Source organism: Malania oleifera, chromosome 10 (assembly GCF_029873635.1).
Source record: "Malania oleifera isolate guangnan ecotype guangnan chromosome 10, ASM2987363v1, whole genome shotgun sequence".
Taxonomy (NCBI): domain Eukaryota; kingdom Viridiplantae; phylum Streptophyta; class Magnoliopsida; order Santalales; family Ximeniaceae; genus Malania; species Malania oleifera.
Window position 1 is genome coordinate 22343116 of NC_080426.1, and position 60948 is coordinate 22404063.

The following is a 60948-nucleotide window of genomic DNA, read 5'->3' on the forward strand; positions in this document are numbered from 1 at the left end:
AATCCTTACCTCAATTTTTGGGAAAACCCAAAAATCTTTGAAACTACTATCTGATCCGTTAAAATTGTAGAGTTTCCTATCCTAATCCATGCAATACCCTCCGTTTTCGGAAACGGACGATGAACGGCGAAGAATCTTAGAGAGAGAGAGAGAGAGAGAGATTCGCAGTTTAGAGAGAGAGAGAGAGGGAGAGCTTTTGGGAGCAACCTTATCCCTTAAGCAACCAAAATGGATATTTATAGAACCTTTGACCAAGTCCAACTTGTCGACGAGGTGGCGTCTTCGTTGACTAGTCCGCCACACAGCTCGTCGACTAAGTCATCCCTTCATCGTCGAGCCCAAGTTCCGGATATTTCTCCGACCCGCTCGGTATTTGCTTGTCGACAAGGCTCTAAATTTCGTCGACGAACCCAAGATTTGGGTCTCTACAAATGCTTACACTATTAGTGATGATTATTAAATTCGTCACTAAAAATCAGTTTTTTTGTAGTGTAATTTTTTTTTTATTTCCAAAATGGTATATGAAAGCAAATACACCAAACACTTAACAACATAAACCCAAGCTCATTGAGTCTTTTTAAGTCTAATCCACATCACAGTAAGGTTTATAGATTTTATGTCAATTGATCTTGAAGTGTTTTATGCTTGAGTTATTGCTATTCCACACAAAGGCTTTGAACTCTCTCTTCTTTTGGTTAATGATGAGGATGAGAGAGAGTGAAAATAAAATAAAATATTTTTTTAATTTTTAAAAGTTATTTTAAAAATGCCATCTTGTTTTTAGGTTTTCTAACATTTTTATTTAAAAAAAAAGGTTAGAAACAACTTTTATTTTTTGTTTCAGCTTTCTCATACAAATGTTAAAAAAAAAATTGAAGAATAAAAAAGTATTTATGCAATTCTCTGAAAAAAAAAAATGAAGATTTTTTTCTTGTGACTAAACGACACGCAAGCAATGGCCACCAGCACCCACAACCCTCTCCTTGTATTGCTGAGACATGCGCCTAAGACCTTAATGGGATGGTACTAACTTATATACAATGAAAACACCAATATCTTTTTTTCATTTAGCGAAATAAAATAATTATACATGTAAATATAGAAAAAAAAAAAAAAAAAAAGAGGATTGCTTGAGAAAAATGTAGCTACAAAACCATAATAGAATTCTAATTAACATTATTTCTAAAAATTAAAATAAGAAAACAATAAAAAATAATTATTCACCAAAAGACATTGCAAAGTTTAATCTATTAGGTTTGACATATATCGACATCATGATGCTAATGCCAAAAAATGTCCCATCTTATGATTGAGCACAAGCTTATCAAATGGTCAATAGAAAAAATAATTGCACAAAATTATAGACCCAAGTGTAATTTTCAATAGTACAGGGGTCGTACGAATGATATCAACATTTGCATGAATGATCTGTGACAAAAATAGATAAGTTAAATGCAAGAATCGTGGACCACCCAACATCTCAACAAGTTAAATATTATAACACATTCCAACAAATTAAATATTATACATTTGGGAAATTGATAGTCTTTGATTTCAGCACTTAAATTTTTTTACAATATTATCTTTAGAAGATATATTCTTTTTTCCTTTTTATATTTAATAATTATTTTATATTACATGATTTGTTTGTGCATGAGGCATGACTTTAAATTACGTCTAATCATATGCAAGTATATGTATATACGTACCTCTAATATCATGTACATATGTGTATGTGTAAATATGAGTACCTACACATCTTTATAAGACACTTACTACATATTTGGTGCGAACGAATGAAATACGATTGAAGATAATCGGGGTGTAAGTGAGTCAAGTTTATTCGCAAGTTATTTGGAGTTAATTCATCCTACACATCGACTTGCCTCAATTTTATTCAAGTTCGAGTCAAGTTCAAGCTACTTGAGTATTTCAACAAGTCGAGTTTTACCTCAGTAATAGTACTCGAGTTGAATTTTAAGTATAATCGAACTTTCAAGTTTTATTATTTCTATATTGTATATATCATACAATATACATTTTATAAAATTTCTATAATTATATATTTATATATTATTTAATATTAATTTGTAATTGAGTCAAGTTCGAGTTTCATGAACTTATAACCGAATCGAGTTCAATTTTAATAATTATGAAATCAATCGAATTTGAGTTGAATTTCGAGCTTAACATTTTTAAATCGAATCAAGTTTGAGAATTTTATTATGTCTACTAGAATAGAATATATCCCTAAAAAGTAATGGAGTTACATTTATCACTTAATTGGATTATACTTCCATTCAATTTTTCATTCAATTCCTTTCCTAACTCATTACATTATGAAAAAAACCAAATGTGTTGTTAGTAACTGTATGATGCAGTTTAAATCGAATTTTAATGGCAAGAGAACTTAGTTTCGACTTAGGTCTAAACTTCTTAAGCAATCTCAGAAGTGTACAAGCTTCAAAAGGAATATAAGTCCAAACTTAAAGCAACTAACTCGGGTTTTAACATATAAAATGTAGATCTACAAACACAGAATTTTAAATTTTTATAAAATATTTTTAAAATGTAACTCCAAGCAAAGTGTATTTTAATTTGGTTCAATGTCATATAATCTTAACACAATAAAAATTTAATAATCTCTAATTTTGAAATCCTTTATAGGTCATATGATAGAGTCCACTTTACTTTCTATGTTATTAGTAAAGCTCCCATGCAACTCCTTGAACCGCTAATGTACGATGACTTTTAAACATTATCTTGTGGTCCGCTAGATTAAAAAAATAAAAAAAAGTGGTGGTAACGGCACAACCCCCAAAGTAAAAATTATAAAAAATTATTATTATTTTTTTAAAGAGGGAAAAGGTGGCAAGAAGGGGCAAATGGGATAAGTTTTTGAAAATTTAAACCAAAAGATTAAAAAAAAAAACATACAAAATTAAACCCAAAAAAGAAAAAACAATTGAACATTTAAAAAAGTAAATTACTATAATAGCACCAAAATTATGACCCATAATTTACATTCCTCTCTAAACTATTGAATAAATTTCACATAATGATAAAATTTAAGGATTAATCTGAAATATGATAAACAATTGGATAAAAAATACTCAGCTTCCTTAGGGTTTAACAAAAAGAGAGAGAACTTCCCTCAAGTTCAAAAAATAACACAAATCTCACTTGAGATTTGAAAAATATCACATATATTCCTTGAAGTTTGTCTAAAAGACACAGACCTTCGCTCCAAAAACTTTTCTTTTTAAAAAGTTCAATGGGAGGTTTGTGTTTTTTTCACAAACCTTAGAGAGGTCATTAAGATTTTTAAAACCTCAAGAAATTCTCTTGAAAGTTTTAAAACCTGAAAAGAGGTCATTATTTTTTTATCAAACCTTATGAGAGGTTAGTATCTTTACCCTAAATAATTTGGAGTGTTCGTGCATAGTTTAGAGTTTCATTCAAATTTTATGATTAAGGCATAGTTAAGATGGAATTAAAACAATTTGAAATTAAAAAAAAAAAAAACTAAATTTATAAACAAGCATAAAAAAAGGAGTCATAGTTTGAAAACTCTTATCTTCCTTGGTTGGAAAAATCAAATTTCAAGACCTAAATTTGAATTTCTATAAATTTGGACGAAATACAGTATAAAATTATATTAAGTTTCATCCAAATTAGTAGAAATTCAAATTAAAGATTTGCAATTTATATGGAAGAAAAAAAAGAAAAAATTAAAAGGTGCATATGGTTGGGGGTTCGATGCATCCACTTCCTGTATACAAACAATAACTTATGACACCAACATACTTTTTTTTTTTTTTTTTAAATTATCGTGAGAACTCCAGCCATCGACGAGCAACTCTTCAGACCCCCCGATGCAGTACCAAACTCACGGATCAGCGGCCTTCCCCCCGGTTCACCGACCAGGTTAATCGGATGCGGTTACGGGTTCAAATTAGTCGGTTGGACATTCGAGCTATCCGCTCCTCGAGACACAACCAACGATATCCATCGTGTCAAGGCACGCTTTCATTCCTCTAGAAGTATCTACCGGGGCTCGAACCCTCAATTCTTCATCTTACTTGCCAGCTAATATCCACCGCGCTCATGCCCTGGGATATGATACCAACATACTTTTTTATTTTATTTTATTACGCACCGGGTATCCACGCGTCCGTTTTATGGTTCACGTGACTAATTCTGCGCTCCTTGAAGTTGACCCCACAACTTCAAAAGGAGGATAAATTTAGGAGTCCAAGGGCGGATATGAGCTCAAGAGGGTTTGAACACTTGATCTCGTGAGAGGCACTCCCACAACCCGTACTACCACCTGAACCATACCCTGGGGGTTCATGATACCAGCATACTTGTTGGGTGGGGAGGGGGTTTTATTTTCCCATCTTCTTCCAAAAGCACATGAATTTTTTTTCCACCTGAAAGGGTTAAAATTAATTCAGCTATGTTACTACATATTACTTTAAAAATAGAAATGCAATAGTAATATCATAGGCTAAAGAGTTTATGTGACAAAAATAAAGAATAAAAATCAATATTAATTTTGCTTCTGCAAAGAATATTATCTTCGTTCGACATTTTGATATGTTACAAATCCAGAGGCATTATAGTTTTGAAATATATTGTAATGATGACATTTTTACGTGACGCAAAAATTTTAATATATCATTAAATTATGTGAATACATAAAATTATTTGTATAAATTAAATTATTATGTACATAATATTTCATATTCATATAAAAATAAATAAATATATTACATTATTATATTAAATTTCATTTAAATTCAAATAAATTAAAAAAATTAGCCCATAAAATTAGCTAACACAATACATTTACAACTCATTAAATTGGCTAACAAAATACATATTTATAATTAATTAAATTCCTAAAATTTGAATAATTTTTAGTTAATAACTGTTTATTTAATAAGATTTTTAATATTGAAACTGTCAACTAATTATGTCATATTACATATTTAATTAAATTCTTAAACTTCATATAAGTTTAAATTAATAATTATCTTGTCCTAAATAATATTTGAAAATATAGATTTTGAATTAATTTAAATGTGTGTAAAATTTTAAAATAAATATATTTTATTTAAATCTATATAAAAATTCATAATGTTATTAGCAAATATGCGAAAATTGTCAGCAAGTGCGAGAAGGATTGTGCTCACCGGAATCACACTTTTTAGTCCCGGAAAATAAATCTATCAGCCATCTCCATTAACGGCTTCAAGCAATCCGGCGAGAATTTCCGAGCGAAGAAGAACGAATAACTCGAATTCGACTGTCTCAGTTTGTACACAAGCTCCGGCGACACCTCCGCCGGCTTGTACGTATGCGGGTGCCCGCCCGCACTACCGGTCCAGTTCACCCGGGTCAGGGTATAGTGACTGCACCCACTCGGATCCCGCATTGACAAAAGTGTCGGGAAGTAGTGCTCTTCCGGATAGCACGAATCGGTGTTCAAGCACGGCAGTCTGAATTTCCTCCATAGCTTCCGATCTTTGATCACCAACAACGCGTGCTTCTGGGTCAGAATGAAGAACTGAGATCCGACCCGGAATTGCTCGAACTGTACCTCCGGGAGCATCACGTATTTGCCTCTGGCGATGTACCGATCCCACAATGTCGACTCGTTTGCGAGAATTTCGATGAAGCTACGGTAATAAAATCGGAGCGAAGGCGACTCTGTTCTCGCCGGCGAAGACGGGGATTTGAAGAGAGAGTTGTACACGAAATCGAAGGAATGCAGGGGAATGCAATGCTGAGACAAAAGGGCGAAGAAGTGATTCGAATGATCATCGAGAATGGCGGTGGCGAGGAGCCTCCGTGCGGCGGAGATGAGCGTGGGGGACGCGCGCTCGGTCCTTCTCGCTGTAATGAATCGGCCGTCGAAGACGCCACCGGGACGGGTCAGTTTGGAGGAGGGATCGGCGTGGACGTAGATGTTGAATCGGCGGCGGTTACCGTGGAAGAATCGCTCCCACAAAGGGGCGAATGTGAGATCGGAGTTGGTGAGGAAGAGGAACGCGATTTTGGGTTGGGGATTTGCGGTGGCCAATCGGGAAACGGCTTTGGGGGCGCGGAGGGAGGCGACGGTGGCGCGGCTGAAGAGGGCGAGGTCGTCGAGCTCGTCGGAGGGGAAGATTTGAAGATGTTTGGGAGGGAGGAACCTGGGGCCGACCAGGAAGAGGAGAGGGAGCGAGAGGACGAGGGCGAAGGCTGGGACGATTGGTGATGAGAACATAGCGGTTGCGAAAAAAAACCGTAAAGATTGGATAACTCTGTCGAGAATTTATAGCGTCGGGTGGAGAGAAAATGAGAGAAAATTCGAGAAAATAAGAGTGGCGGGATTCATATATATATATATGATCAAAATTTGAAGAGAGGGAGAAGCTTCGTCGATGTCACCTTTAGCTTTTGCTAAATGAGAGAATAAGTGAGGAAGAAGAAAAGGTTGTGGCAGGCTTTTGTAATGTGTCCTTTGTACCAACTGGAGAGAGAAACTTGAGGGAAAATGAAAGAATATCTTAAGCTACTTTTAATTTTAATTTTTACAAAAAAAACATTCATTATGTGTGTGTTTCACCATTATTTATATTTTAGTTTTTAAAAAAATTATGAAAATTAACAAAGAAATGAGGAGTATAAGAATATTTTTAAATAGTTTAATTTTTTTAATTGCTTAAAATCCCATCACTACAAAATTTAATCAAATTAAAATTTCCTTCAAATCTCAAGAGTAATTATAGAGATAAATTTGATAATTAGCGGTAATTATAAGAATAAATTTAATATTTTTTGAAAATATTAAATTGACACCAAAGAAACCCTTTTATAGTATAATTACAAAAAAATAGTAAAAAATTAACTAACTTTATATTTTTATATCATTTTTATAAAATAAATGAACAATAATAAAAATTTTGACACTATTTATTCTTCAAAAAATATTTTTTCATTTTAAATTCCTTAAATAATTTTAAAAATATTACTATATTTTTCTATTATTTTAAATTTTATATAAATAAGTTGGAAAATAATTTTTTTATTAATTACGAATGGCTGGGGCTATTTGGGTGTGGTCTGTGGGATAATAGGTGACAGTTGAATGAAGTAGAATTGGAAATAAAATATATATTAGGGTGTTTAATAATAATTTTATTTTGTCAATTAATGTGTCATTAGTGTGTTTACTCCGTGAAAAATGTGTGTTTATTTCCTTTTAATTGATAGCAAATGAATCTCAAATTCACTAAATGCAATATATATATATATAAAGTTGGAACACCTTAGGCCTTGTTTTAAAATATATTTTAGGGTATTTAATAATGGTTTTATTTGTGAATCAACATATGTGTGTGTGTGTTTATTGTCCATTGTATATATTTCGTTTTAATTGATAGCAAGATGAATCTTAGATTCACTAAATGCAAAATATGACATCCTGGAATACCTTAGACCTTGTTTGTTGATAGAAAAAAATATATATATTTAAATTTTTTTAAAATAATTATACAAATGCATCTTACCTTTTAATTTTAAAAATTTATATGGAAAAATTAGAAATATGTTGTAAATGAAATAAATAGAGAAATATTGAAAAGATTAAAGTAAAAAAATTTAGAGTTATAGAAATTTAACCATCTAGTTATTTAGGAATTAGATGTTGTTAATTATCTTTATATCAATTTTTGTTGTAAAACATGTCCTTATATAGACCAAAATTATCTTGGCATCCCAGAAGTCAATTTCATAATAAACCATTATATGAGCATACCAAAAGTTATAACTTATTTTCAAGATAGTCATCCACATATATAATTTACACGTTTTACAACACTTCCCCTTTGATGACTATACACTATGAATATACATCGTTAAAACCTTTGCTAAGGCAAATCTTGTAGGACAAAACCTTAATGAAGGAAAAATAGTACAGTTGTAACGCCCAAACCCATCAAGTGGACTCGGGGGTGTGATGAGACCATTCACATGCCTATGATACCATTCATGCAGCGAAAATAATTAAACATTTTCTAATAAAATACTGGAGTTCTATTCTATACAACCCAAAAAGTATATTCATTCACTTTATATTACATAACCAGGTATTTAAACATAACTTCTAAATATTTTATATCTTACAACTACTCACAATATCAAAAACTAAACCACACCCTGGAGCTTGCTAAGTTCAATCACCTGAAGGACCTAAAAAGTTAATAATTTACTAGGGTGAGACACTTCTCAGTAAGGATGAAATAAATTATAATAGTGTGCGGCAAATGAGTTATAGTGTATAAAAACTATAGTTGTTTAATAACCAAGATTAACTGAAATGATACACACACATGGTTCGTAATCACACATACGCAACCAATATTTATAGTGAAAGTTCCCGATAATTGGGGAGTTTACATGGCCATACATGTAATGCCCATTTGCTTTGATATCGTTTGTAATCGTATCCTTTAATTTGGGTGTGACTACAACTGATACTGATCAGGGCACTCGCCTTACTCGGTAAGCCCTTGGACGGAGAATTTTATTTTGCCATAAATATTTAAACATTTAAGTTCACATACCAGTATTCACACACATTCACATCAATCATCCCACAAAGTTTGCAAACATATACATCACAGTTCATCCACACGTATACTTCACACGTCAAATTTTAATCATACCACAGAGATCCACGTATGTAAGAACCCAACCCAAGGTATGTAGATTAAATAAATGAAAATGGGTAAAAAGGTAAATTTTGCAGGCTTTATCGACGAAGCCATTGTTCTCGTCGACGAAGACCCTCATACTCTTCGTCACCAAAATTTTGGAGTCTCGTCGACGAAGAGATACCGAACATGTTATAAAATATCGGAATAGGGTTCGTCGTCAAAGGAGCCGGCTTGTCAACGAAATGTTTGGATGATTCGTCGACGAAGGTGCCATCTCGTAGATGGGGTTGGTCGGGTCAAAGGGTCTATAAATATCCATTTATCTTGCTTAGTTGCTAAAAAACTTCAAACTCTCTCTCTCTCTCTAGATCCAGTGAAACCTATCCTTCTCTCTTCGATTCTTCACTGTTCGTCACTTTATTCAACGATCCAACGTTACTGCTGGATCGGGGGAGGAATCTCTACATTTTTAGCGAATTCGAAAGTCATTTTGAGGGTTTTTGGGTTTTGACTCAAAACCGAGGTAAGGGTCCAAATTCAATTTCATTTCGGAATATGTGTAGTAGTAAGAATTATAGTGAAGTATAGTTCTTCGTTGTTTAGGTTTTGGTAACTCGGTTCGTAGTTTTGGAGCTGTAGAGTTCATATTTTAGTATTCGGGAAAAGGCAAGAGAATTCTATTTATATCAGTTACTTTTGAAATTTGGATCGTATGTATGTTTTTTTTACTTATTTAGGAAAATCTATCGAATGAAAATGCAGGATTTTCGAGTTACAGTTTTCGAGAAAATTTGAGGATTTCGGGTATCATCTTTATTTTGTTGGAGAAATCGTATGTTGTATTAAAATTGCAGTATTGAAATGACCGTACTCATATTTGCATTATACTGTATTCTTGAACTGAAAAATGATATGATTTGTTGTATACTCAAATAAGTGTGGAATGAAATGTCGTATGTAAAATGTTTCAGTTTTTGTAAAAACAATTAAGGGCGACTAATTACCGTATGTTGATGAGTATAGGGACATAAGTTCCAAAATTGTTGCAAGTTTTGTAAATCAATTAGGGGCTGCTAATTACCGTATGCTGACGCTATGTCTTAGCTAATTACTATGAGCGAGAGTGTCTAACTTTATATTTGAGGGTGTGAAATATCGCTTGTTCTTTTCGACTGGTCACTGATGGGTGTGAGCTACACTGTAGTGGCAACTGTGACGCCCCGATTTTTGTACAATTTTTTTTAATCAATGATAAATAATTTACACGTCATCGACAGCATCCATAAATCGGCCACGTCAACAATCCTACTACCATTCATACGACCAGACCCGCATTGGGTACCGAGTAAAAAGTCATTTTATTTATATAACCTAACAGCGAAAGATAATACATACTTAACAACCAAAATACAATACTCAGAGTATTAACATACATATACAAATACATCACCATCCCATACTCAAAATAACTCAACTCTAGGAGAATTACACCTCCCCTGGTTCAAAAATTCACCCTGTGTGTTAGGGTCCCAACTCCCTATGATCACGAAGCTCTATCACTAGACCTATCCCTGTTCCCTAAAAAATTTAGATAATTTGGGTGAGACACATTTCAGTAAGAAGGAATAAATTATTTACTGTGTGTGGCCATATGAGTTCAATTATAACATGCTTTACTTTTCAAAACAACATTTCATCTGAGAAAATACACTGATAAATATATTTTCATAATCATATAAATATATAACACAAGCTTTTATAAGTTTTAAAATCATTTCTCAAATTCAATGATTTCCAACACATAATTATCCGCGAAGTTCCTGAGAATAAGGAAGATTACCCGCCCATACAGGTAGCTTCCCTCTGCCCTAACACGTTATGCAGCCAAGTATGACTACATTTGGTACCTATCAGGACACTCACCTTACTCACTAAGCCCTCAGATGGAGAGTTTCACTTCGCCTCAATTATTTATATTATTAACTCACACAGTTCCATTTCTCAATTTTATCATGCTCTGTTTCCCAATTTCCATTATTTATTTCATTTCTCATTTTAGCCAATTTTATCATTCTTTCACTCTCAATTTCCATTTGACTTTCCGGCTCATGGGTATCTTTGGTATCAAATACCAACATTGCGTCTGTAACTCATGACCACGCTGAGGATCTTTCTATCCACGCCATGCTTCCCCCCATGGTCAAGGTTGTGCGGCCTGAAGACTAGATCTAACCATAGTTGGCCGACCCAGTTAGATCAAAATATCATATCGCTTCTGTAGTACGACTGGTCGACTTATAACCCTGATCCGGACTTAGGGGGACCAACAACCCTACAAAATGGCACAACCGATTGTCACGCCACACGCTCCAAGAGTCCATGTGGTTGCACTACACTATTAGCAACGGTACCGTACTTAATATCATAACCATCCATCATGGTTCACTACCACATACCCGAAATCATTATACAGTATTGGCATTTCATCAATCATATTTCAATATATCACAATTCAGTTCAATATAAATACCCTCATCATTTTCTGTGCACATTCCATCATTTCATAATAGTACATATCATATTTCACGTATTTTCATATTTCCCAAAATATTTATATCAGTAATTTGTACAATCTCATTTTTTATGCAAATAATTTATACTCACATATAAATATCACATTTCATTATTTTCCACTAATCACATCAATCATTATCATTTTAATATTTTCTCAAAAAATACCCATCGTTATAGTTTACATTTTTCAATACATGTCATGTGCCACACAGTTTTCATCTAATTTTCATAATATATTAATTTCAGACTCCAAAGCATTACAAATTAATATTACTCAAATGCCACACAATTTATCTAATATTTATATCATAATAATTTTCAGGCAAAATACAATATGCTCATTTTTATATACTAATTCAAACAGTAATTCTAAAAATATTGTTATAATTTATTCCACTTACCTGACTTACTGAGAGTCTCTTTATGACCCAAATCCTACGCCCTTGGCGCCCGAAATTCAACTCTTGCAATTTGTATTTTCCCTAGATTAATTAATTCATTTCCCAAAAATACTACCCATGTAGTGACCTGAAGAATAATGGTATTTTAATAATAAGAGGGAGAAAAATGAAAACAAAAACAGAAGGAGGTCGTACTGCGTTCGTCGATGACATTGCATTTTGGAGAATATAATTTCAAGAATTTTCAGGGATTCGTCGACGAATGTCTTCAGGATCTCATCGACGAGGTCCCATTTCGTTGACGAGAAAATACCAAGTAAAGGTTTTAGGCTGCTCTGAATTTCGTCGACAAAAGGTAAGGTTCGTCGAGGAATTTACTGAAGGACTCGTCGATGAGTCTGGCACTATAAATAGTGAAAACTTGAATTTTTATCATATTTTCAGTGCCCTTTTTCTATCCTCTCTCTCTCCTACGATCCCTCTCCCTTCTCTCTTCAATTTCGGCCCCGCCAGACGCCGAATCGACGATTCGAAGCCACCATGACGCTCCTGGCGAAGTTCTCTACAAGTCTGCCGGAGCGAATCGTTAGTGAAACGAAGTTGGATTTCATCCCAAATTCAGGGTAATGCCTTTTAATCCATTTATGATCTTATGACAGTTATAAGAAATGATGTAGGCGAAGAAATACTGATATTCTGTTCTGACAAATGTTGTTTTCAGGGTGTTGTGTGGGAGGCCCTGCAAATGTTAAGCCAGTATACCATATGGGCTTTTTAGTAGTCAGGTAAAAGAAATATGTTATGTTAGGTATTTTTAAAATATTATACAGTTTATTAAATTATAAAAGTTATGTATTAAAGTATGGTATGACTCAAGAATATGAATATAGTACGGAGATATGTTTACTAATTTTAGTACTATGATTTTATGAATTTCAGTACCATGATTATACGAATCTAATACCATGATTATTCGAATCTCAGTACCATGATTATATGAATTTCAGTATTATGATTATGCAATTATCAGTGTTATGATTATATAGTTCTCAGTATTATAACGTATGAATTACAGTTACAATTTATGTAGTTATTTCATAATCATGGTAAATCAGATAGTGGTATATAGAGATATATTATATAATATCAGACCCTGTTGGACTATGCAGTTACAAAGTACGGTACCGTTGCTACAGATATTATGTTATGTTATGAGTGCAACCACCTATTTAGATAATACATGGTAGTAGGTCGATTACCTAGGCCCTTGACGTGGACAGGCTCCCCATCAGATATGGGTTGAGGTGGGCAAATCAGACTGATGGAGTATAATGATTTACCTTGGTTGGCCAACCAATGTAGATCCCGCCTACGGGCCGCACAACTCTGTCATGAGGGGTTAAATCATGACACACAGTTATCCACAGGGAAAGTTTTCAGTTACTATTACATATATACAGATTTACAGAAACAGGGAATAAACTTACGTACATTAGAAGTATTTTGAATAGTAACCTACAACATTGTTATGTTAAGCAACATTGGAAAGGGTTGTGTATTTTATTACTTGTATGTACTTACGTATCCAGTTATACATGATTATATGAAAACAAAATTTCATAATATTGTAGCTCATTTGCCACACACTAATAATAGCATATTTTGTCTTACTGAGCGTTGGCTCATCCCAGTGTTGAATCATTTTTTAGGTGATTCAAGTAGGCGAGCAGACCAGACTCGTAGATAGAGGGGCTTCAGTAGTGCCCTGTCAGTGAAGTGGATATTGTGAAGGATTTTTGTGTATCCTAGCATAGTTGAGGGTATTTTGGGGGAACAGATATATGTGTATATTTTGGGAAACATGTTAGTACTCTGATATTGTATATATATATATTTACATATGGTTATGTTTATTTGAATTATGTTTCTCGCTGCTTAGGTTAATGATTGGGTTTACCCCCAGTATGATATCAGAGCATGTAGATTATCATAGTATATAAAAAAATATATATATAATAAAATAAAATAAATAAACCCAGTTTATTAAGCAGGTCGTTACAACCCATCTAGCCTTCCCTGGGCCCCATGTACTCCAAATTAACATTTAAACCAATATTTGACACTCCCACTTAATTTTCTGAATTTTGTCTGCTTGTCCCAAAATTACACCCGCGATGCTCACCCTGACCCTAATTCTGAAAATTCTATTTAAACTCCAGATGCTCAACATTTTAATATTTCTAAATTAATCATAATTAATTAAAAATAAGCCTCTTAATAATTCCCGTACCCCAAATTTGGGGTTTTGCCCACGACGAACCCACGAGAAATTCACTCCACTAGACATGTAGAGAATCATCCCTAGATTCTCGTGGTAGTGTCCGTTCGTCGATCAGACTTATAATTTGTATGAAATTAAAGAAAAAAGGAAAATTAGCTTACCACATGAGATACGCCTATGCCGCTCCTACCACCGATATGCTCCGATAGAAATGATGGCAGCGGAGAATGGAACCTAGCGGTATCTTCCGATTTTCGATTATGCAAGTATTTGTCGGGAAAAATGATGAGAGAGGAAGAGAGAATGAGAGGAGAGAGAAAGAGTGCGTAGGTTTTTGGAATGAAGAAAAAGAAGAAGAAGAATGAAATCCTGAAGGGAGTAAAGTTCAAGTGGTCTGATAAATGTGAACAGAGCTTCTAGGAATTGAAGCAGCGACTCATTATTGCGCTAGTGTTGACGATTCCTTCAAAAGAAGAGGGGTTCGTAATTTACAGCGATGCGTCCCATAAAAGGTTCAGATGCGTATTGATGTAGTGGGGGAGAGCAATAGCCAATGCCTCATGACAGTTGAAATAATATGAGAAGAACTACCATACCCATGATCTGAAATTGGCGACGATTGTTTACACGCTAAAGATTTGGAGGCACTGTCTATATGGGGGTAGGTGTGAGATATTTACTGACCATAAGAGTTTAAATTATTTTTTCTCACTGAAGGAATTAAATATGAAGTAGAGGAGATGGCTGGAGCTAATAAAGGATTACGACTGCACTATCAACTACCACCCAAGAAAGGCAAATGTGGTTGTTGCTGCGTTGAGCCTGAAATCAGTGGATTCATCTGTGTCTGCGATGGAGATTCAGTATTCGATCTAGATGGATCTAGAAAGGCTCGGTGTGGAGCTGGTAGAGGGTGATCACCAGACATTTATTACTGACTTGGTTTTGCAGCCGACTCTACAGGAGAGAATTAAAGCAGCATAGAGGAATGATGCAGAACTAGTAGAGTTTATGGGGAAGGTACAGGATGGTCAGGAAACAAAGTTCAGTATCTCAGATTATGGAGCCTTAAGGTTCTGTACTAGGTTATCGCAAGGTAATTGGGTGCTCAGTGTGACGACATTGATCGTATGTGTAGACACCCCATTTTTACCCAAACCCAATATTATTATTATTATTATTTTCCTATATTATGATTAGTACTTTATCATTATTATTATTATTATTATTTTGCTATTATTATTATTATTTTTATAACTATCATTATTACTATTTATTATTACTAATATATTTTAGTCTATAATTATTAGTTTATTATTATGGCATTTTAGTATTATTATTAGTTTATATGGTATTTTTAGTATTTAAGTTCATATTATATGTTTATTGTTATTATTATGAATTATATGGTAATATTATTATATTTAGTATCAGCTATTAGGGTTTTTTTTTTTTTTTTTAGCATTTTAACATATAGAATATTTCTTAATATGGTATCTTTAGGATATTTAGTATTACCTATTAGGGTAGTTTTAGTATTCTCAATATATAAGGTATTACCTTTTTGATAGTATCTTTAGTATTGTAATATATATGATATTTTATGACCTATTTTGACATTTGTAATATTTTAAGTAATTGCTGATTATCCTATTATTATATATTAAAACCTCCCATACCAGTATTTTCCTATAAAAAAATTTAATACAATTTCAAAATTTGGGAGTGTTTTTTCTTAAGTATTTTCTTAATTTTTATCCCTATAATTTTATTGCGGGAGTATGAGCTTTCGGGCTTTACATACCCTTAGTTCTGAGGGAATATGTATATACTCATATATTATGTATATATTTGTATTATTTATTTATTTGTTTTGCATGTGTATTAGTAAATTCACTATAGGAGTAATTTGAAAAACTTATTAGATTAACTTAGGGATAATTCTAAATTAATTAGGTACCGTTCGTAAGAATGGGCGCGTAGGAGGTGCTCGTACCTTCCCCTCGCGTAACCGAACTCTCGACCCCAACTCTGGTAACGTAGACCCATTCTACACCTAAGGGGGTAGTAATCATGTGCTCTAACCACACTAAAAGGTTAGTGGCGACTCCGACATTCTCTATTTTCCCTTGAAAATTAAAAATGATTTTTATTTCGCAGCCCGGGGCACACGCGCTCCGGGACGTCGCGACAGTATGTATTGGAATTTGATTGTGAAAAATACTGGAACTGTATTGAACTATATTGTATATATTGTGTTATGTTTTATGTTGAAATAACACTCGTATACTACACACTGATATAACATATTTCTTCCTTACTGAGAGGTGTTTCACCCCGAATATACAAATATTTTTCAGGTCCTTCGGGTAGCCGAAAATAGCATCCTAGCGTCCAGAAGTGGGGGTGTCGGTTAGCTACGTTTAGCACCTGTGTAAGTACGAGTTCTATAACCGGGTTGTCATTGTTGGGTTTTGTAGACATCCGGAGTATGTACTATAATTATGGGAACGTATATTCTAGTTTTGTATAGACTCTGGTATGGTATGATGTATGTATAGAAAGAACATTTTCTGTTGCGTATTTGATGAGTATAGATATGTATGTGAAAGTGTGTATAGGGTTTACGTGTACCCCGCGGGATCGGACCTTTATTCAGTATTGGATCATGTATGTTTAATTGATATAGAGACAGGATAGGTTACTATATTTACACCTGGGACCCACTTGCGGGTTCAGGGCGTGACAATTATACCAAAAGTCATAACTTATTTTCAAGATAGTCATCTACATGTATAATATACACGTTTTATAACAAAATATTTTTTATGGCCATAATCATTTGTGAAAATAGTTTAAATTTTATTTATAGTTTTTTATTAGCGGTTTAGTATTACTAACAAAAATTATAAAAGCAAAACCCTTAAGTGAAATTTAAAAAAAAAAAATTGAAAACCAACTACTTATTTGGTTAATTTCTACAAATTTAAAACAAATTAAAGCTTAATCAAACAAATGCTTAGTTTTACCTTTGCATCAAATAATAATCCGAAAATATGACTAAAATAATAAAAGTGCAAAATAATAAGATTTAAAATATCATAGTAAAAATAAAAATTAATATAATTTTTTGCATAATTTTTATATTTCAAAATTTATTTTACAAGAAAAATCTTATTGTATAGAATTAAAAACTAGTAAAAATAGTTTGTAATTGAATTTTTTTGTTATTTTGATAACAATATGTATAAAATGAATTTTTTAATCAAAATATTTGTGGATACAAAAATTTTATGACAAACAAAACAATTGAAAATCTTTAAATTTAAGGGTATTTTGGTATCATTATTAATTTTTTTTTATAAAAAATTAGAAACAAAAACCAAAATTAGAAATAGAAACAGAAAACCAAGAACTAGCAACCTATTTTGTTAATATTCATAAAATTTAAATAAATTGAAATTTTAATTTAAAATGAATATTTTTATTTTTAATTAAATAATATTAGTAAAATATAATAAAATAATAAAATTGTAAAATAATGCACATTGACAAAATACGATAATAAAAATAAAGAGTATTATAGATATTTTACTTAATTGCCATACTCACAACACTTGCTTTACCATATAAATTTTATTAGAAATGATAATTAGAAAATAGTAAAGATATTTTGTAATTGGCTTTATTATTGTTTTTAAAATTTATGTATATTTTTATTCAATTATATTTAAATTCATATGATCATTTTATTTTTATTTTAATTTTTAAGTGTATAAAATAAATAATTTAATACAAAAAACTATTTCTTGATGTTAAAATTTCAGGCAAGACGTTCCCAAGACAATTGAAAATCATAAAGTTTAATTTTCAATTTTTCCACAAACAATAAGAAATTGACATCATAACCAAACGTGTTTTTATAATTTGTTTATTTACTATGCATAAATAGGAATAGAAAACAAAATAGTAATTATACTAAGTGGGTCCTTAGTTTTTGATTTTGTTCGCAAATAGTTAGAAATTGATTACAAAAACAGAGAATTGCAACATAGGTAAACACATTTTTACAATATATTATTTCATTATACAAAAACAAAATTAAAAAACAAAAAAAACATAAAAGATACCAAGCAAGTCCTTAGTATAACTACAATACTATCACGTTATTTTTAATTTTCTTATTTTTGTATACTGAGCTTGAGTTCAAATATTAGATTTGGACTTATGTTAATCTTGATAAAGTATAATATAAAAGTGGACTCAGTTTTTTCTAAGTTCATACAAATCCAATCAGGCACTGAAATAGATGACATTTTGTATTTATTTAGAAATCAAAAAAATGTAAATTGGGAAAACAAGAGATAGTATGTCATTTTCGTAATTATTTGAAAAATAAAAATAAAATCTACAATTAAATAGACCCTTATTTTTTTAGTACTATATTTGGGAGTGCGTATTTCAAGTCTTTAATTTTTTATATTTGTACAAAATCAATTATTCAAATTTACACAAATTCAGCTTTAAGGTCCAAAAATCTAGGCTTCCAAATATTAGGTAAGAGCATTTTGAATTTCACTAATTTGTATTTATTCCTACTTTGAAATTAGTAAATATAAATTCATTGAACAAAAAAATTGAGGGCTCATTTAGTTTTGAAAAAAAACTTTCATTTTGCATATTAGTTTTCCAACAAGTTACAGAAGAAAAATAGTTAGTTTTTCATTTTTACAACAGTTGTGCGATATAAATAAATAACAATAAGCCTTTTAGACAATATTTGCTTTTGAAATAATTTTATATTATTTTTTTTTTAATTTTTTTTAATCATGAGATCATGGAACTTTGTTGCCTTAACTAAAATGACTAACATTTTTTATTATTAATGATTAGGAACATTCATATATGTCAAAAACAATGGAAAATTAAGGAAGAATAATTTTTGTTATGATAAAAAATTCATTTATTTCGATCATTTTGACGGAAGAAAAAAAGAAAATGGGATCACCTAAAAATATGCTATCTTTAGTCAAAAGAAATGAAAATTATTCGTTCCTTATCACCTTACCTTAGGATACAATTTATTTTTATTCCAATATATTAGAAAACTACTAAAATGACACTCCAAATAAACAAAGTTGTAATTTGCACCTTAAATATGTGATGTAGGTGTGGCATGCTCGAATATAAATCGGTGGCTCCCAAGTTTAAGAATTATATTAATATGAATTTCAAGCCTTATATAAATATATTTGAATAGCATTGAGTGATTAAGTGGATAAATTGTAACGTCCCAAAAAGTTTAAGAATTATATTAATATATTTGATGGCTAGAGTTTCTATGTAATAATAATAATAATAATAATCACTGATACCACATCTGTAACAATCCGAACCCAAAATGGGGCTCCTGGGTGTATCCTTTCCATAACATAATTTATAAACAATCAACAACGAGCTGAAGCAAAATAAACCTCCCAAAATCATACATACCAGAGTACTATCTCATAACCATTACGATAAAATTTCCTAAAACAATACTATAACCCAAAAGTTACCAAAAACATATATACACAACTCCATACTAGCACTTACACTAACTATATTATCTGCACTCCGCCCCAAAGCTCCTAGGCTTGATTTCCTGGCGGTCCTGAAAAGTTGATATATTTATTGGGGTGAGACACTTCTCAGTAATACAAAATAGATTATTATCATTGTGTGATTAACATGAGTTTTAGTATAATCAAAACACATTTATTAATTCAACTTTAACCAAAAATTACTTTATAAAAAAAAACCGTACTCACACCTATACAGTTAAAAATATATATTTCTTTTCAGAACATAATTTGACTCAATAGCCCTGTTACATAAATCCATATATATGCGTAAAAACACCCCTCCTGAATGGACTGACATCATGTATAACACCTATGATCGGGTTGCGCAGTTTGGACTTAGCCTTAACTGGCCTACCACCAATGCTAAGTCAAATTAACGCATCTGCAAGTACGATTTGCCTCCCTATCCTAGTTCAAAAATGGGTGGGCACTCTACTCTTCTCATGCCAAATCAACTATCCATATACCAATACTCTCATAACAGTGTGATTGTACTAATTCATTCACTAGTCATGGTACCGAGCTTTCCATATAACTAGTCCTTCGGGGTGTTTAAACCATGTATTGCAATTTCATAATAAAACTGATAGCATCATCATAATTCTCAACATATAATTCATAATAATCTTTCCAAAAATTTTCAACCCGCAACATGATCGGTATTAAACCGTCAAATTCGCAACTTGGTATCAAACAGTCATATCCATAGCTCGATATTAAACCGTCATTTTCATAATTCCACATTATTCTCAATATTTTCAAAAATTAGTATAATACCACAACTCTTGCCTTATAATACCATAAAAGTTTCAACAAGTTTAATTATACAATAAAAATAAATAAATCATTCTCATGTCATACAATTTATATAATAATTATAATTTCATAAAGTACCATATAAATTTTCACAAATGTATATTCAGTAAATTTAAATAAAAATGCGGGTATGATCAATTTCACCTATTTAATTTACTTTTATTATATTTTAGAAAACCCAATATAATTAAATTTATGCAGTTTGATTTAATTTAAAAATATTCTAAAAATTTTGATATAATAAAATCCCTACAGTTTAATTTAATTTTAAAATATTCCAAAAAATATGATATAATCAAATTCATACAGTTTAATTTAACTTAAACATATTTTTAAAATAAGATCTGAACACAAATATAATTAATTTCACATACCAAATTTAAATCGGGTATATTTTAATTAACATAAATCTAATTAAATTCACGTACTCAAATTTAATCGGGAATATTTTAAAATGAACCTGACATGATCTATTCCCCTTCTTAGCATTAGAGTGGTGCCTATGACATCCAAACGACGAAATCACTCCGGTTAAAACGTTTTGTAGTGGAGCTAGGACCTGAAAATGATGTTCGTTTTTCGATTTTTTCGGAAAATGGAGAGAAATTTTAGAGAGAGAGTTTGAGGAGAGAGAGAGATGGTTCACATGGCCTTTAGAGGGGTCTTTAATTCCAATTCCTAATTGGAATCCTCAGGATATATATATATATATATATATAATTATTATTATTTTATATTAGATTATATTAATACATTAATATATTATATTATTTAATCAATAATTATTTATTAATTATTTATTTTGTTTACTTTTATGACCACCACATAAATAATTAAACATAAAATTGCATTTTTTATTTTAAGTTTCTTTTTTTCAAAGTTGACTCCAGTTAGGTCTTCAATATTCGTTGATGTGGAGTTTTGTGTGATTTTTTTATTCATAAATATATGATCTAGTAGAAATGATTGAAATCGACTTTCTATTATATGCAATTGATTCAAATCCAACATTCAAAATGCACAATTCATTATTTGGAAGTACAAAGCATGCCTCTTTATGTTATAACATATAAACTTTTAAATTGTTAAAGAAAATTTTGATATGATTCAATTTTATGTTAATTTTGGTCAAAGAAACCAATTAAGATTTTGGCCCTTCAATGTTGGACTGGTATTCCTAGCAAGGGAATGCCTATAGGAAAACTCAAATAATATATTTTATTACTCTAAGTTTATGTAATTGTACAATTGCTTTTTTAATGAATATAACAAGGATTTACTGGTCTAAAAAAATATAAAATGACCTTTTGTGTGATCAAGGATTGCCTTATGTTCTATTTATGCTCTAATTGCTTAACATTGAAATTTGTATTTTTTATATATGATAATTATAAATGCCTCTTGGATTTAATTTTTTCTCTACTTTTATCAGGCGAAAGACAAATTGGCTAGAAAAATTAATTATTTTTAGGCTAACATAATTGTTAAATGAATATTTTTATTTACCTATACCATTGGATATATAGTAATTTTCAAGTAAAATATGTGCGATACTTGATTTAATTCTTTTACAGTTCGAATGACTTCTACCTTAAATATGTTTTGCACTCAAGCATTTCACAAATATGGTTTAAGTAAGTTAGTGAATACAATTTTTGTTTATAGAATTTCGTGAATTCTATTGCGAATATGATCAAATCTCATGTGACATAATCATATTGTCAAATGATTTATCTCCAACAGGTGTGAAAGTTTACTTGTGCAAGAAATACACAACCAAAAGACTATAAAGTCAACGATGAACATGATTTATTGCATCCACGTCTTAAGATGTCTATTTAAGCACTATTGCAAAATTACGTTTAGTAAGCCCGTGAACAACATAAAGTTACTTTTGTTACACTTGCATTAGTTGCTACCGTCACTGGTCACGTGATGCCATGGTTACGTTCATATGAATTAACTCTTGACAGACCATTATTTATATTAAATCAATTAATTCTGGTTGTATATTTTGCATGAACTATCCTAAAAGTATAAATTACTGTGTGTTTGTATGTGATTTCGTTAAGCCCATTTTTCAAAATGTTATTTACCTTCTCAAGATTCCAAAATCATTTACAAGGCAAACGAGAAATTGCATGGTTGTCTTTTCTCTCATAATGTAATTATCTTTGAAAATGAAAACTTTCTTAATATTGATTATATTTAATATATATTTTTTATATTAATAACTGTTGTTATAGTTTGAGTAAGTTAAATTGCTTAAGCTTGTTCTTTTATGCATTACTTATTTTTCTTTTATTGTTGATGTATACTTTTTACATTACCTTAAAAAAAATAATTTTTTTTGGTTATAATAGTAAATCAATTATCAAAACTATTAACGATTTTCATATGTATATTCTTATTCGAACAAAAATAACTTGACATGGACTTCGATCATAACATTTAACTGAAAATTTGAGTTTGTGAAATTACCCTCATTAAAAGTAACTAACAAATTACTCGTCCTTATTCGTATTCTTTCACAAACCAACATAAATTAATTTAATTTTGTTTTAAAATTAAATAAAAAATTAAAGTATTTTTAATTGCACAATGAAAATTATATTTTCCTATATATAGACTATCAGTTAAGGAAGGGGGAATAATTTTTAATCGCCAATTTTTTTTTTGTCCTTTCAAAAAGGGTATTTTGTTTAAGTTTAAAATTAAAATAAAATTATGAAGCCCCTAAGGTATTAGCGCAGTGAAAAGCAAACATGCAATCCAGTAGGAGTGTCGAAGGTTCGACTAATGGTTGATGCACTCAGTTGTAGACTTCCAGTAGATGCAGTGTAGTTGTGTTATGGGGCAAGTGTCTTGAGATGGATCTTGGAAGGCGAATTGGCCGAATGTCTAACTCAATTGTGAATAAGTTGTGTCTGTTTCCGATTAATTCGGGTGGCAAAACAAGAGGAAGGCTGCTGCTTTGTGGGTTTGGTGTCGCACCGGAGGCTCTAAAGGACTCGTTGGTGGCAGGTGTTTTCACGTAAAATAAAAAAAAGTAAAAAAATAAAATTATGAAAATTAATAAATAATTATATTGCAGCCTAATAACTAGGTCTGGCAAAACGGGTCATGACCCGTTGGGTCACTCGGACTTGGTCCAGCTAAAACGAAAAGTCAACCCAATTATAAACGGATCAACCCATGACCCGCCCGTTTATAACCGGGTTAATCCGGGTTCGGGTTGGGTCACCCTATACCATTTAACCAAACCCTAATCTCTTACGCAGCTATGCTAAACTTCCCCATGCCACGCGGTTACGGCCACACCCCCACTACCCTCTGCCCAGGCTCCCAGCACTGCACGCCGCACCCCACTCCCCAGGCAGCCCAGCCCGCAGCACTGCAGCCGGAACTCTCAGCTCCACCAGCACCTTCCTCTCTTCCTTCGCGTAGAGGTCGCCTATCCGGACGGACCCGAACCCAGATCCTAGCGCTGTCGGCCGTTCGTTGCACGAGTATACCGCTAGGATCTCCGCCGGAGCAGAGCCGAGAGCGAATCCCAGTTGAAGGCAGAGGTCCTGCGCCACGACGCTCAGCAGCCCGCCCACGCATTTGGCGAACGCGTCCGGCTCCGGCGTCAAGCTTCCATGGCCGGTGCTATTTGTGTATGCTTTTCAATATCTCTAGCTTTTGGCTATAGCTCAGCAAACCAAGTAAGGTCTTTCTCTCCTCTTTGGACCCCTTTCTTATCGAAATGACGCGTAGCCTACTGGTAATTTAGATATCCGCTTCGATGTATTTGTATTTCCATGTGGGTTTCATCAACCAGGTTGGTTTATTGTAAGAAATTTATCAAACACTGCCAATTTATCCAATTTAAGCGATTTTCGGCGCTTGCCCAGCGGAACCCTAGCTCGTCTGATTCAAGCTCTGACGAACGAACTGTTTGTTGTGTCAGCAAGGACGATGGAGGCGATCATTTTTCTGAATTAGATACAGTTAGAATCGTTGAAATCTTGTATAACTTGAAAATGGAACCCTATCTTGCTTTGTCTTTCTTTCGACAATTGAAAGAGCGCGGGTTCTGGCACAATGTTGGAACGTATGTAGCAATTATTAGAATACTATGTTATTGGGGTTTCGAGAGGAAGTTGGATTCTATACTGATGGAAGTTATTGGGATGAGAGAGGATCAGCTGGGTTTCAAAATTTCAGATTTGCTTGGAGCTCTTGCAGAGGAACTTGAGGGCGAGCAGTCAAACTTATTGGTTCGAGCATTTAGTGCATTGATAAAGGCTTATGTTAGTGTTGGTATGTTTGATGAGGCCATTGATGTGTTGTTTCAAACAAAAAAACGGAGGTTTGTTCCACATATTCTTTCATGTAATTTTCTTATTAATAGATTGGTTGAATGTGGCAAAGTGGATGTGGCTGTTGCCATTTATCAACAGCTGAGGCGACTGGGGTTGACCCCGAATGAATACACTTATGCTATTGTTATCAAAGCGCTTTGTAAGAAAGGAAGTTTGGAAGAAGCGGTTAATGTGTTTCAGGAAATTGAAGAGGCTGGGGTGACACCAAATGCCTTTGCTTACTCAGCATATATTGATGGTCTGTGTTCACATCAAAGGTCAGACTTAGGTTATGAGGTGCTGCAAGCTTGGAAAGGGGCAAATGTCCCAATTGATACTTATGCTTATTGTGCTGTGATTCGGGGGTTTTGTAATGAGATGAAGTTGAATGCAGCAGAGGCTGTCTTGCTTGATATGGACAAAGAAGGGATAGCCCCTGATGTATATTGCTATGCTGCCCTGATTCGTGGTTATTCCAAGAGTGGTAATTTGTTGCAAGCTCTGGCTCTTCACAGTGACATGGTGTCAAAGGGTATTAGGACTAATTGTGTCATTTTGAGTTCGATTCTTCAGTGTTTGTGTGATATGGGCATGGCTTCTGAAGCAGTAGATCAATTTAAAGAGTTCAAGGACTTGGGGGTTTTTGTTGATGAGGTTTGCTACAATATTGCAGTGAATGCTTTGTGCAAGCTTGGAAAAGTTGAAGAAGCCGCAGAATTGCTTAAAGATATGAAGGGAAAGCAGATGGTTCCTGATATCATGCACTACACTACTTTGATTAGCGGGTACTGTCTCCAAGGAAAGCTTGTCGATGCATTGAATATATTTTCGAAAATGGAAGAAATGGGTTTTAAGCCTGATATTGTTACTTATAATGTACTTGCTGCTGGATTTTGCAGAAATGGTCTTGCACAAAAGGCATTTGACCTTCTTGATCATATGGAGACACAAGGTTTGACACCCAACGTCGTTACCCACAACATGGTCATTGAAGGCTTGTGTATAGGAGGCAAGGTGAAGGAAGCTGAAAAATATTTATATAATTTGGAAGATAAATGCTTGGATAATTATAGTGCCTTGATTAATGGGTACTGTGAAATGTACCACACGAGAGAAGCCTATGAACTTTTTGTTAGGCTGTCTAAGAAAGGAGTACTAGTGAGAAGAAATTCGTACTATAGACTGTTCAGTAACCTTTGTATGGATGCCGATAATGTCAGAGCTCTCATGTTGCTTGAGACATTGTTGGTTTTAGGTGTGGTCCCTAGCAAAAACATGTACAGCAAACTCATAGGTGCTTTATGTCAGACAGGCGATATGAGTAAGGCTCGTTCATTATTTAATTCCCTGATTGGGAGAGGGCAAACTCCGGATGTCTTTACATATACAATAATGATAAATGGGTATTGCAGAGCCAATTGCTTGTGGGATGCCTGTGATCTTTTCAATGACATGAAGGAGAGAGGGATTAAACCTGATGTTGTCACTTACACAGTTTTGCTAGATGGTCATACAAAATTAAATTTAGGAAGGGCTTGTTTCACTCTGGATGGTGGGGTAAGCAAGGAAGCAACAATGCATCCCTCTGCTTTTTGGGATGAAATGAGGGAGGCAGGAATACAACCTGATGTTATTTGTTATACTGTTTTGATTGATAGACATTGTAAGATGGATGGGATTCAGGATGCTGTTACCATCTTTCATGAAATGATTAATGCAGGGCTGGAGCCTGATACTGTGACATACACAGCTCTTATTTCTGGATACTGTAGAAAGGGAGATGTGGATAAGGCTGTAACTATTTTTAATGAGATGTCATCGAAGGGCATAATGCCAGATACTCGTACCATGTTGGCATTACACCAGGGTATTCTAAAGGCCAGGAAATTGAAGTTTCGGGAGTAGTCACTGTGTTGATTTTTGGTGGCTAGATGAACCCAAAATCTCTAAATTGCTCCAATCAATTGTATTGAGGTAATGCTGACTGCATTGTGTTACAAAGTGTTGCATAGATCCCATTTGAAATATTGATGCTGCTATAGGCATGAGGAAAGGGTAGCTCTGCAACAAGAACACTCAGGAATCTTATCTTAACAGGTATGGATGCATTGTGAACTTTATTTCTTTCATAAGTTGGACACTGTAGATTTTGAATTTTTGCCTTTTTACTGTACTTTGTCTATACAGCTTGCATTAAATATTATTTTCCTTAGGATTGGTTTCCTTTTATACATTTTGTATTATTATTTTCATTGGGATAAAAGGGAAGCTACCGTTGGATGTATATTTACTCATGGACTCATCAATTGCGTTGTCTCTCTTTCCAAAACTTAATTATTGTAAAGCTCAATAACAGACCATCATGTTTCACATTTTTCTTTAATTAAGCCATACTATTATACAATTATACGCATTTTTAAAGCTGGACTAAAATTTCCTTATATGTGTAACTTTGCATTAAATCTTCATTAATAGTTGAAGTAGGAATTTCTTATCATCTCAATAAAACATGTTCATGGGTTTGTGTTGTGTAAAACCCCCAAATATGGATAGCGGAATATGTGTGTATACATATGTGAAAGATCAAACATACAATGCAGCACTCTAATGATGAAAATACAGAATAATCCCCAACCACAGCAAATTAAATGAAAGTAAGAACAATCACAATGACACAAGGAATTACGTGGTTCGGCAATGCCTACATTCACGGGAGCAAATGGCAAAGATTCACTATCTTCTTGTCCAAATTACAAGAGAAATACAAGAACCCTCTCAACTCTTACAACCATTATCTACCAACACTCTAAATATATCATATATGACATATATATAGAGTTCCCGAAGGTTTTCCCTCCAAACCTCAGCCATATTAACGTTCCCCTTTCAAAATTTGAAATCTGCGTTGGGTGTCTTGAGCCAAACTGTTGACAGTTTTAGGCAGAATGTATTTTGCCTGAAATCTTGCTCCAAATCGTCAACGGTTAGAGCCTTACCATTGATGGTTTCCCCTGCTGCTGCTTGATTCCCTTCATGCTTTCCACTCAGTATGTGAGCCACATTTCACAACAGTGTCGAAGTAATTTTTACATCTTAAAATATCTCAACATTGATAAGTGCCTCCCACATACATGGATGCTTATAGGGAATGCTCACATTTTTATAAATCCTAAAGGAGTATCAGTGAGACACAAGTTACATGCAATAATTTTTTTTTTTAATGAATGCGATAAATAAAAAATATGCTCAACCATGTTCTCAACTCGTGCAAATCCTCATTTAGCAATTAAAAGTCAAGAAATGAGGAAAACAATTAAATTTAGTACGCAAATGTAATGAAGGAAAATATGCCTGCATTATTCATGTTGAAGTCATTAACTTAAAACAATAATAGCCATGTTGTATGGACATGAACATAAGTATTTAAGAATGTATTTTTTTGTGCCATTAGCAAGGTTTTTGTAAGTTTATGCAAGGAGTAAAGTTTCAGTTTCGATGGAGAACACTGAAACTCATTGAGATTGACACAAAAAATTTCAAATTTTTTTGTCATTGGCAAGCCTTTGCAAACCACAAAACGTGTTGAGATTGTCACCTTGAAAACTGGAAAGAGTATTATTATTAAGAGATTGCTTCTTCCTCCTTTTTTGTTTGTTATTGGAAAAAAAAAGAAAAATTTTTGATAAATATTTTTAATTTTTTAAAAAATATTATGCAATGGCACATTTTTAAAATAAAATGACTTTTTCTTGGTAAAGTGGGATATTTGCTTTTGTGTTTCTATTTACATCCTTTCGATATTATTTTCTATGATTTTACTAAATGTTTGTACTTTGTCTTTTAATTGACTGCCATTTATTATCTCCATCGGTCCATCCACATTTTTGTACTTGTCATTTTTCTCAAGTGTGTTTGCAAGAGGCTAATATATTGGTTATATTTTAAAAATAATAACCAATGAAACTCAGGGAAAAAAACTGGACAGAAATTTATCTGAACCAGTTAAGTTTTCGATGGCAGCTTTGAAGTAAAAGATTTCAGAGTATGTCATTGCTTTTAAGAGAGCTTGTAATAATTTAGTTGAAGTGTAATCATTGTTCAAAAATCACCTTTGGAGAAGGCTTTGACAACCCACTTTTGTCGTGAATGATTTTAGGTTTGAAATCAATTTTCAACTCTAAGAATGTGACCAACTAGCCAAATTATTTAAGGCTAACCTAACAAATTAATTTTTACCATAATATTATTTTCATTAAGGACTTCCCCAAAAGGGAAATATATAGTGTAGCCAACAAAGTTGTCATTGATTATATAATTGGAGATACAACTAATTGTTCCATGGTCATGTTGAGGGGCTGGTCAGTGTGCATTCCTCAGAATGTATTAGTTGGACTAGGGATGCGAAAGCTCAGGTTACTGATTGGGGTGATATTCAGGCTAATCTTGGAACTGTGGGGATAAGTGTAGAGGGAAATGGTCATCACAAGGCTAGGGGCAGTAGGGTTTGTTGCGGCCATTGCGGATACGTTACGTAACAGATAATAGTGACCACATACGTGAATTCATTTTTTGCATTAGCAGACTTCTTAAAAACATAGAGATTTACGTGTTTTGGTCCCAACATCCTGCATACTTTAAACGATTTTTTAGTGAATTTTAATCAATTTGAATGTAACATATACTACAAGTGTTGGATGCCATCTTGGTTGTTTTAGTTGCTGTTGATGAGAAGAAGCATGCATTTGCCACTTTTCACTACTTTATTGATTATAAGGAAATTCAAACTAAAAAAATCATAGATATAAAAAAAATGTAAGATATAGTGCCATCTTTTGTACTCTTTAAATCATAGATATGGGATTTTTGTTATCCAAAAAATAAAATATAGAATGTTTGTATGTTAAACAAGAACTAAATTGCATACAATGGAGCATATTTTTGTATCCAAACTAGGTGTAATAGAAACAGAAAAAAATACAGTTGAAAGAACTTAGTACACGAATGTATGCAATTTAATAAGAGAAAAAGTCGAGCTTATTTTACTGGTAGTTAAAAATATGCATACTAAATGTCAAGGAAAATAAACAAAAAATATAATTTTTTTTAAAATAAAAAATATCAACTTAAAATTGAGTTTCTAAGCTTCAATATAAGGAAAAGAGAGGGGAAAATGCAAAAAAGGAACTAAAAACTTGTTTTAGTCATTCACAGCCAGTTTGGCATTCTACTGGCCTGTAACGTTCCATAACAGGACTGTAATGACTGGTTGTGAATCAATGTACCTCTGAGATATCGCCCCGTAATGGTCTTGGAAGCCACCAATAGTGTTACCACCAATAGTGTTACATAATATCTGTAACGGCTGTTATGCACCTACAATGGGATAAGGAGAAAAAATTTGGGGAGCTATGTTGGAGGATGAAAGTGATTGACTAGTGAGATTGCATTTGACGACAATTTGTGATTGGATAAATTTCAGGAATGCTATGGGTTTGTGTCTGAATAATCTGATGTTCCTGGGGATCTATCATATGTGCCACGCTCTGATGAAGGATTTGCAAGGTATTCCTCTTTTTGAGGAAGATGGATTGGGTAAAGAGCAGCAATGTTCTGATGGGATTTTGCCTATTCCTGTGGAGGAAATTCATGAAAATCATGTAGAAGCACAACAACATTTGGATAAAATGGGATTATGGATGCTTGTTTTTGAAGGAAATGAAAATTGTCTTCGATGGTGGCACAATGAAGGTGAAGAAAGACCAGTAGGAATTTGCAAACTTGCAATGTTTGGTGAATTGTGATGTTGAGGTTTAAAAAAGGGTTTTCTTAATTAGGTTCTGTTAGCTCCTTTTTCCTTTTCTTTGTTTTTTCCCCTCTTATGGCTATTTGTCTCTCTTTTGAGGATATCTTGTACTCTTCAAGGTTGTAATTCTCTTTATTCTTCTTCCTTAAGATAATTCTTTTTCTATCATCTTTTTATTCAAATGGGGTCCTGAGTAAAAGTATTAATTCCACTTTCACTACTTTGGCTCCTAAGAAGAGTATTTTTATTAAGGTTGGTGTTTTTTTGACATATTACCTTAGTGAGTAACCTTGCGCAAGGTTATTGCTGAAGTGCTAGCAAATAGGTTGAGTGGAGTGTTAGGTGAGATCTTCAAGCTCAAAGTGCCTTTTGTGGGGGTTAGGGAAATTGCATTACATGCTATTTGGCTAGCTAATGAGGTAGTGGAGCATGTTTGTAGGAGGAATGACAAGGGGATTATTTTTAAACTGGATTTGAAAAAAGCTTATGATAGGGTTAGTTTGGAACTTTTTGGATAATCTTTGCAAGGAAGGGTTTTTGTCTTGGATGGGGGTTGCTTGTCTAATGCATTCTTTTTTCTTACTGTTAATGGTGAACCTAACTCATGATTTTGGTCGTTGGGTGTTAGACAAGGGGGGGATCTGTTATCTCCATTCTTGTTTTTGCTAGTTGTTGATGTCTTGAGTAGAATGGCAGAGAGGTCGATTGATAAGGGTTTTGTGGGAGGGTTTGTAGTGAGTCGAATGGGGGTAGTTGTGTCTCATCTTCATTTTGGGCATGCACCATGTTTTTCGTAAGTGATCCTTTATGTTTTTCTAGGTGATTATAGAGGGTCTTTCTTGAATGTTCTTACTCTCCTTTAATTTTTTGTGCTGGTTTTCTGTGCTAAAAATTAATTTCAGAAGATTGGGATTGCTGAGGTCTGGTAGATCTAGGGAGTCGGCCTTTTTAGTTGGTTGTGGTATTCTGGAATGGAGTTGACTTACTTAGGGGGATGGTAATCCTAGGTTGGTGGGTGTTAATCCTTGTTAGATGGGTGTCAAAGCAATTAAATGGGTGGAAAGGTTCTTTACTTCTTTGGGGGTCGTATTACTCTCATTCATGCTTGTCTTTTAGTAAATCGAGAAAATTACGAGAGATTCCTTTGGTTTGGGGTAGGGGAGAAAAGGGACCTATTAGTTGGGAGATTGTGTGTAGGTCTAAATGGATTGGGGTTTGGGTCTTGGTAAGTTGGTGTTTAAACTTGCTGGCCTAATGGCTAAATGGTTATGATGTTTTGCTTTAGAGGAGACTTCTCTTTGGCATAAGGTCATTAGAAACTATATTTGGCTTGCATGTGAATGGGTCGGATGCTAATTTGCGAATTAAATGTTCTTTAGAGAACCTTTTGAGTTGCATTTCTCAGACTTACTCCTTTTTAATCCCCCATACTAAATATGTTTTGGGTAATGGTTCTCAGAATTTGTTTCTAGGTAGATATTTGCATGGGTAATAGTGCATTGTTCATCTCCTTTTCTCATCTTATCGTTTATCCTCAGGGCATAATGATGTTATTCTTCCTTTTTGATATCTGATGGTCCAATGTCTTCTTGGGATTTCCAATTTTGTTGAACTCCAAATGCTAGGGTGGTGGAGGAGCTCTCTTCTTGGTTATTGGTGTTGGAGAACTGTCTTCCTTCAATTAGGAGGGATTGTTCTTGGTCTTTTTAGTTTCTTCCAGCATTTATCCTTGTAAATCATTTTTTGATCGTTTGTCCAATGCTAATTTGTCCTCTCGGCGCTGTAAAGGTATTTGGAAGGCCAAGGTTCCCTCTAAAATCAAGGCTTTAATTTGGTTGGTTGTTCTTGGTAGAGTTAATGCCAACATTCTGGTGCAGAGTAGGAAACTTTTGAAGGCACTGTCTCCAGATGTGTGTTCTATGTTTTGATAGTTCAGAAACAATACCTAATTTTTTTCTGCATTGTTCTTTTGCTTGGAAAGTTTGGAGTATGCTTTTTGTCTTATTTGGAGAGCATTGGGTTTGTCTAGAGTTGGTGGAGGATTTGTTAGCCACATCACTTTCAGGGTTTGGTAGGAGTAAAGATGCCTATGCATTGTGGAGATGTGCAGTTTTCAGGGTGTTGTGGGTGATTTGGTTGGAATGAGATGTGCATATTTAGTGTGGGGTGGGGGGGGGGGGGAGAGAGAGTTGATCTGTTCTTTGTCATGGGATTGGATTTATTATTCGGCCTCACTTTGGTTTTTTGCCACTGATTGGTTTAGAGGAGTGAGTTTTTCAGATATGGGGTTGGCAAGCATTTTTATTTTGATATACGGATTATAGTATATAGGTTGGATGTTTCCGTGAGCAGTAAGCAGCAGATCTCCCCTTATTGTTGGAAAGCTGGTGGCTGCATGTGAATTCTTCCAAGGCAAGGGACGGCCTTGTTCAACATAGTTTTTCCCCTCTTGTCACTTTAAAGGTAAGAATTGACATACTCTAGTATGGGTGTATGTGGAGAGGAACTCTCTTTTCTGAAGAGAGATTGGTAATTACAGTTTGAATTGGGCGTGTCCTTGTAAAATCAGTAATGACTGGAGTATGGGTGTAATGGGGAGGAACCCTTTATCCTGAATAGAGATTGGTTGTTACAGTTGAATTGGATGTGTCCTGGTAAAATCATTAACAACCGATATACTGCCTGAGACCGGGTGTGCTCTCCTCTGCATAGCAAGAGAAAGAAACAACTTCCTGAGGGGCCCAAAAATTCTTTTTGTTGGGTTGACGGATAAATACATATTAAAGCGAGGAATTTCTAGCTCTAGTTTCAGATGAGCTTCTCCCAATTTTGTTTGGTAATAGAATAGTGCGGTTCACTCTGGGCAAGGCTCGACTTTTTGCTCTGTCCATGGAGTGTGTGCTTGTGCATTTGTGTGTGTGTATGTATATTTCTTTTGTTTTTGTTTTTCCCTCTAATGATATCATTTTCTTTTCTTATAAAATAATATTCAGATGTCTTGCTGTGACTCCATCAAGTATATATATTACAAAGAGATAGCTCTTCCACCTGGGTGTTAATGATGACGTTATCATGTTCACATGATAAACATATTGATGAATGTTAAACTTAAAATTTATTTTTCTGTATATGTGCGTGTGTGGGTCTTTCCACATGCCTTTCACCAGATAGCTGTTTACATATGTTTATTTCAAAATTTTTGCAGGTCAACAACCTCACATAAGCTTTATGCTTCTCAGTTGTTTGCAGAAATCAGTTTTCGGAATTCTCAAGAGGGAAAGGTGCTACTTCATTCATGTTGTTTGGCAATTAACTAATTTACAGTGAGGCCTGATAGGACTTGGGGGTCTTGAGATCCTTGGTCCGTGTCTCTAATGATGGTATCCTAACTATCTTTGGATGAACGGGCTTTGTGTGGTTGCTGGCCTTGGCTCTGCATTCTGAAATATGGAGATGCTGGTTATATAGTTGTGTAAGTTTCTAAGCTCTCAACCTCTACTGTGTTTCACTTTTTGTCATGATTTGATGAGAGTTTTGAGCTGTCATGAGTTTATTTAGGGAGTTGATTAAATGCAGTAATGAGTCATCTAGTTACTTTTGTAAGTTATGAGATCGTCTTGGTGCATACTTTTGAATACAATCCATTTCATATGATTTCCATTGAATTAAATGGGGGCAATTATATCCTGTGGGCTATGGCTGTTGAAGTTTCTCTCACAGCTGAGGAAAAGTTGAAGTATATTCATGATGACCCAACAATAAAAACTTCTAATAACTATTCGGTATGTTTGCAAGAGGATCCTTAAATACGTCATTGCGTATATGTAGTGGAATAGTATGCGACCTTTGGGAACATCTGAGGGAGTTGTATTCTGTTGTGACCAACATCACTTGAATTTACCAGGCTGCGCAATCCAACTTTTATAAGAAGCAAGAGGGCAGAAGCTTATATTAATACTATCAGGGCTGTAGTATTTTTGATGATTTAAATATGTTCCAGTATATTTCCTCTGATGTTTCTAAGAACTAAGATGATCAGACAACGTGATGCCTTTATTGATGTTAGACGTTTATGGGATGCGAGGGATGAGTTTGAGCCTGTTCATGCATGGGTTATTGGGAAATTCCTTGGTTGGTTTAGGGGTTTTCTTATCTTCATTGAGGTACATGGACTGAACTCATTGAAACTTACTCGAGGGTTTAGTTGGAGAGATTTGGATTTGCAACTGTGTGGTGGTCATGGTGATTAGAGCCAAGTTATTAATAATTGTGGTGGTAGAGGAGGGTGTAAAGGCCATCTTTGAAGAGGGATGAAGCCCCATAGCTGATGGTGGAATTAATAACTATGGTTGTGGTTGAAAAGTCAGTTGCGATCTTTTGTGCATGCTAACTTTGACTTTGTAGGTCACACTTGCAATTGTTGGCACTTGTCAAGTATCACTCATATCTACTACTTCTCAGTGCATGTCACTCTGTTGATCTGTAATTGAAAAGGGTGGAAGTTGCTTGTTTCATCATTGAAGAATGTATACCTAAAATGCGATACAGATTAGTTGGGTAATCACCATAGTGTCTTGGGTTCCTAGTGTCTGTAAAGTTAGTGGTCCATTTCATTTGGTTCAGTTCTGACGTATGGGTTCAAGCCAAGTCTCATTTTGTGGTGGATTTAGAATTTTAGATGTTATTTTTCCTTGAGAAGTGACATGGCTCTTTCTAATGATATATCATTCTGAGTTATGTGTTATTTTGAAAATTTTCTGCACTGAATCTACTGTACTTCTGTTTAATTATAAATGGATTTTCTTTGTTATTTTTTTTTGATGCTGAAATTTAGACTCAATTAGGTGTTAGAATTTGCGCTGTGTGATCTTATAATGCCTTGGAATATTTTTCTGCCTTTTTAATAAATTTGTGAAAGCCCTAGGGATGTGACATTATTTTTTATGTTTCAAGGAGTAGCTAAAACAGAAGAATCAATGTTTATTGGCTGTCGCTCATTCAAACATGATTCAAATGTCTATTCCGAAATTATACTGGAATGATGGCATTCTCACAGCATGTTATCTTATCAATTGTCAGTCTTCTTCAGTACTTCAAAATTAAACTGTCTTATGTGTGTGTGTGTGTTTCCACCTCCTACTCCCTTTTCTCTTGAGTTGTGTACGTTCTTTTTGGTGTTTTACATGACCATGATACTACTCTTGGTTGAAGAATAAATTTGATCCTTAGTCTATTAAATGTGTCATTTTAGGCTTTCCCCATACTCATAAATGATATCATTGTTTTCAGCCCCACTCTCGTCATCAGTTTATAAGATGCTATCATCTTTGAAAATACTTTCCATATTTTTTTTGAAGCACACTTTATTTGCATCCATTCCTCCTCATCTTTCTTCCTTTTCCTCCTCTTTATTCTCTTGTGCAGGGCCACCTGTAGGATCATGAAGGTGCACAAGTGCATGAGCCTGGTCTTGACCTGTTTAATGGTCCTTCACCATTCTTGTGCTTTGATGACCCTGTCTAAGGTACTACCATTCCTCCCAGTTCTCTATCTAATGATTTAGATCTCTCTACTTGAGAAGGTCAAATCCTATTAAAAAATTTACTTGTTATTTCTCCTTCAGTCCATATTGTTGTTCTATTGTTTTTCTCTCGTCATCGTCTCTTCTGGCATCTTTGCCGGAAGCCATGTTTGATGGGGGTTGGAGGATGTCCATGGGTAAAGAGATTCAAGCCCTTCTTGGTAATCATTCATAATTCATGGAAGCTTGTTCCTGTTGCGCTTGGAATGAAAGTTTTTGCATTGTTGGTTATCGATGTGTTTATGCATTTACTCTAGCTGATGGATCTCTTGAGTGACTGAAAAAGCCAGACTGGTGGCAATGGGATATGCATGAACAAATGACATTGATTATGCAGAGGCCTGCTTTCCAGCAGCTAAGTCTACTTCTAGTTAGATATTGATCTCGATTGCTACTAAGCATCATTTTGCCTTTTTTCTACTTGATGCTAAAAATGCTTTCCTACATGGTGATTTGTAGAAGGTGAATATGAAGCAACCCTTTGGGTTTATTACTAGGGGGGTCTCAACATTTATGTGTGCATTTTGAAGGCTATCTACAGTTTAAAATAGTTATCTTATGCATTGTTTGGAAGTTTAATGAAGATATTTTGAAGCTCAAGATGAAATATTGTCAATATCATCATTCGGCATCTTAAAGTACTTTCGTTGGAAGAATTATTTCAGTTTCCTATGTAGATAATACAGTTATTGCGGGGATGATGCAACGGATGTTTTGATTTAGATGGGTCTTTTCATCTCAGTTTCACACTGAATGTTTGGGAAAATTGCAATACTTTTTAGGATTTGAAGTGGCTTCTTCACTTTAAGGAATCAATTTGTCTTGTAGGAAATATATGTTCGATCTTCTAGGAAAAATTCAATTTATTGGGAGGTAAACCAGTTGATTTAGCTATGGATCCTAATGTATTGGTTGATGAAAGTGACTTGATGGAAGACCAAGAACATTCTTAAGAGGTCAGTATGTAATTGAATTATCTGACATTTAATCAATAGCTCTTTTGCTATAAGCCTATAAGTACAGTGAACCAATTTGTGGATCAGCCTAGGATGCCACATTGGGATACATTTATGTGCATAGAATGATATTCAAATAAGGCTCCAACTCATGGCTTGCTAATACAGTTCTTTGGTGACATATAGCATGTTGGTTTTCAAATTCTGATTGGGCTGTTTCATTATTTGGTTGGAGATATACTACTAGGTGTTTCGCCTTTTTGGGTGTAATCTGATTTCATTATTCTAGTCTGTATGTGGCAGCATGGGTGGACAAAAAAGGGAATATAGAGGCATGGCTTACATTGCTTGTGAATTGATGCAGTTAAAGCGCTTGCTGCAGGAATTTGGTCTTTCTCCTCCGCTTCTGATGAGGCTAGACCAGGAAGCAGTGCCTGTAGCTTCAAACCTTGGAGCGGACTTGAGCATTTTGAAGTTGATTGTCATTTTACGTGCAAGAAACTTGTAAATGGAGATATTTGCACTCCACATGTATCATCTGAGATTGTCTTGCAGATTTAATTTATGAAGGATAAGTTTCTTATGTGACGAGCTTGGGCTTTTTAATATTTAGAGTCCGGGGTGGGGGTGGGGCGTGGGAAAGAGTTTTGTGAATAAGTGAGTAGGCTTGAATGGGTAATCTTGTATATGTTTGTGTGACGGAACCGCACCCCACCCCCCCCCCCCACCCAAAATGCCACAGAACTAAGTGCACAAGAAAGTGAACCTTAGCTAAGGGTTTTACTTTTTTATTTTTATTTTTTTTCAGATCTTTTCTTCTATGCGCTTTTCACCACTTCTTATTTCTTTTCGATTCTTCTCTTTCCGGCTTTTCTTCTCTCTCTGTCAATGCCTGTGCTTGTGTTGTCTTCTCATGAGTATTGTCACTCCTTTCTTGCTGCACATCTCCCCCTTCTTTGTTTCTTTCAGTTTTCCCTTTTTCTTGATTGCGGTCGAATATCCTTTGCATGGCCTTGTACTTTATATATTGAGGAAGAGGACAGTTAATAAACAGGCCCCACCTCCAGTGGCCATTTTTTTAATTTCATTAAAATTAAAATTTGTTTTCTTTATTTTTTTTGTTACTTTGCCAGGTGTTTCTCTCTTCAATGTTATTCTCCACTTTAATACCATGTGGTGTTTCCATTAGGAACTTGGACATTTGGTTTATTAATATGAAATTTGCATTCAGCACTGTTATTTAAATGTTTAGGCTTGGGGTGCAACTTATATGTTATAGAAATGGGTAATTGGCCTTTTGTACTTGCAGACTGGAGACTTTGTGTATCATGAAGTAGCACTGTAAATTACTTTTCTAGGTGGACTTTGTGAGATTTATTTCCAACTGCTGGACTCTAGTGTATCAATTTGGGGAAGGAAAGATCAAGGTAAGCAGTTCTAATTCTTCCTATCCTGACCAAGTAATTGCTAACGTGAAATTCCATTTAGCATGAGGTACTTAGGGTCCATTTAGTTGCGGAAATTTCGTTTTCCATTTTAGTTTTCCATAGTATCACAAAAAAAGAGCTAATTTTCAGTTTTGCAACATTTGTATAAAATAAATGAACAACAATAAAAAGTTTTAACATTATTTGCTTGTGGAGATAGTTTTATTTTCCCTTACTTTTTTTTTTCAAATAGTTACAAAAATGCTGCCTTATTTTCCAATTTTATAACTTTATATAGAAAAGTTGGAAACATCTTTTTTCTTTCTTTAGATTTATAACTTCTTAGTTTACATATGAGAGCAAGGAATTTGGATCTTGGACTTTGATTTGTGTGGATTATATATTAGGTTTCTTCAAATCGACACAAATCCAACTCAAAATCCATGATCCCGTGCATTACCTTGTATAATTTTTTGAAAAATATTAAAACTAGCATTTTTTTTTGGGTTCTGGTAACAAAAAATGAAAAACTATGTTACACAACCAAACAAACTCTTTATTTTGTACCATTTTAATACAAATTATGGAAAACTAAAAAATAAGTTGTTTTTTTTATAAGTCTTTGGATAAATAAAAAATGGAAAATTTTTTCCACAACTAAACGGGCCCTTAACTTCTCCAAGAAGGCATTTTTCGTTTTATTTTATTTTTCATTTTGATCAGTTGTTTTTGAAACAGAAAATCTTCGTGTTGGTTCTTGTTTGTGCAAATCTTCGCTGCAGTATTCTTGTTAAATGATTAGCTTCAATATATTACCAACGAGGGAAAAAGTCATTAAGCCATGCTGCAAGAGAAGCTCATCACCATGATTTACAAACATAGAACTACCAATCAGCGAACCATTCAAATCTATTAAGCCTGAGATTTGACATGGCCTATCTAGCCACACTTACCAGATTTTGTGTGCCATCTAAAAAAAAAAAAATTGATTCCTCATCCTCCAAACATGGTAAACAGGAGAAGGCTGGGATATCTTTGCCTTAATGTTCTTCCTTGAGTTGCTGAGACTAAGTAATCAATTTATTATGTCCTCCCAGCATATTCCTGAAATCTGAATTTCCATATCTGATATCGCCTTTTGCAAAACCTGCAGAGTGTAGCAGCACCCAAAGAACTGGTGATTCCTTGTTACAATATTTTCACAACACAGTCTGCACTTTGAATACACGACTTTGAACTTTTCCCCAAGCAATCATCTTATCAAGAGCAAGTATGATGTAGGACGGTTCTAAGTAGCCCTAGTCCTATGGTTGACCCTCTTTGTAGTGCACACACAATATCACAATCTATGGGAAGAATTGAATTAACCAAGCATGAACATCACAAACATATTCTAATGATCACAAGTTGTTGAGATTTTGAAAACGTATATGATTTGGTTTAAAAGCCCTTTGAATGCTGTTTGGTCACACAAAGTAGGGTCAAATGTGAACCTAACGTAGGCTCTGATACCAATATGATGTAGGGCTACTTAGAACCGTCCTATGTCAAAGTAGTCTATTCTTTGTAGCTAACCAACATATGAAGGCATGCTTTAGTACTGCTTGTTTAATCCACAAGCATTTATACCAACTTTTCTTTGGATGTTTTTCTCTGACAAGTTCCCATGCTGAAGCAAGATTGAATTTGCCAGAACTTGATAGGCTCCAGAGAATATTATCTTCTTGATCTGAATTGGGCAGAAAAGGAATAAGATCTATCATGCTCTGGACATTCTGAGAACTTCTCCACTGCCATAACTAGTTTCTTTCTTGAACCACACTATCCAGAGTTGTTCAGTATCTTTCTCCATAACCATGAATCTCCTGGATTTTCTTTAACTCCCCAGAAACTTTCTTCCATCTTATGTGTGTGTATCCCAATAACCCGAAGGAATTGCTTTGGTTCATATGTATACCGCATCAGCTTCAAAATGTTTACAGCGTTCCATTCAGAAAGTAATTTCAAACCAAGCCCCCCTTCTTCAATAGGTTTACAGATCTTCTTCCACTTCACTTAACAAGATAAAGAATTCCATTCATTACATTTCCATAAGAATGATTTAAACATTCTTTCTAGCTCTATGAGAGCTACTGATTGGGGTTGCCAATAAGAGTGAGCACTCTGTAAAACCATTTTAATTAATTGCACTCTACCAGCATATGTAACAGCATGTGTCTACTTATTTATCCACCTAGCTGTTTGCTCTATCAGAATCTTACACTCCATTCTGCTTATTCTCTTTGAAAATATGAGGAAGCTTTAAATATTTTACTGGTAGTTTACCATCTGAAAATCCGAGAGTTTGAACCATCTGTTGCACCTTGTTTCCATTTAAACCAGAATGATGAAAATTCTGATTTTGAAGAATTACATTTCAGATCAGTAGTAAAAATCCAAGAATTTGAACCATCTGTTGCACCTTGTTTTCATTTAAACCAGAACTAAAGAATCCTGATTTTTGAAGAATTACATTTCGGACCAGTAATCATATGGAATATAGTCAGAATGTTCTTAATACATGTAGGTGAGTGAATATCTCCTTCTACCAGAATTAAAGATCAACAGCAAAGCATTAATTCAGATCAATTGCATTTTGTAACTTGGTTTACAAAGGAATATCTGAAATTCTAACTGAATAGGCTTCATAAATGCTTTGGGAATTTTATTTGTGCTAGACAGGAATATTTTTTTTTTAATTATTATTTTTTTCCGTTGTTCTTGTTGATGATATCAGTCTTATAATTCTTTTATAGGTGTAAAATGCAGTTTTTAAATGCTAAATGCAAGTTCCAACCTTTACTTTGATGCATCATCTGAATTTCAACTCATTTGTAGCAATGTATAAGTAGGGACCAAGGAGTTTTTTTCTCTTCTTATTTTGTTTTTCTTGCTTTTTTATTTTTTAATTGATGAGCTAGTATTGGTCACATCCCGATTTAAAACACACTGGTTTGAAATTTTTAAGTATAGTGGTGATGAGATTGTAGACACCCCAATTTTAATTAGGCTTTTTTGAGGAGATCTCATGTCAAACCCTCTCCCACGCTGCTTGTGGACCCCATACATCTTTGTAGGTTTCACCTTGCTTGTGGATCCCACACATTTTAATGGGCCCCACGTGGCTTGTGAACCCCACATGGCTTTTGGGCCTTGCACATTTTCATGGGCCTCACACGGATTGGGCCTTGCTTGACATATATTTGTAGCCATAGACACCCCAATTTTGACCAGGATGGTCCGAGGAGACCTTGTGTGATAAGAATGACAACTTTGTAAACTGGGAGTAAAAGGTTCCAATTGAGTCTCGGTTTATTTCAAAATTGAGTCCCTTTGACGCTAGTTCAGATTACTATATTCGGTGCACGCTAGCTTGAGTTCCTATAACCCTCACGTGGCTTGTAGGCCCCACATGGCTTATAGGCCCCACATATCTCGCCCCACATGTCTTGTGGGCCCCACACATCTCCATTGGGCTCCGCACAGCTTCTTGGACTCCCATATAAATTCATTATTATTATTATTATTATTATTATTTATCTAATTTGTAAAATGCAAGCATGATATATTCTTTTCATCATTTTTCACCCATGTTTTGTTCCCCTCTTTATCATTAATCCCATGCTATATTCCCTTCATCATTTTTCACCTCATGCTTTGTTCCCCTCTTTATCATTCATCCCATGTTATATTCCCTTCATCATTTTTCACCCCATGCCTTGTTCTCCTCTTTATCATTCATCACATGCTATATTCCCTTTATCAGTTTTCACCCTATGTTTTGTTCCCCTCTTTATCATTCATCCCATGCTATATTCCTTGCATAATTTTTCACCTCATGTTTTGTTTCCCTCATAATTACTCCCTTATATCTTGTTTCCCATGTTTGTCCCAAGTTAAGTCTATAAATAGCATTCTCATTCTAAGCACAAGGTAGCAGTTTTTCTTTGTTATAGGAGAAGATTTCGAATATTGAAGTCTTCTATTGTAAGTTTGTGAAGCTTGTCTCTCTCTTTTTAAGGAGTGAGGTTACGTTCCATTCTTTTAGGAGATCAAGTGGTTGACCGATCCTGTTTCCTACTGGTGCTGGGTCACCCCATCTAAAGAAAGCACTCCTTAGTGTCTCAAGTCAAAGCTCAAGAACCACCCCCGGAAAAACGCTGTAGACTTGCTCTTGTAGACTCACCGATAGGAAAAGAAGACCGGAGGAAAGGAAGACGAGAGGTAAAACTAATAGACTTTCCCTTCCTGGGTTACATTCTAAAGTGTAATAGACGGGGTATGAAGTTGTGAATCAGGGACTCAAACCCAAAGTTAGGTTCAACCTTGAAACTAGACCCTGTTTATCCCTGTGCAAATTGTTTGAACCCTTGAGTCGGTGTGGAACCGGTTTACTGTTTTATTCGGTATGTGATTTTTTTTTTCTTTTTTCCTTTAAACATTTAATAATTCGAAAAACCCATAAAAATTATAACATGCCAAAAAAATCACAAAAATTTTAGAAAAAATTTCAAAAATATTTTCAAACTTTGACTTCTATGAGTTTTGTCTTAATTTTATTTGTGCTATTTTGAAGTTTGGGAAAAATGTTGAAAAATCATAAAAATCACAAAAATGTTTTCACACTTAGAAAAAATCACAAAAACATTTTCAAGGTTCAGGAAATCATTTTTACCCCGAATGAGCCCAAAACCTCCCAATGTTTCAAAAATATTATTTTTTTTCTTGGAAAAATTCTATAAACTTTAGAAGACCTGGGAGTTATTTTTATAAAAACCTATTTTCTCGATTTTCTAATCCCGATGATTGCAAAGAAGGGTGTTGAGCTTTTCGAAGCACGATATGTCCTGGTTTTGAGGGAATATCTATATGTTATTTTTCTTCGGGTATTTGTTTTACAATTTTAAAAACGGGAGTAATTTTAAAGGTTTATTAAATTAATTTTGGGATAATTTTCGATTAATCTGGTACCTTTCGTAAGAGCAGGTGCGTATGGGGTGCGAATACCTTCTTGCGTAACCGTACTCTCGAGTCCGTTTTTGGTAACATAGATCGATTTTACTCTTAATTGGGTAGTAATCAAGTGTTCTAATCACAGTAAAAGGTTAATGGCGACTCCATTTCTATTTTTACCTGAAAATCAAAATAATACTTTTTCATTCGCCTCGTTCTGCCCGAGAACATCGTGATAGCTTGGCGGCCCCGCTGTGGATGCTTGAGAGTCGAGCCAGTGATTAATCGTCGATTATTCCAATTTCAAATATAATGAACTTTTTGAACACCTCTTTTCCTTTTTGTACAAATTGATAAATTTGATGGTGCATAGATGGGTAATTGTGCACATAGTAGTTAGAGGTGCGAGGTGAGCCGAGGCGCAAAGGGTCTTTAAAGCCGAGGCGCGAGGCGAAGGCGCGCGCCTCATGAAGGTGAGGCGCACAATTATTAAAATGGTGTAAAATGTCTATTTGGAGTAACTGATATATGAACGTATGAATATCTAGTAATATTAGAATTTAAAATGCCAAAAAATTCAATTACAAAATTGAAAATTGAGCCCAAAAGCATCAACAATTCAACATAGTTCAACATCAAAAGAAAAGAGTACAAATAAAAAAATAGTAGCTAAATTTCAATAAAAAAAAATAAATATCATGTATTAATTATAATTTATAAACTCACATTAATTAAACTAAATATTACAAATTAAAAAATAGTAGCTAAATTTTAGTAAAAAGAATAAATATTATGTATTAGTTATAATTTATAAACTTGCATTAATTAAACTAAATATTTAATTAGTAATTACATATAAAGAAGAAGAGGAAAAAAAGTAGCCAAATTTCAATAAAAAGAATAAATATTATGTATTAGTTATAATTTATAAACTTACATTAATTAAACTAAATATTACAAATTTAAAAACAGTAGGTAAATTTCAGTAAAAAAAATAATGTATTAGTTATAATTTATAAGCTTAGATTAATTAAAGAAAATATTTAATTTATAAGCTTACATATAAAGAAGAAGAAAAAGAGAAGCAGAAGGCAGCACGCAATAGTCAGCAGCACGCAGCACGCAACAAGCAGGCGGCAGGAAGAAGAAGAAGAAGAAGAAGAAGAAGAAGAAGAAGAAGAGAAGCAGAAGGCAGCAGGCAGCAGGAAGAAGAAGAAGAAGAAGAAGAACTCGCGAGGGCTCCTGCTGGTTGGAAACGAAGTCGCGAAGGGTCGTGCTTCTTCAAAATGTCAAAGACGAACTCACGATCCTGGTTCGAAGCTCGAAGACGAAGTAGCGAAGGCTTCCGGCTGGTTCGAAGGCTCGCAGACGAGCTCACGTTGCTGGTTCGAAGGATCACGAAGGCTCCTGCTAGTTCGAATGTGCAAAACGAACTCATGAAGGGCTTCAAAGGGCCGAGAGGGGCTAGGGGCTATGTTTGTTCGAGTCGAATGAGGGCTACGGGTTTGGCTGTGGCTATTTCTCTACTTTAAATGACTAAAAATTCACAAGGCGCGACTCACTGCGCTTGTCGCCCCAGTGCGCCTCGTCTCGCCTAGTGTTGCCTCTTGCAGGTCGCCTCGCCTCACCTGGTTTGAGGCACAAGCCTCTTCGCTTCACTGCGCCTTGCGCCTAGACGCGCTTTTAACTACTATGATTGTGCATATTAATAACCGTAAGTGTTTGATTTACCTTTTGTGTTTGAATAAGTAGGTAATTGATACTTGTGAATATTTGCCATGTTGAGCATATGATTGGTTGGTAAGCATGTGATTAATTGTATATATTTTCTAACATGTGATGTGTTGCATGTATTCGATTGTGAATAATGAATGGATGAATGTGGGGTAGAGGGTGTAGGCTAAAATGGATGAACTCACACACCTTCACAGCTCTGTACTTGAGCTTTCCCACTTAGGATTAGATAGGGATGTAATAGTGTTTGTCCCTTTGTAGCTTAAGCTTGATGGGACTCGCAAACCGCTTCGCTTAGTGCGAGCTTTGTTTGAACCTCTGCGAGGAAGGATAAAGTTTCAATTTGAGAACCTTTTTGTCTATAGGGATTAGAGCTTAACCACACATGCTTATCCAAAATCCCCTACCTAGGATAGATTCTCGAAGAACCTTGTATATATCCACCCTGGGTTTGTGGGATAGGAACCCCATTCTTCTCCAAGAGATTTTATGGCTATACATATTTTCTTTGAATTGTATGGTAGTATTACTAACATATTACATACATATAGGCATCCCACCCGCTTTAACAAGGTTCCGAGAAAAATCAGGGTTATTCATGGAGGATGCAGTAATTTATTAGGAAATCGAGTCTGTGGTACAGTTATATTCTAAAGATCAACAGAGGCAGTGAGGAGACAGCCTGAACAAAGAGTCAGTGGTGAAGTTATCAGCCAAAGTTTGCATACATACCCGGTCAAACCTCCTAGATGAACTAAAGACTATTTGGAAAGGGTGGACACCGCAACGCCGTTTGGAGTTCTCAAAGTTATACGGCCACATCGGTTTTCTATTGCATATATCGGTGAACCTTCAGAAGGTGAAGGCGTTAGTCGATTTCTAGAAACTCTCGTACACATGCTTCACAGTCAATGGGATAGACATGGTTCCTACAATCGAAGAGTACACGTCACTCCTACATTTGATGAAACAACGGTCACCTTATCAGATCTATACGCCCGATTCTCGAGCTTTCTTGGCAAGAGAATTGCATAATGTTGCGGGAATCAAGATTCAGCGAGCCACAGGTGAAGATGAGAAAATCACTTGGAAGTGCCTGAAGGCACTGTTGGAAGAAGAAGAAGGTAAGGAGACTCAGATGCATTTGGTAGCCCTGGTCATATATGATCTGGTTATATTCCCCAAAGAATTAGGGACCATCGATCAAGCCACCCCTTCTTTTGTGGCACAAGTGAAGAATGAAGTTAATCCAGTCCCAGGTATTTTGGCGGAAACTTTCCAATCCCTCAATAAATGCAGGGGTAAGGGGCAAGAAGGATTGAAGTGTTGTGTTTCTTTGCTCTATGTTTGGTTCGCCAGTTACCTACCAAGCAACCAGGGGAGTACTGCAATACCTTTTCAGCTCTTAGAATTCCCTTAGCGGAGTTTGAAGGGGCTCAGCAGATCGTTCAATAGAGCAAGGTCGTATCGAACGAAAAATTACACAAATTGGGAGATTCGGGACTAATCTGGCAAGCGCCATGGATGAAGTGTTCCAGCATGATATACTGGTGTGGAAACCTCCCATGGGTCCCGTTACTAGGCCCATGGGGAGGAGTGGCATATGCTCCTCTGATGGCTAGGAGGCAAATAGAGGCATCTCAATTTGTGCAAGCAACCCATTGGTTGGCAAAACCAGATTACGCTTATGCAGCAACGGATGCCTAGAATCAGACCAGGAAGTTCACAGTGGCCTGAAAACACGTGCACTTGGTAGACCCAGGTGAGGAAGCAATTGCAATTCAGGAGAGCTACGAGGTATGGCGGGTCAACCGGGTGAACCCTCATTTCGAAGGAACTTTCGGAGCCCTTGCTACTCATGGCCAGTCATCAAAAGATCCACAGTTACAAATGGAGCCACGCTCAAAGAAGGAAACGGTATCAGAAAGTTAGCAGACGGAGCGGGGGAAGGGAATGCTGGTTGCCTTTTACCGTAAGAAAGTCAAACGACCAAAAACTCAGCTCGCGCTATCAGAAAGGAAAGTAGTGACCTTGAGAAAAGAGAGACAGACGCTTTGAGCCGCGCTCGATCAAAAATTCAAGGCGTTGGAAGGCGCAAAGGCTGAAATTGAAGTGAAAACCCTCGGCATACTGTGGATCTTTTGATGACTGGCCATGAGTAGTAAGGGCTCCAAAAGTTTCTTCGAATTGGGGGTTCACCCTATTGACCCGCCATACCTCGTAGCTCTCCTGAATTGCAATTGCTTCCTCACCTGGATCTATCAAGTGCACATGTTTTCAGGCCACTGTGAACTTCCTGATCTGATTCTAGGCATCCGTTGCTGCATAAGTGAAATTTGATTTTGCCAACCTGTGGCTTGGCATAAATTGAGATGTCCCTATTTGACTCCTGGCCATCAGAGGAGCATATGCCAGTCCTCCTCATGGGCCTAGTAATGGGACCCATGGGAGGTTTCCACACTAGTATATCATGCTTGAACACTTCATCCATGGTGCTTGCCAGATTAGTCCTGAATCTTCCAATTTGTGTAATTTTTCGTTCTATACAGCCTTGTTTTATTGAACGATCTGTTGAGCCCCTTCAAACTCCGCTAAGGGAATTATGAGAGCTGAAAAGGTATCGCGGTACTCCATTGGTTGCTTGGTAGGTAACTGGAGAATCAAACATAGAGCAAAGGAACACAACACTTCAATCGTTCTTGCCCCTTACCCCTGCATTTATCGAGGGATCAGAAAGTTTCCGCCAAAATACCTGGGACTGGATTAACTCTATTCTTCACTTGTGCCACAAAAGAAGTGGTGGCTTGATCGATGGTCCCTAATTCTTTGGAGAATATAATTAGATCATATATGACCAGGGCTACCAAATGCATCTGAGTCTCCTTACCTTCTTCTTCTTCCAACAGTGCCTTCAGGCACTTCCAAGTGATTTTCTTGTCTTCTCCTGCGGCTTGTTGAATCTTGATTCTAGCAACATTATGCAATTCTCTTGCCAGGGAAGCTCGAGAATTGGGCGTATAGATCTAATAAGGTGATCTTTGTTTCTTCAAATGTAGGAGTGACGTGTATTTGAAATTGGGGGTGTTCAAAAGGTTCGTTATATTAGAAATTGGGATAATCGAGGATTAATCACTGGCTCGACTCTCAAACATCCCCAGCAGAGTCGCTAAGCTGTCGCGACGTTCTCGGACGGAACGAGGCAAATGAAAAAGTATTATTTTGATTTTCGGGTAAAAATAAAAATGGAGTCGCCACTAATTTTTTAGTGTGGTTAGAACACTTGATTACTACCCAACTAAGGGTAGAATTGATCTGGGTTACCAGAGACGGGCTCGGGAGTACGGTTACGCGAGGGGAAGGTATTCGCACCCTCTACGCGCCCGTTCAAAATTAATAAGCCTTTAAAATTAATAAGCCTTCAAAATTAATAAGCCTTTAAAATTAAGGTAATTAGTCAAAAATTACCCCAAAATTAATTTAATAAGCCTTTAAAATTACTCCCGTTTTAAAATTGTAAAATAAATACCTGAAGAAAAATAACATATAGGTATTCCCTCAAAATCGGGGCATATCGCTCTTTGAAAAGCTCAATGCCCTTCTTTGCAATCATCGGGATCAGAAAATCGAGAAAATAGGTTTTTACAAAAATAACTCCTAGGTCTTTTGAAATTTATAGGATTTTTCTAAGGAAAAATAACATTTTTGAAACATTGGGAGGTTTTGCGCTCGTTTAGGGTAAAAATGATTTCCTGGACCTTGAAAATGTTTTTTTGATTTTTTCTAAGTGTGAAAACATTTTTGTGATTTTTTTGATTTTTCAATATTTTTACTGAACTTCAAAATAGTACAAGTAAAATAAAGACAAAACTCATAGAAGTCAAAATTTTAAAATATTTTTGAAATTTTTTCTAAAACTTTTGTGATTTTTCTGGCATGTTATGATTTTTTTATGGGTTTTTCGAATTATTAAATGTTTAAAGAAAAAAAAAAATCACGTACCAAATTAAATAGTAAATTAGTTCTATACCAACTCAAGGGTTTAAACAGTTCGTAGAGGGATAGTTTAGGTTCAAGGTTGATCCTAATTTTGGGTTCGAGTCCCGATTCACAACTTCATACCTCGTTTATTACACTTTAGAATGTTACCCAGGAAGGGAAAATCTATTAATTTTACCTCTCGTCTTCCTCTTCTTGGGTCTTCTTTTCTTATCGATGAGTTTACAGGGGCCAGTCTACAGCGTCTTTCTGGGGGTGGTTCTTGAGCTCTGACTTGAGGCACTACGGAGTACTTTCTTTAGATGGGGTGACCCGACACCGGTAGAAAACGAGATCGGTCGACCACTTGATCTCCTGAGAGAATGGAACGTAATCTCACTCCTTACTCACAAAGAGAGAGAAAAGCTTCACAAACTTACAATAGAAAACTTCAATATTCGAAATCTTCTCATACAACAAAGAAAAACTCCTACCTTATGTTTAGAATGTGAAGACTATTTATAAACTTAACTTCGGGCAAACATGGGAAACAAGACATAAAGGAGTAATTATGGGGAGAACAAAACATGGGGTAAAAAATGATGAAAGGAATATAGCATGAGATAAATGATAAAGAGAGGAACAAAGTATGGGGTGAAAAATGATGAAAGGAATATAGCATGGGATGAATGATAAAGAGGAGAACAAGGCATGCGGTGAAGAATGATGAAGGAAATATAGCATGAAATGAATGATAAAAAGAGGAATAAAGTATGGGGTGAAAAATGACGAAGAGAATATAACATGAGATGAATGATAAAGAGGGGAACAAGACATGAGGTGAAGAATGATGAAGGAAATATAACATGGGATGAATAATAATGAGGAGAACAAAGCACGAGGTGAAAAATGATGAAGGGAATATAGCATTCTTGCATTTTACAGATTAAATAAATAATAGAAATAAAATAATAATAATAATAATGATAAAATAAATATACAGGGGTCCAAGAAGTCGTGCGGAACCCAATGGAGATGTGTGGGACCTACAAGCTGCGTGAGGGTTATAGGAACCTGAGCTAGCGTGCACTGGATGTAGGAATCTGAGGTAGCGTACTAAGCGAGGTAACGTGCACTGGATGTAAGAATTTGAGTTAATGTATTGGGAGATGTGGGGCCCACAAGTCATGTGGGGCCTACAAGCTGTGTGAGGGTTATCGGAACTTGAGTTAGATAGAATCGGATGTAGGAATCCGAGCTAGTGTACTAAAGGAGGTAACGTGCACCGGATATAGGAATTCTAACTAATGTACCAGGAGATGTGGGACCCACAGATCATGTGGGGTCCAATGGAGATATGTGGGGCCCACAAACCATGTGGAGTCTACAAGCCATGTGAGAGTTATAGGAACCTGAGTTAGCATGCACCGGATGTAGGAATCCGAGTTAGCGTACGAGAGGGTAATTGGCACTGGATGTAGGAATCCGAACTAACGTACCAGGAGATTCCCAATGGAGATATGTGGGGCCCACAAGCCATGTGAAGCTTACATGCCGCGTGAGGGTTATAGGAACCCGAGTTAGCGTGCATTGGATGTAGGAATCCGAACTAGCGTATTAAAGGAGGTAATGTGCACCGGATGTAGGAATTTGAGTCAGCGTATTAAAGGAAGTAACGTATACCGGATGTAGGAATCTGAGCTAACATACCAAGATATGTGGGGCCTAATGGAGATATGTGGGACCCAAAAGTCATGTGGGGCCTACAACCGCATGAGGGTTATAGGAACCCAAGCTAGCGTGCACCGGATATAGTAATCCAAGTTAGCGTCAATGGGACTCAATTTTGAAATAAAACAGGACTCATTTGGGACCTTCTTCTCCCAGTTTACAAAGTCGTCATTCTTATCACACGGGGTCTCCTCGGACCGTCCTTGTCAAAATTGAGGTGTCTATGGCTAAAAATATATGTCAAGCACAGCCCAATCCGTGTGGGGCCCATGAAGATGTGCGTAGCCCACGAGCCATGTGGGGTGCATGGGGCCCATTAAAATGTGTGGGGTCCACAAGCAGGGTGAGACCTACAAAGATGTGTGGGGTCCATGAGTGGCGTGGGACCTACAAAGATATGTGGGGTCCACAAGTAGCATGGGACCTACAAAGATGTGTGGAGTTTACAAGCGGTGTGGGAGAGGGTTTGACACGAGGTCTCCTTGGAAAGGCCTGGTTAAAATTGGGGTTTCTACAGAGATCATTCAAATCCATCTTGAAGTGCGCACGCATGCACACATGTTTCATTTGCACAGTACTGTTCCCTTTGGATATTCGTTTGTAGTTTTTAACATTAAAGTGGTTATGATTTTCTTGTCATTGATAGCTCAAATGCTGTTGTCGTTGTGAACTAACCCATTTAGAAGGGATGGAAATGAGTGAATTGCAATGCTATTGGGAATATCCCTGTTGGCCAGTAAGTAGTGCTTCTTGTTTCCTCTTTTATTTTATTTTATTTTATTTTTTTGTAGTATGCCGTTTTAGTACATTATGAGCAAAATTCTCATGTTCTTTTCTCAGTTTACATGACATGTTCTTATTCAGAAACCAGATAAAAGGAACTGAGGGACTTGTTCTTATAATGATCTGAGGAACTTTATCTTTACCCTTTTGTATCTTTTTGTGTGGGGGTTCCTACTTGTATATCTCGTTCCACAAAATATCATCTCATTTGCATTGTCATTAGTTTAAGATAACCTTTTCTGCGATGGAGGAATGCAATGGTTAGCCTATTTGGTCAGTTGCCCTTGTTTCAATAGCCATGTCATATTCTTCTAGAACATACAAACAGGAAACCAGTAAACAAAGGTTTATGTGGTTTTTGCCCCCAAATTATGAAGTAAAAAAAGAGCCGTAACCCCCGGCCCTCGCCTGACCAGAACTAATCGATTAGACGGGGATATCACTGTTGTTGCTTCTTGCCTCTTTTTTTTATTTTATTTTTATTTTTTTGTAGATGCCATTTTAGTACCTTAGAGAGATGATGTTCTGGAGGCCTTTTATATTTGTAATGATCTGAGGAACTTTATCTTTACCCTTTTGTATCTTTTTGTGTGGGGGTCCCTACTTGTGTCTCGTTCCACAAAATATCATCTCATTTGCATTGTATTAGTTTAAGATAACCTCTTTCTGCGATGGAGGAATGCAATTGTCAGCCTATTTGGTCAGTTGCCCTTGTTTCAATAGCCATGTCATATTCTTCTAGAACATATAAACAGGAAACCAGTAAACAAAGGTTTATGTGGTTTTTGCCCCCAAATTATGAAGTAAAAAAAGGAACTCCGAACAGATGGAGGGGTGTTGCTTGCAGGTTTCAATGGAGATTCTGGAGGCCCACTGTGAACCCTGAATTTCCCATTTCGTTTTTTTATTTTTTTCCTGACCAAAAATTATCAACCTCTGTCGATGTCTATTTTTTTAGGAAGGCGGCCTGCCTGCCTCTTGGAATCTCCCTTTGGCCCTTAAGTCGTGCTTCTTTGTTTCCTTGCTTTTCTTTTCTGTCCTTTTATTTTTATGTTTTGTCGTCTGCCCTTTTCGGTACATATGAGCACGGTTTGCTGTTCTTTCTCCGTTTTACATGACATGTTCTTCTTCCGCCACCCGATTCTCCAAGGAACTGAGGGCCTGGTTCTTATACTGCTCTGCGGCACTTTTCTTTCCCCTTTTGTCTTCTTTTTGGTGGCGGTCCCTCCTTGTGTCTCCGTTCCACAACCTCTCATCTCTTTGCCTTGATCTTCGTTTACATACCTTTTCGGCGCTTGGCAGGAATGCAATTGTCAGTCTCTTTGGTCAGTGCCCTTGTTTTCAATCGCCATGTCCCTATTCTTCTAGACCATCTAAACCGGCCCCCCGTACCCCCGGTTTCTGTGGTTTTGCCCCCAAATTATGACGTGACCACCCCGGACCTTCGCCCTCGCTGGAGAGGGTGTTGCTTGCCGGGTTTCCATGGCGATTTTTGGCGCGGGCCCCCTGTGCCCTGCCTTTCCCCACTTCGTTTTTTTATTTTTTTCCTGACCAAAAATAATCAACCTCTGCGATTGTCTCTTTTTTCTGGCATACTGGGAGGCCTCATGCAAGCCGCCCCACCTGCAGCTTCGCCTCCCTCTTGCGGCCGCTCTCCTGCCGCCATGGGGATAAGGGATGCGTGGTGATTTTTTTAGGAAGCAATCGACGCTTTTTGGTTAAACTATGGGCGGCACCCTCGGGGTTGGCTCCCCGCGCCGAGCTGTAGCGCCAGGGGCCGGCCTTCCGGTCCCCGTTTCTTTGCTGGACCCCCTTTTTTTTCCCTTGTTTTTCGCTCCTTCCGGGTCTCCCCCCCCTTTGTGGCCGCCCGGCTCTACCTGTCCTTGTTCCGCTGTGTGTTGGTTTCCCGTTCTTCCTCCCGGCTTCTGGAGCTATGGAGGCTGGCTGCGGCCCTCGAGAAGTTGGTTTCGTGAATGCCTTTTTTCCCTCAATTTTCCTTGAGGCTCTCCCTCGGCTATTCCCTAGTCTTTTCCCCAGTGGTCCTGGGTCCTTCCGGCCGCTCTCTACCCCTGACCACTGGGCGTTTGGCCCGGCGCTCTCGCCTCTTTACTTCCCCTCGCTTGGTTTGCTTCCGGGGCTTCTTCGTCACCTTGCCTTGTCTGCTGCCGCGCTCTGGCTGTCGTGTGCTGCCTGTCCCGGTTGTGCTCCCCCCCCCCCTGTGCTACCAGGGGATTCCCCCTGTGTTTGGTCTTCGGTTGTCCTGCTTTTGGGTCCGGGCCGGTGGTCTACTACGTCCATAGGCATTAATCCCCTCTGCTCCCCCTGCTGTCCTGTTGGCACTGACTACTGCGCGCCTGTCCTGCGCGCCCGTCTCTGCTGCTTCCAACCCTTGGCCCCCAGGAAATCTGGTGCCGGCCCCCCCCCGTCCTCCTCACTGGCAGCTGTGCCGGAGCGGCCGCGGCTCTCGCCCCTCCTGGGTTTCCCCTGCCGGTCTCTGGGCCGTCGGTGCTTGTCGTGCCCCGCCGGTGACTGTCGGCGCTGCCCCTGCCCGCCACCGATGCCGTCTGGCTCCTCGTTGCTTGTCCCCATAACTTTGCTGCTTTTGGTGGCCGTTTGGCACTGCCCTCTCCCGCTTGTCTCTCTGTGCCTGGCCCCTTGGCTTCTTGTCGTTCGCGGGCCGGGCCCCTCGGGCTCCCCTTCCCGGTCACCCCTCCGGGGGTCTTCGCAACTAGCGGTGGGTCTCTTCCCGCAGGCTCCTCGCATGGCAAGTCCCGGCCCGCTTCCCCCGCTTACTGGTGGTGAATGGCGGTCCTCAGCGCCCCGACGGTCGGGCTTTCCCGCTGCTACATGGTCGCCCTCTTTTCGTAGCACGGGCGCCCCGGCGTCAGCGCTCCTCTGACCCCCCCCTGCCGGCTGGGGACACCTGCAGGTTCCGCCGGCCTCTGCAAGACATGACTGGATGGGACCGGGCCTCTAAATTATGTCTCTGTGGCCCGCTTTGGTGCTCCCCCCCAAGCCCCGCTCTCGGACTCGGCATTGTAGCCCTGATTGTGCCCTTTGGTCCCTCCCTAGTCTGCGTGTCTCTGTTGTGTGGTTGTGCGGCGCGCGGCTGGTGCTGTTTGACCCTCATCACTCTTGTTTCCTCCGCCCTTCGCGTTTCTGTGTGCGCCTTCCCCTTTGGTGGCATTTCCCCCCCCTCCGCCCCGCACCCCCTCGTCTCTTAGCTCCCCTCCCCTTCGTCCCTTGCCTCACGTGCTGGGTTGGGGATGGATGGTGTCGGTGTTCCCCCCTTTTAGCCGTGCCTAGCCGAGTTTTTTCACGTTCCCTCTACACAACATCCCACAGCTCCAGTGGTCCTTGCCCTTTGCTACCCCCTTCCCCTCTTCCCCCTCTCCCCGTTAGTTTCCAATAGGTCTCTTGCCCATTTCTCCTCCGTGCTTCTCTTTCTTCCTTTTCCTTTTGCTAGCCCACGTGCGGCGATCCGTTGGGCTGGCCAGCCTGTCACCTTAGCCTGCAAACTGGGAGATCTGCAATCTGGGGAAAACTAGGAAAGATAAATCTGAATTCTATGGTGTTGGATTGATGATGTGTTATTGTCCCTTTCTCCTATTGGATTTTGGTTGATTGAGGTCCCAAAAACAAGTTTACTGTTATTTTATTTTTCTTAGTTGCATGTTAACAGCAGTAACCTCTCATCTTTGAACTATCAATGATGAAAGCGCCCATTCATTTGTGTTTGTAAAATTGCAAAATCTGGGTTGCAATGAAATTATTTCTATCCGAGGCCTTGAGAATTTTGGCATGGTTATCTGTATATCAAAATAAAGCAATTAAGTATTTCAATTTTCATGCTCTTCCTCCTATCGACCAATTAATTCCACTCCATCAATTCTCTATGTTGATATTTCCATCTTTTGGTTATATTCTTGAAAGAAAATTTATTTCAAATGTTGTGACCAAGGTTTTGAGTCGCTATGAAAGTCTATTTATGTTCCGAGTTGGGAATGGAAGCTCAACTTCACCATGGTTCGATGCTTGACTTGGTGAAAGCCTCCGGCAAATTGACTGTTTAATTGCCCCTTTGGCTCGAGATATTGTCCTGAAAATCTAGTTGATTTTCCCTTTGCTTCTTGTAGTGTGTGCTACACTCTTGGGTGCTTGGAAAAATGCAGACCCTTATCTCAAGAACCAAAACTTTATTGAAGTTTACTTTTTCTATATTTAATATTCATATAATTTTTTCTTCCTAAAGTTACTCTTTATACACCAGGTGCTTCAATTTTTATGTTCAATTAGGGCAAACATAATTTAAAAAAAAAAAAACACTTATGCATCTTAAACATTATTCTAGAAGTGACTAATATTTGATTTTTATAACTTAAGATAGTTGAATTAATTTTTTTATTTTTAAATTGTTACAATTCAATAAAAATATGATTTAGTTTTGAATTAAAATTATAATGCCTAGAGAAGTTTATTTGTTGAAAAATTAAGTTGCATTTTATTTGTTGAACAAAATGAGATAGGAATAGAAAAAAATTATAAATGAATATAATAATTCACTATAAAAAAAATCATTTACCCAAGTGCACATATTGTTCCCCCATTTTATTGAATATGGAATAGAATAGAGATAAAACCTTTTTTTTTTTTTTTGATAAAATATGAGAATAATTATTTTTAACCTACTCCATGTTATGAATAATAAAAAAATTGCATTATCATTTCTTTCACAATAAAAATAGATGGTCCATTTTAATTGTGGAAAATAATTTTTTATTTTTTAAAATAATTATGAAAATTTTAGCTCATGTTAAAAATTTGTAGGATTCATATTAAAATGGTAGAAAATAAAGAATATTTATAAATGTGTAAAATAATCTTTCAATTTTTTAATATTTTAAAGTAATGACAAAAAAGTTATTTTCAAAATTTATATAAGGTAATGTTGAATTTGAATGTTTAAGGATTTAGAAGAAACACTATAGTCTACATACTTTCCATATAAATTAAAGTTTAAGATTCAAATTGTATTTTTCCATATGTAAATTAAGAGTTAAATTTTTTTAAAAAAATAAAAGATGTTTTTTTTTTTTTCTATACAAAATTAGGAAATTAGAAAACAATGTTATATTTTTTGTAATTACTTAAAAAAAATACAAATAAAACTATTTTCATCAAGAAAATAGTGTCAAACTTATTTATTGTTATTTATTTTTTTCATACAAATATTATATAAAAAAAGATAAGTAAATTTTTTTTGGTACTTTTTAGAATCTAAAATAAAAAATAAAAAAAATATTCCAACTAATAAATGGGCTTTATAAATTTCTAAAAATTATTAAATTGTTATATTATGTAAATTTTGTTCATAAAATAAAGATTTTGAGAGTAAAACAACCTTGCAATAATTTAAATAAAAATTAAAAATTAAAAATTTTGGGTTTTTCATTTTTCTTTGTAAGTATTATCATTGACAAGTGTCCCAATAAATACAGTTTGTCTATTTTTGTTTTAAACCAAATAAGAACCTCAAGATCATTAAAAATAAATTTTTATTTTTAAAATTTAAAACTGTAACAAAAATATCATTCTACTTTTTATTTTCTAAGATATATATAAAATTCATTAAATGATAAAAAAGTTTTTTTTAAAAAAATATATAATATTTTAAGATAAGAAATAATAAGAACACATCTTTAATTGTTTTTAAAAGTAAATATTAAAAATAAAAATTAAGAGCTAAACTCTTTTTGGGAAGTAAATATTAACTCTCCACAACCACAAGCAGCAGTGTAGCGCAGCCATGTATATAAATTATTTACTATACATTTTTATTTTTCCTGGTACATACGCAACTTGCAATGAACGGTGGAGATCTCTCCCTACCCCAGGAGAAGTGCAGAGAATTCTAGAGCCCGCCAGTGAAGTAGAGACGCTCTCCCATCAACGGGATGGTCGCCGGACCCACCGTGATTGCCCTGAAAGGATTGCCGGCGGTGCAGCTCTCGTAGTCTCGCCTTGACACTTCCATCACGTTGTGTAATTCCGATTCAAAGTCGAAAACTGCACTTCTAAAAAAATAAAAAATAAAAATTGGGAATATGGAAACAAAAAAGGGAAAATGAGAGGACACCGCATAAAAAGGAAGCAAAATTTATGGTGCTTGCTTAAGGAAAATAAAATTAGAGAAGGGAAAATCATCATCATCCTCCTCACGATTCACCCAAACTTTTCCCAATAAAATTTGGGTGTTTAGTTGAGCAAAAGAAAACAGAGAAAAAAACATAATAATTTATCACATTTTCTTTCCCCCATTTTCATGGTTGCCAAACAGAGGCAGACTGAGATGGAGAATGAGTGTTACCGAGAGAATCGCCGACTCGGAAGAAGTGAGAAGAAGACCAGTCATTGTAGAAATCAGGGTACGGCGGGATGGACCAAACAGAGTCTCCCACCCTGAAATTTTCCATTCCCCTGCATAAACTGCCGCTCAACACTACACCCAATGCTGCGATCACAAGCACCGGCGTCATCATTGCCGGCGTAGAATTGAAACAGGGGATTGTGTTGGATTTGGAGGGTTCTGAGATGAGGTAGATTGAAGATGAAGGGTCTGGGCGGATGATGATTATAAGGAGATGTATCGTTTGGCTTCATAAGGAATTAATATGACGCATTTACTCATTCATCTTTAACTTTAATTGGCCCATTTATGCAACCTAGTGTGAGAAGCTAGAACTCCAGAATGCTAGAAGATTATCAAGGAGCTTTTGAAATCATTTCAGGGCTTAGAGTTTTAGCCACAAAGCCATTAGATTATATATTTGATTAGGCTGACTAAGAATAAGTATAAAAATTAAATTGGATAAAAAGACACTTACCTCCTTAAAATTTATTAAAAAGATAGAAATATGTTTCAAAAATGTCATAAACTTTATCTAAAATTTCAAAAATATTACAGACTTTCTCTAAAAAGTGTAAAAAAGATACAAATCTCTCCTCAAATGATATAATGAGAGATTTATAAAAGAGGTTATTATTTTTTTTACCAAATCTCAAGAAATGGCAATATCTTTCACTCAATTAAATTTATATTTAAAAAATCTTGAATAGTAATTAAAAAAAAATTTATTATCTAAATTTATCAAAACAATGGAGGCAATATGATTATGAAATATCCCTTCATAATATTTAAAAATAATAATATAAAAATATAATATTCAAATAAATACCGTCATATTATGAAAATTTGAATGTTTTTATATATTGTAACACATGGAAATAATCAAGAGTATTTTTTATAATTTACTAAAATTATGATAATAATTTTAAGATGTGGTCATTTTATTAAAATTATGGTGATGTTTCTATGTTGAACCACATACTAACATTTTTTAGAATCCTATCTTGTGACCAAGAAAGAATAATTTTCCCTATGCATCTCATTCCTGAAATTATGATAGCATGGAAATGTAATATTATTATATAAAAATATAGTAATGTAGGTAAATACACTATTGTATTATACTATAACATATTATAAAATTAAAATAAATAGCTAGATATGTGTAACGACTCTAGACCCAACTCCGGCGAAGTATTGTCCACTTTGGCCCACTGACCACATTCGATGTGAGACTATGACAAGCTTTCTCGTCCAATCTTTGACGTCTTCTTCAGCGTGATTTCCCTAATACACATCCGGTGTGAGTTTGTAATCTCAATTGTCCGATTTTTGACATCCTTGTCAGCGTGATCTCTTTAGTACACATTCGATATAAGATCGTGACATGCCCTCTCCTTCGATCTCTGACATCCTTATTAAAGTGGCTTGCACCTTTGTATATGATCTACTCACATTATTTTACCCCTAAAACAGATCCACTCACATGATAGTATCCCGAAGGAGACTCTTATACTAAATATAACGGCCCTAGACCCAACTACGATGAAGTATTGTCCGTTTTACTCCACTGCTCGTAAGTTTATCCTATAAATGGTGTCTCACTTAGTTGGAGCTCGAACCCTCCTTATAAGACCAAGATCTCCCTAACTCTCGACGTAATTTAAAAATGTTTGACACTTCTTAAAAATTATAGATACCGACAAATATCATGTTGACAATGTTGTAATTAATGTCTTAAAACTTCACTTTTAGTGAAATCTTTGAAATAAAATTAACATTTTTTTTTTTGTAATGAATATTTTTGTCATTTTTTATTCTTTTACAATTTTCATTAATAGTTATCAAATTGTTATATGTATATGTGTACATATTCTATACATTGGAATTAGTAATCCTCAACTTTTAACCTTTTTAATGTAGATTTTTATACATTAGACAAGAAATTTTATATTGTATATTTAATTTTAACATATTTTTTAATACTTTTAATAAATTCTTGCTATAATCTTCTTTTTTTATACACAAAAAATTTAAATACGATAATAAAAATAAATATAATTTCCAAATTTTAAATTATGATATAAGAAATTAATTTACTTTTTAAAAATATGTGTATACATATATTTGGTATAACATTTAATTATTTTTTGGATTTGGGAAATCAAATAAATGAGTTTATCACTATTCAAGGAAAAGCATTAGTAGAGAGTGGACAGTGGAGGTGTTTTATTTCGATTTTATTAATTTTTATTGGATCTTTTCCTTGCCAAGTGGCACAAATTTTTTTGTTTTAATGTCATAATATATATATATATCATGGAAACTGAACGAAAAACCTCCCATAAAAATATGGGTAAAATACTTCCGTTGCCGGGACTTGAACCCGGGTCTCTCGGGTGAGAGCCGAGTATCCTAACCACCTAGACTACAACGGATGTGCTTCTGAGTGGTGGCTAACTTATAGAACTTGAATTGTTGTGAAAAGTGGGGTTTGAGACCTGCTTCCCCCCGGCGGTGATAGTATCCTGAAATTGTCGACATGTACAAGAGTTGTATTTTTATAATTTTATTGCCATTGAGTTTGAGTAAGATATTGTTTTATGTACTTTTGTTGAATAAAAATATATTTTTTATAAATTAATAACATAAAATCAAATTTTAAGTCCTATTAAGTGGGGTCAGTTATATAAAATTGTTTTTTTATCAATTTATGTGATTATGGACTGTATGAGCTCCATACAACTCCAATAGGCCTCACACGGTCTTGTAAGCCCTACATAATTTCGAGACTCATATGAATCTTACAA

At 35.6% G+C, this 60948-nt stretch overlaps 3 protein-coding genes and 1 non-coding gene across 12 annotated transcripts; 1 reads left to right on the forward strand and 3 right to left on the reverse strand.

Annotated features, from left to right (window-relative positions):
- Nucleotides 1–3559: 3559 nt before the first annotated feature.
- On the reverse strand, nucleotides 3560–6471 carry LOC131165281 (glycosyltransferase BC10-like). The gene is made up of 2 exons (XM_058122926.1): nucleotides 5199–6471; nucleotides 3560–4433 (listed from the first exon to the last, which is right to left on the reverse strand). The coding sequence occupies exon 1, from the start codon at nucleotides 6272–6274 to the stop codon at nucleotides 5213–5215; it is 1062 nt and encodes a 353-aa protein (XP_057978909.1). The 5' UTR covers nucleotides 6275–6471; the 3' UTR covers nucleotides 3560–4433; nucleotides 5199–5212.
- A 17218-nt stretch (nucleotides 6472–23689) lies between these two features.
- Nucleotides 23690–55575, forward strand: LOC131165282 (pentatricopeptide repeat-containing protein At2g26790, mitochondrial). 9 transcript variants are annotated; one of them, XM_058122929.1, is made up of 5 exons: nucleotides 23690–26847; nucleotides 33759–34025; nucleotides 35978–36077; nucleotides 38400–38517; nucleotides 55199–55575. In XM_058122929.1, the coding sequence occupies exon 1, from the start codon at nucleotides 24208–24210 to the stop codon at nucleotides 26653–26655; it is 2448 nt and encodes an 815-aa protein (XP_057978912.1). In that variant the 5' UTR covers nucleotides 23690–24207; the 3' UTR covers nucleotides 26656–26847; nucleotides 33759–34025; nucleotides 35978–36077; nucleotides 38400–38517; nucleotides 55199–55575. The 9 variants fall into 9 exon arrangements, with proteins under 9 accessions (XP_057978912.1, XP_057978911.1, XP_057978916.1 ...); XM_058122928.1 differs by lacking the exon at nucleotides 35978–36077 and adding an exon at nucleotides 51596–51689; XM_058122933.1 differs by lacking the exons at nucleotides 38400–38517; nucleotides 55199–55575 and adding exons at nucleotides 36963–37090; nucleotides 37455–37521.
- A 2068-nt stretch (nucleotides 55576–57643) lies between these two features.
- LOC131166545 (mavicyanin-like) lies at nucleotides 57644–58268 on the reverse strand. Its single transcript, XM_058125136.1, has 2 exons — nucleotides 58100–58268; nucleotides 57644–57798 (listed from the first exon to the last, which is right to left on the reverse strand). Exons 1-2 carry the CDS (start codon nucleotides 58266–58268, stop codon nucleotides 57644–57646), a joined length of 324 nt encoding a protein of 107 aa, XP_057981119.1.
- Nucleotides 58269–60503: 2235 nt separating this feature from the next.
- TRNAE-CUC (transfer RNA glutamic acid (anticodon CUC)) lies at nucleotides 60504–60576 on the reverse strand. The gene has a single exon. It is a non-coding gene; the product is annotated as a tRNA-Glu (tRNA).
- Between the last annotated feature and the right edge of the window lie 372 nt (nucleotides 60577–60948).

Bases quoted from the DNA above. Each gene is read 5' to 3' on its own strand.
- LOC131165281 (XM_058122926.1), bottom strand. From the start codon at position 6,274: ATGTTCTCATCACCAATCGTCCCAGCCTTCGCCCTCGTCCTCTCGCTC.
- LOC131165282 (XM_058122929.1), top strand. From the start codon at position 24,208: ATGTGGGTTTCATCAACCAGGTTGGTTTATTGTAAGAAATTTATCAAA.
- LOC131166545 (XM_058125136.1), bottom strand. From the start codon at position 58,268: ATGACGCCGGTGCTTGTGATCGCAGCATTGGGTGTAGTGTTGAGCGGC. The intron at 57,799-58,099 runs GTAACACTCATT...TTAGAAGTGCAG, and splicing joins CCGAGTCGGCGATTCTCTCG to TTTTCGACTTTGAATCGGAA.